General features: G+C 35.7%; 1 protein-coding gene across 1 annotated transcript; it reads left to right on the top strand.

Annotated features, from left to right (window-relative positions):
* Positions 1-19,691: 19,691 nt before the first annotated feature.
* On the top strand, positions 19,692-64,527 carry LOC144437614 (uncharacterized). Its single transcript, XM_078126595.1, has 11 exons — positions 19,692-19,789; positions 24,564-24,751; positions 25,332-25,501; positions 27,924-28,105; positions 30,208-30,408; positions 36,506-36,705; positions 50,225-50,357; positions 53,443-53,610; positions 56,555-56,835; positions 60,633-60,818; positions 63,195-64,527. Exons 2-11 carry the CDS (start codon positions 24,611-24,613, stop codon positions 63,336-63,338), a joined length of 1,806 nt encoding a protein of 601 aa, XP_077982721.1. The 5' UTR covers positions 19,692-19,789; positions 24,564-24,610; the 3' UTR covers positions 63,339-64,527.
* Positions 64,528-72,089: the final 7,562 nt, after the last annotated feature.

The following is a 72,089-nucleotide window of genomic DNA, read 5'->3' as shown; positions in this document are numbered from 1 at the left end:
ATTAAAAAGCAGTTCACAGTGCGAAACTGGCACATTAGTGTGGACACAAAATGAAACGGGCCACAGTACGAAACAAGAAAAGTGGCAAGTGAGAGGACATGTTGAAAACAGAGACAATGGCGATATAAAAGGACATTAAAAAACAGTTCACAGTGCGAAACTGGCACATTAGTATGGACACAAAATGAAACGGGCCACGGTACGAAACAAGAAAAGTGGCAAGTGAGAGGACACGTTGAAAACAGACAATTGCGATATAAAAGGACATTAAAAAACAGTTCACAGTGCAAAACTGGCACATTAGTGTGGACATAAAATGAAACAGGCCACAGTGCGAAACAAGAAAAGTGGCAAGTGAGAGGACATGTTGAAAACAGAGACAATGGCGATATAAAAGGACATTAAAAAACAAGTCTACAGTGTGAAACTTGCACATTGGTGTGGACACAAAGTGAAACGGGACACAGTATGAAACAAGAAATGTGGCAAGTGACAGGACATGTTGAAAACAGAGACAATGGCGATATAAAAGGACATTAAGAAACTGTTCACAGTGCGAAACTGGCACATTAGTGTGGACACAAAATGAAACGGGCCACAGTACGAAACAAGTAAAGTGGCAAGTGAGAGGACATGTTGAAAACAGAGACAATGGCGATATAAAAGGACATTAAAAAGCAGTTCACAGTGCGAAACTGGCACATTAGTGTGGACACAAAATGAAACGGGCCACAGTACGAAACAAGAAAAGTGGCAAGTAGAGGACACATTGAAAACAGAGACAATGGCGATATAAAAGGACATTAAAAAACAAGTCTACAGTGCGAAACTGGCACACTAGTGTGGACATAAAATGGAACAGGCCACAGTGCGAAACAAGAAAAGTGGCAAGTGAGAGGACATGTTGAAAACAGACAGTGGTTATATAAAAAGACATTAAAAAACAAGTCTACAGTGCGAAACTGGCACACTAGTGTGGACATAAAATGAAACAGGCCTCAGTGTGAAACAAGAAAAGTGGCAAGTGAGAGGACATGTTGAAAACAGAGACAGTGGCGATATAAAAAGACATTAAAAAAAACAGTTCAGAGTGCGAAACTGGCACATTAGTATGGACACAAAATGAAACGGGCCACGGTACGAAACAAGAAACGTGGCAAGTGAAAGGACACGTTGAAAACAGACAATTGCGATATAAAAGGACATTAAAAAACAGTTCACAGTGCAAAACTGGCACATTAGTGTGGACATAAAATGAAACAGGCCACAGTGCGAAACAAGAAAAGTGGCAAGTGAGAAGATACGTTGAAAACAGAGACAATGGCAATATAAAAGGACATTAAAAAACAAGTCTACAGTGTGAAACTTGCACATTGGTGTGGACACAAAGTGAAACGGGCCACAGTGCGAGACAAGAAAAGTGGCAAGTGAGAGGACAAGTTGAAAACAGAATGGCGATATAAAATGACATTAAAAAACAGTCTACAGTGCGAAACTGGTACACTAGCATGGGCATAGAATGAAACAGGTCACAGTGCGAAACACAGAACGTGGTGATGTAAAACGACATGTAAATAAACAGGACACTGATATGCAATGGACATAGTGTCAACCTTACAAACAGGCTAATAGGCGACACAGGACAAGAACACTGGACAAAGGAGGAGTGGCATAATCGACACAATAAACGATGTGTGAGCAAAACAAATACATATAGAAGATTCACAGCAACCTGTATAAAAGAAAGTGAAGTAGTGATAAATAGGACACATTATAAAACGTATGAAAAGAAAAATATCAAGATGATTGAAAAGGACAAGAAGAACCAGCCCACTGGGTTACAACCTGTTTGAACTAAAGTTAAAATGAAGAGTTGTAACATGGAAGTGTAACTCATGTTACCCCAAGATGTATGTTATGAGGATATCCTTGAGATGACAACAAAGGATACCACTACTCTGATAATGGTAGTAAATTAATCTGTGATAACTATTAAAAGTACATCACATGTACCAGACTACTGTCATAACTGCAGAAGACATCTCTCGGAATTGAAGTTCACCAAGTCAGTTATCATACTCTGGCTAGAAGAGGAATACTGGACTGAAGATTGGACATCCACCAAATTGTGATAATCAGATGGTCATTGGCCAAGCAGTGAGTACATGCTTTGGTCAATGGCTGTCATCAGCGTATGTAACCTGCAGATTACCACGCGTGCACAATTGCGTATAGTTTGTAAACTGATAAAATACGTAGTGTTACTTGGTTGCAAACTGCTAAAACCTTATTGGTTCACAGAAATCTTGAATGATTTTTCTATCTGTTCTACATGTAAATATGTCTTGCTATAGTGGTCAGTTATAAACTGCAAGCCATTATGCAAGCTATTTTCGATGAACAGATGCAGCGCAGCGAATCTGGTTATCTGCAGTCTTATAAAGAAGGTAAGTCCTGTTTGAGTAAAGCAATGGCTTTACTTGTTTTATAATACCCATATAAATCTTTTTCTCTTTTTCTCTACAGAGATAACAATGAAGAAGGACTCTATTGCTGAAAGATTTCAAGAAAAAGAATATCAAAGGCAAGTACCTATATAATTTTGTTCATTTTTTAATAATGTGTTTTCCTCGTTTTTCTCAGATCACTGGAAAAGCTGATGAAGTTATTAGAAGATGAAGCATATATGTAAGTTTCAAATCTTTGAGTCCTTTCAAATTTTATGTTTTTGTCAGTCATGAAAATATGTTTTCTCAGTACATGTTTTATTGAGGCTTGTGTAGAGGGAAAATGATGGTTGAGAGACCCAAAATCTTTTGTATATTTATATATCTGAATAAGCCGTTGTTAGATCACCATACATTTAAATAAACCATGGAATGCAGTATTTCTCTTCTCCTCTCAGGTAACACAATTGAGTCATCATTCATGAAGAAGGATGCTGCTGAAGAAACTTTATTAAAAGAAAAAAATATGAGAGGTATGTATCTTTTATTATTTCTATTCAGTTTATTTGATAATGTGTTTACCATATTTTTCAATCACACCCAGGAATGATGAAGAAAGCTAGAGAAGAATGTTATTAAAAGAAGAGGACAAGTAAGTTTCGTATTTTGCAATCTTGATTTTCTGATACAATCAATCATTAGTATCTCAAAGGGGGACTACTCCAATGGGCTCCACCCACCTTTTTTGTCCATGCCTGCATGCATCTGTGTGTGTGTGTGTGTGTGTGTGTGTGTGTGTGTGTGTGTGTGTGTGTGTGTGTAGTACAATGTACATCATTTCTCAGGTGGCAATATTTGTAGTTAAAAATAAACACTGCATAACTCAAAAACTGCAATACCCATGACACTTAATTCAAGTGTCTACCCCTATATTATCAGATGCAAGCTATGTTTGGAGACCTTGACCTTCAGGGCCAATTATCAAAATCCAGCCAATTCCTACCTATCACACACATTGTAGTGTTTACACATTGCCAATTTCTTTTAAATCATGTTTACAAGTAATGTGAAGAAAAGAATTAGACATTGTTTTTGGTGCTAATGTAATTTCTATTGAATGGCAGCCATATTTGTAGCCAAGTTCTTTTAAATCATGTCTCCATTTTGTCACATAGAAGAAAAGTATTTCGGGTGGGGGGGGGGGGGGGGGGGTTCATAGTTCAGTTCATTAAACAAGCAGTTTGTGCTTGTATTCCAGATCATGCTCATACCCTAGGAACTTGTATCACCAGAATGAATGAAGGAAACTCAAGAAAAAAGTTATCAGAAGATAAAGAAGATAGTAAGTTTCAAGTCTTACAATCTCTTCAAAAAGTCGTGAAGAAATTTTTTCTCACTGAATGGTTTTATCAAAGATTGTGTAGAGGGAAAGTGGTGGTTAAGAGAGCCAAAATGTTTTCTTTATAGATCTGAAAACACAATTGTTGGATCACCATAGATATAAATAATCCATGTAAATCTGTATTTCACTTCTCTACTCAGTAACACAATTGACTCAACATTGAAGAAAACACTACTGGAGAAAGTCTAAAGGAAAAGAATATCAAAAGTAAATACCTAAGTATATATTTCTGTACAATTTATTTGATAATGTTTTTTTCTTCATTGTCAGATAATACCCATGTTTCACTTTACTTCGGAAAAGGCATGAACGAATGAGTTATGTTAGGGTATTTGTGTGCTTAGAGGGTTTGATCAAATGGTTTTAATAAACATCAAAACATTGCGCTTGGCATCAATAGGAGGATGCCAGGTGTGGATAGCAGGGTGCCACGCCCTGCTAAAACTCTACTTCTATCTATCTATATATATATATATATATATATAACTCGGTGAGTATCAATCTGCTAAGACAGTGCTCTATACCGCAGTGGCAGAGCGTAATAGTTTTGGTAGTACTGGAACTCTTTCTTGGGTGTAACTCGGAGTTTCACGCATATTGCGATCATCAGACACTATATATAGGCCTATTGACCACGTTTCCTTAGATTTACAGATTTGTTGTTTCTGACATGGGATTATAAAATTATGAGAGCAAGTGTGTATATATGAGAGGTATGTATATATATATATATTATTTCTTTTCAGTTTATTTGATAATGTCTTTGCCTTATTTTTTAGATCACACCCAGGAACGATGAAGAAAGCTAGCTTAGAATGTTATTAAAAGAAGAGGACAAGTAAGTTTCATATTTTGCAATCTTGATATTCTGATCACTCCTAAAATAAATCATTAGTCTCTAAAAGGGGGACTATTAGAATGGGATCCACTCACCGTTTTTGTCCATGCCTGCATACATCTGTCTGTGCGTAATACATCATTTCTCAGACATGCCGTATCCAATTTCTTTCAAACCTGGCACAAAGGTGACATGTCAACTGGGACATACACAAAGTTGACCAAAGAGGTCGGTTATTGAAATGCAGCCATTTCCTGCATAAGTATCTATTTCTTGCCAGTAAATTATTTTAAATCATGTTGTGTTCAGTCACATAGAAGTCAAGTATTCAAGGGGGGTCTGTACCTTCCATGAAGTCTTGCTAGCTTTTTTTTATTTTGAACAGACAAGCAGAACAGTTTGCAACTGGTGACCACTAGTTCTACTTTAGTAAATGCACTCTCCTAATTCAATTAAATTTGGTACATACTTCAAACATAACTAATTGTATATGTTCTGTTAATGTTGCATTCAAACAATTATTGTGTGTAGGAACAAAAATCTAAAGACTTTGCCCTTATGGAAGGCTTTCAGTTTAAATGTGCTTGGTATTCTGTTCAATTCAGTTCATATTAATGTTTTCTTTGTTTACAGATCTTACCCATGAAGAACTAATATGACCAGAATTTAAGAGGATTATGCTATAGAAGAAAGTTATCCAACAAGAAGAAGGCATATTAAAGTAAGTGTCAAATATTGCAATCTCTTCAAAGTTAGTTTTAATAACCCCGACCCCTTGATCGTGTTGTCGATGTTCAAAGTGAAAAAGCCAAAATTATTCAAAGTGTGGATGTACACCTCTGACATCCAATGGCCATCCAGCTATAGTAATGTTTTATTTGTTTCCAGGTCACATCCATGAAGAATATGACAGAAAGCTATCAAACAAGAAGCCGACGTAGGTAAGTTTCCAATTTTGCAATCTCATCAAAGTTTGTCTTCATAACCCAGACCCTTGATCTTTATCACAATGTCTAAAGTCAAATTGGCCAAATTATAAAGGGGGGGGGGGGGGGGGGTTACACCTCTGAGATCAATGGGCAACTTTCAACCAAATCTAGCACAAATATTGTATAAAGTAGTCCTCATATGCATGTAATTATGTTTGATGACTTTTACAATGAGTTGGATGGCAGTCATATTATTTATTGTTGAAGTCAGAATATTGACCTGATAGAGGGAAAGTTACGTTTTTGACCAAGACTTGTTGATAATGTGTTTGTTTGTTTGTTTTTAGACCATGCCAATGCTGCCAAGAAAATGTATTACCACAATTTATGACTTCAAAGCTGTCGAAAAAAGCTATTATCAGAGAAAGAAGAGAAAAGCAAGTATTTTATTGAGCAGTTTGGTAATAATCTTATTTTATGTACTTGTCAGTCATAAGGAAATTGTTTTGTTGATAGATGTTTTATTGAGGTTTGTGTTGAGGGAAAATCTTGGTTAAGAGTCCTGCAATACTTTCTATATTTATCTGAATTCACCATTGTTGGATCAGCATACATGTAAATGAACAAATACCTGTGTTCATCATTCTACATCTGATGATTTTTAGTACCATTTCAGTTGATTATGTAGTTGATATAAAAGTCTGGTTGGTAATTTACTCAGAATTACAGATGGAAGTTCCTGACATGGGATCATATAAAAAGATGAGAACAAGTGTTTTTGAGATGTATTTCAGTTCTGTTCAGTTCATAAAATGTTTCTCCTGGTATTTCAGATCGTACTTGTATGTCAGGAATTTGTATTACTGGAATTGAAGAAGAAATCTGAAGAAAACAGGATGAAGTAAGTTTGACATCTTGCCATCAGTTGAATTGTTGTCTATATTCCACTTGAAAATAACCCAAAGCTCACTGCCTGTACTGAATAGAGTAGCCAGCTGTTGGTTTAAGACACTGGCTATGGACCAGATAAGAGCTTGCAAAGAAGTGTGTTAATCTTTAAAGTTTTATTGATGGAAGGTCTGTCCATTCCTTTACGTCTTTGTATTTATTATTTGTAATTTGGAATAATATTTGCATGAGCTTTACTGTGAATAAATTAATTTTGAATTATTTCAATGATTTTTCGATTGCAGGAATCAACAAACTCTCATGAGCACTTTGAATGCGCTGCACATAAAGAACTGTACCAAAGATTGTACATAGGTGTACTTATTCATAGACATCTGATTCACCATGAAAACATATCACTGTCAACATGCATGCCAGCCTGGAGGGGAGCCATAGGCATGTACCATGCTAGATATTATCAAAGACAGTAACCTATGACTTTGACCTTCATATTCAAGGTCAGCTAGCAATTTACTCGTACTGTTAATATTTTGTACAGACAAATTTAAGTATATTGTAAACATACCTTTTAAATGAGCTTTCTGTGTAAAAACTGACCTTTGCCCTTGACTGTCAGGATATTATGAACTTAATTACCAGCAACTTGTACAAGCAGATTTTGGACACTGATTAACATTTACATTCCTGCATTTAATTTTGGGCTATTGTCCTTGAACATAATAGAACACAACTAGTTTGTTTGTTTTTATCACAAGGCCAGTTGGTTTGTTAAGTTAGGTAATGGTAATACTTTGATGTAATTATAAATTTATGTTCACTGCGAAATGATCAGATATCTGGTATTTAATCCCCTTTCTCCCAACTAGTAGTTAGTTGTGTACAAACAAATATCCTACAGCCACTGGGAGAATGAGGATTCAAGTCATCTGAAAATTGAAATTTTTGATTAAATGGTTATAAGAACTTTAGAACCAGCTGATTAGTATACAGTTGGGTGGGGGGAACTATTTACATCAGAAAATTGTGAAATTTAAGTGACATAATACAAATCTTCAATGTACTTCAAAAGATAGACTTTGTTGCTTAATTTGTGCAAGCTTTGATCACTCCTTTAACCTTCTTTATGTAACCTTAACCTGAACTATAACCTTTAACCTATAACCTTACCCTAACACTAACACTAACACTAACACTAACACTAACACTAACACTAACACTAACACTAACATTAATCCCAACTAATATATAATAAAAGTAACTCTAAATATCTTTCGGTGGTCGTTATGTTTGCGCAAAGAAACCAGGCAACTTGTCTAGTATTTGTAGTACAATGATAATTGTGGGATTTACTGAACAACACTTTATGGGGAGTCACACAGGTTATATGTTTTTTTATCCTTCATATAATTGTGGATTTTTTTCACGTGGGTTGGTTGTTTATATTTGGTTGTTTAACTTTACAATACCCTTTGTATTACCACTGCCATTCTTCGTACAAAGTATTTGAAAAGTATGTCCGTCCCAAATGAAAAGTATCTCTTTTTCCCTATATGAAAATGCTTTTCATGACATATAGATGTAGGGGATTGATGTACTCTTCATTTAGGGGATGGATGTACTTTATATTTAGGGAAGTTTTATTTAGAGGGTGGAATTGTACTTTTTATTTAGGGGATAGATGTACTTTATATGTAGGGGATAGATGTACTTTATATTAAGGAGAGAGAAATATTTTATTTAGGGGATGGACGTACTTTGTATTTTGGGAATGGATGTACTTTTTATTTAGGGGATGGATGTACTTTTTATTTAGGGGAGAGAAATATTTTATTTAGGGGATGGATGTACTTTTTATTTAGGAGAGAGAAATATTTTATTTAGGGAATGGATGTACTTTATATTAAGGGGAGAGAAATATTTTATTTGAGGGATGGATGTACTTTTTTATTAAGGGGAGAGAAATATTTTATTTAGGGGATGGACGTACTTTGTATTTAGGGGAGAGAAATATTTTATTTGAGGGATGGACGTACTTTGTATTTAGGGGATGGATGTACTTTATATTTAGGGGATGGATGTACTGTTTATTTAGGGGATGGATGTACTGTTTATTTAGGGGAGAGAAATATTTTATTTAGGGGATGGATGTACTTTTTATTTAGGGGAGAGAAATATTTTATTTAGGGGATGGATGTACTTTTTATTTAGGGGAGAGAAATATTTTATTTAGGGGATGGATGTACTTTTTATTTAGGGGAGAGAAATATTTCATTTAGGGAATGGATGTACTTTATATTAAGGGGAGAGATATTTTATTTAGGGGATGGACGTACTTTGTATTTTGGGAATGGATGTACTTTATATTTAGGGGATGGATGTACTGTTTATTTAGGGGATGGATGTACTGTTTATTTAGGGGAGAGAAATATTTTATTTAGGGGATGGATGTACTTTTTATTTAGGGGAGAGAATTATTTTATTTAGGGGATGGATGTACTTTTTATTTAGGGGAGAGAAATATTTTATTTAGGGGATGGATGTACTTTTTATTTAGGGGAGAGAAATATTTTATTTAGGGGATGGATGCACTTTTTATTTAGGGGAGAGAAATATTTCATTTAGGGGATGGATGCACTTTATATTAAGGGGAGAGATATTTTATTTAGGGGATGGATGTACTTTATATTAAGGGGATAGAAATATTTTATTTAGGGGATGGATGTACTTTATATTAAGGGGAGAGAAATATTTTATTTAGGGGTTGGATGTACTTTATATTAAGGGGAGAGAAATATTTTATTTAGGGGATGGATGCACTTTTTATTTAGGGGAGAGAAATATTTCATTTAGGGGATGGATGCACTTTATATTAAGGGGAGAGATATTTTATTTAGGGGATGGATGTACTTTATATTAAGGGGATAGAAATATTTTATTTAGGGGATGGATGTACTTTATATTAAGGGGAGAGAAATATTTTATTTAGGGGTTGGATGTATTTTATATTAAGGGGAGAGAAATATTTTATTTAGGGGATGGATGTACTTTTTATTTAGGGGAGAGAAATATTTTATTTAGGGGATGGATGTACTTTATATTAAGGGGATAGAAATATTTTATTTAGGGGATGGATGTACTTTATATTAAGGGGATAGAAATATTTTATTTAGGGGATGGATGTACTTTATATTAAGGGGAGAGAAATATTTTATTTTGGGGATGGATGTACTTTATATTAAGGGTAGAGAAATATTTTATTTTGGGGATGGATGTAATTTTTATTAAGGGGAGAGTATTATATTTTATTTAGGGGATGGGTGTACTTTATGGATGCAATTACGATATATGCCTATGCTTTTCCAGAGTTTTTAAAATATTTTTTATCTCTGGTTTTTAGTGCGGGGGCCAAGTTTGGGTTAGCAATGCCTTAGTAACCCCTGTTGTTATAGAAATGGTAATGTAACCACTTTTGTATGGATTATTGTATTGTACTTGCATGTACAGTATTTTATAAAAGTCTGATATTAAAACAATATGGTTGCAGCTTGTCAATGATGTCTGTTTGTGTGTGAAGCCCATGGGTGTAAGTAAACGCTATAGATTTCTTTGGTGAGATCACTTTTGACAAGATTAGAAAGACATAGTATGAACTTTTACAAATATAGTCACCATTCGGCCATAATTTATCAGTTGCAAAACAAAGCGATGTGCACGTGACTCACATAGTATAATACCTTTGTGTCAAGTTTGGTTGAAATCAATTTATGAGGGTGAACGCATTGATGGGACACACATGGCACCCAATATAACAGTCTAATATGTACAGTATTAACATCCAGTTGAAATCAATCAATATGGCTGCCATATTGAAGATCATTGAATCCTTTAATACCCTTTTTTGCTCTATGTACAGTTTCCCATTTATAGACAATATCATTTTAAAATTGTAAATGAATATCTCATAATGAAGGGGTTTCATGAGTGCACATCAATTTGAAACTGTGTATTTATTTATTTATTTATTACTCGGTCCACAATGTCGTATTGATAATCAATACCAGAGCAACGCCGTTAAATTTCTCTGTATATCTGCCTGAGTCTATCACCATTTCTGTCTACCTTACCTCCCGTCTCATCATTTGTAAAAAATTACAGACCTTGTGAATCTCATTAAAACCGGGATAAGGGTCCGGTCAGTTTCTCCAGCCTGGGGGGGGGGGGAATTCTTAAATCGGGCTGAGAAAAAGTCACTGACCCCACTATCTGTAAAACCCAAAACAGGCTGACCCCATCACTTAATTCTAAAACATGATGACCCCTCCATATATTCACATGACAGGGTTTATTTATCATGACTCAGTGTGGACTGCTTGACTGCATCTACTTTATAAGATCCTGGGTTAGCACTATCATAATTATAATTATTGACGACACAGGGTAAAAATATTCTAAAAAGAGCATCTTGACTGAAAGGTAGGGGAGAGCTTGAGAAGGGAATATGTGCATCTCTTATAGGGGTCCAAGGGGTCTCCCCTAGAAGCCGTGGAGGTAATTTTACCCTGGAAAGTCAATGTTGAGGCTATTCAGACCCTTTCACTCAAATAATTTCCAAGCTTTACAAGACAGCACCAACATGTAAATAGCAACTACATATGGTTGAAATACTTTTGAAATATACTTTGATAGCATCTTGACAGAAAGAGGGGAAGAGCTTAAGACTGGGATATGTCCACCTCATGTGGGGGGTGCGAGGAGTCTCCCTCTAGAAGTCCTGGAGGATTTTTACTCTTGAAGCCAATATTTAGGCTATTCAGACCCTTTCAAGCAATAACTTAATTAATCCATGCTTTACAAGACAGCACCATCAAGTATCAGAAACTATTCTTTATAACTTACATTGGGTTGAAATATGTTCCTAAAAAGTTAAATGGCATCATCATACATGTAGTAAAGGTGAGCACATCTAATGATAGTATCATTGGTAGGGGAGATTTGGAGTTTAAGGCAAATTTAGACTATCTTGGTAAACGTTTCAAATCTTTAAAAGACAATATTATCTCAAATTAGAATAGGGTGAAAATATATAAGAAAAGTTTAATACCATTAGCACAGTAAAAAGGTTGTTGGTGCATCTGATTGTTGGTTGAATGCATGAGTGACCTCTGGGGGTGAGGGAGTCCTTGGGGTTTTCCCCCTGGCAGATCTGCAGTTTTTTCTTCTATTAAGGCAATGTTTAGGTTATTCATAGCCTTTGTGGTAATATTTTCAAGCTTTGAATAGCTAATGTAAATGTGAGTTTTAATGAGTTTCCTATGTCACATAAAAATGCATTAATATTGCATGTATAGTAAAGTCACCGGTATGTCAGAGAACTTTAGGTGGTCATACCTAGTGTATAATAAAACTGGAATCTGATGAGATGTGGTGATTTGTAGTGTCAATAACATATGGTGTCCAAAATAGAAAGTGTTATTAATCCCTTCTGACAGGTTCATACTGACGAGTAGAACATTTTAGATTAACTTCTTTTATAACTATCTATGAAGATTACCATTACGAAACCTTCAAGTTCATCTTTGCCCCAAAGTGCAATATAAGTGAAGCATTGATTGTGAAACAGCCAAGCATTTACATGACATGTTCTGTAACTAGTGTGGTAGCTAGGTAATGCATGTATATGTATATGTATAGTTATGTTTGAATTAATATATAATACTAAAGAATTCATGTAAGAAACAGGGACAAGAACAAATATTGACATGTAACACATTTCAGACAAGGCTATATGCCATTGTAGAAAAGGATTTTGGTCTTCATCACAATCCAAAACACAATTACCCCCCCCCCCCCACACACACACACAATTTTCAAAACAGCATGACTCTCCCTACTGCCAATTTCAAAAACAGGGTGACCCCCCCCCCTTCAAATCCACCCCCAGGCCGAAGAAACTGACCGGTCCCTAAGAGACACCGACCGTGACAACCACTCTACAGAAAAGTAACAAGACTGAATCAGTGAATGGGTTTAGGGAGCGACCAGTTTTACGGCCGGGGGTGGGTCAGTGACTTCTTGTTCATGTTGTACTTAAAACTAGTGACCCCCTGCGATTCATCCACAAAACAATCCAACCCCCCCCCCCCCCCCTGACAAATAAAATAAAACACTGCCTCCCCCAGACATCTGTTGACAAGAAACATTCTTCTTGTTCTTGCAAAAGACACTCTAGATTCTCAAAGCTCAATACAGCACACACTGCATAGTTAATTTTACTTGTCACACTTACAGTAGTTTTAAGCGTATCTGGTAATTTGCTATCCCAAATCCATTGCTTCACTTGTATAAAGCTCTTTAGACAGGCACCCTATGAGAAGTATGATTGTCTGTTCATGGACATGCAAATAATTAATGCTTTAGAACAAAAGTTCTAGGATATCTCTTAGATTGAGTGAATTATTACCATTATACATTAAATCAGCTAATTATAAAGTACAATATTAGAAATAGAGTAAATATAATTGTAAACCTAGGGGTTTCAGTAAGTTTCAAAGTTGGGAGAGAACTTGAAATAGTGTTGGGAGAAGTGCACGCTACATGCGTGTGTGCCTGCTATACAAAGTATCACTAATTTTTAAGTTTAAATCATTTCAAGTCGTGCCCACACATAATAAAAAAAGATCAAGTAGAAAGTGAGAATATTTTAGGTAAACATGCACAGTAGAGGTCAGTTACCATTTAGAGATACAAATTCGTTAAATTATTTGAAAGTGTGTCTCTATTGGCTATGTTTGTGTGCAATTCCACATGTTCAGGTCAATGGAGGCACATATTTTAGAGTCAATCCACCCAGTACGTAAATTTCAACGTATTATTTCATTTCTTATGTGTTACGTGTACAGCTACACATGCAAGTTTTTATACCACATGATGACACAATGCAACTCATGGCCTGCAATATTGAGAAGTCATTTCTAACAAAACTGTTGCTTAAAAGGTGCAATGTTATGACTCCATGTCATATGCTTGGGATGTATCAAGAGACAAAGAGTTTATGTTATATTTGAACGTATATTTATAGCCATTATTTATGGATTATTGTATACACATACATGTACATTTGATATATGGAAATGTGTGTACAGCCGGGGGTTTATAATTTTGTTCAGTCTTTGAAAAAAGGTGACCCCTCTTTGAGTCCCAATTAAGGCCCCTCCCACCCAAGATGACACCCCCCCCCCACGCGCCGGCCGTATAAACTGATTGCTCCCTAAAGTTAATTCTGCTTCCAGTCAAATTCTTTATTTTTATCGAAAACAAAATGAGTATTTTAAATCGTCATACACATCATATTTTATCAAAATCAAGGACTAAATCATGTCAGACACTTAATGTATTATCTGTTATTGGTTTGATTTATCCTCTAATTAGATGCAAACACACGTTGATTTCACTCGTAAATAGATTTGTCGGGTTTCTGACCTTCAAGACAGCTAGCACATGAAAATAGTAGTGGAATATTCATGACTCTTAAATTGAATAAATATAGTCATGAATTGATGTAAATTGTTCATCTAATAAATATAGTCACGAATTGATGTATATTGTCGATCTAATAAATATAGTCATGAATTGATGTATATTGTTCATCTAATAAATATAGTACAGTCATGAATTGATGTAAATTGTTCATCTAATAAACATAGTCATGAATTGATGTAAATTGTTCATCTAATAAATATAGTCATGAATTGATGTATATTGTTCATCTAATAAATATAGTCATGAATTCATGTAAATTGTTCATCTAATAAATATAGTCATGAATTGATGTAAATTGTTTATCTAATAAAAGTAGTCACGAATTGATGTATATTGTCGATCTAATAAATATAGTCATGAATTGATGTAAATTGTTTATCTAATAAAAGTAGTCATGAATTGATGTATATTGTTCATCTAATAAATAGTTATGAATTGATGTATATTGTTCGTTTTATAAATATAGTCATGAATTGATGTAAATTGTTCATCTAATAAATATAGTCATGAATTGATGTAAATTGTTCATCTAATAAATATAGTCATGAATTGATGTATATTGTTCATCTAATAAATATAGTCACGAATTGATGTAAATTGTTTATCTAATAAATATAGTCATGAATTGATGTAAATTGTTTATCTAATAAATATAGTCATGAATTGATGTAAATTGTTCATCTAATAAATATAGTCACGAATTGATGTAAATTGTTCATCTAATAAATGTAATCATGAATTGATGTTAATTGTTCATTTTATAAATATAGTTATGAATTGATGTATATTGTGTTCATCTAATAAATATAGTCACGAATTGATGTAAATTGTTTATCTAATAAATATAGTCATGAATTGATGTAAATTGTTTATCTAATAAATATAGTCATGAATTGATGTAAATTGTTCATCTAATAAATATAGTCACGAATTGATGTAAATTGTTCATCTAATAAATATAGTTATCAACTGATGTATATTGTTCATCTAATAAATATAATCATGAATTGATGTTAATTGTTCATCTAATAAATATAGTCATGAATTGATGTAAATTGTTTATCTAATAAAAGTAGTCACGAATTGATGTATATTGTCGATCTAATAAATATAGTCATGAATTGATGTAAATTGTTTATCTAATAAAAGTAGTCATGAATTGATGTATATTGTGTTCATCTAATAAATATAGTTATGAATTGATGTAAATTGTTCATCTAATAAACATAGTCATGAATTGATGTATATTGTTCATCTAATAAATATAGTCACGAATTGATGTAAATTGTTCATCTAATAAATATAGTCACGAATTGATGTATATTGTTCATCTAATAAATATAGTCACGAATTGATGTAAATTGTTCATCTAATAAACATAGTCATGAATTGATGTTAATTGTTCATCTAATAAATATAGTCACGAATTGATGTTAATTGTTCATTTTATAAATATAGTCATGAATTGATGTATATTGTTCATCTAATAAATATAGTCATGAATTGATGTAAATTGTTCATCTAATAAACATAGTCACGAATTGATGTAAATTGTTCATCTAATAAATATAGTCATGAATTGATGTAAATTGTTCATCTAATAAATATAATCATGAATTGATGTTAATTGTTCATCTAATAAATATAGTCACGAATTGATGTAAATTGTTCATCTAATAAATATAGTCATGAATTGATGTAAATTGTTCATCTAATAAATATAGTCATGAATTGATGTAAATTGTTCATCTAATAAATATAGTCATGAATTGATGTAAATTGTTCATCTAATAAATATAATCATGAATTGATGTAAATTGTTCATCTAATAAATATAGTCATGAATTGATGTAAATTGTTCATCTAATAAATATAATCATGAATTGATGTTAATTGTTCATCTAATAAATATAGTCATGAATTGATGTAAATTGTTCATCTAATAAATATAGTCATGAATTGATGTAAATTGTTCATCTAATAAATATAGTCATGAATTGATGTAAATTGTTCATCTAATAAATATAGTCATGAATTGATGTATATTGTTCATCTAATAAATATAATCATGAATTGATGTATATTGTTCATCTAATAAACATAGTCATGAATTGATGTAAATTGTTCATCTAATAAATATAGTCACGAATTGATGTAAATTGTTTATCTAATAAATATAGTCATGAATTGATGTAAATTGTTCATCTAATAAATATAATCATGAATTGATGTATATTGTTCATCTAATAAACATAGTCACGAATTGATGTAAAATTGTTCATCTAATAAATATATATTGCGGGGACATATGGCAGATTTTTGGGTTTCGTGTGAAATTCATGTTAATTTTTGCCAACATATATCACTGTGTTCCCCATCATCTGAGCAATTAAAAAATATATGTTGGCAATGTTAGCAATTTCATAAATGATGTAAAATCAAGGTTTTTCTGTATATTGATGGCAAATTAAAATACGTGAACTGTACGATTGCTTTATATCTGTATAAATGTACTTATGGGTATCCTGTAGACGATAAACTTGTATTTTAATCACAATATTATAAATTCTGGCTTATTTATTTGCATATCATTTGCATATTATGTATGATGCTTCAGGTTTATTCGATTTCCTGTATTGATTGATGTTGCTGATTGCAATTCTTTCAAAAATGTATGCCAACCATGAATTATTTCAGTTACTATGAATACTCTGGTTGGTTTAGGGAGCCTTCAATATTTACTGGGGGCGGGGGAAATCACACATGGTCTGTTAAGAAAAACATGACCCTCCCCCATTCTCCATTCGTAAAAAGTGACCCTCCCCTTTGTCCCATTTTGTAAAACATGACCCTCCCTATGACAACTGCATATACTGAACGTTAATCAATATTCCCATTATATGTACACATACACATCATTTTGACGCTGTATATTTGTACCATTGTAGGAGTTATGTAGAAACGCCTGTGATCAGAACGAAAAAAGGTCTACACTATCAAACTGACAAATATTGGTACAAAAGCAACACCGGGCGCGCCCCTCTGTTGTAGGTTCATGCACATACATGTACTTGTCTGTGGTTCACGCGACTCTTTTATCGGTTTGTCTGTGCCTGTGAACGTTTGTCATGTTGTAACATAACATTTGAGTGTAAGCTTATATAATGCAACGTAATAGTCTGTCTGGTCCTAAAAATAAACTTTCAGTGTATATATGCTGAGTTTTGGGCAAAAAATCGCCTACACACATGACAATACAACAAAAAATGTACTAGTACACGACATTCAAATCTGCAATGAATACTTACAACAGATGTGATCGTGGAGTTTGTAATTTAGCTGATTTTGAAATCTGAACGACAGAAGTCGCTTGTTATCAAGTGTACATACACACATTAAAATATTCCTTTTCAGATCTGGCATCTGGTTTTAATATATTATATGTATCTACACATGTACTATAGGTATTTTGTAAACATAGGACCAGATCTAGCTAGTAAAATTGGTTCCACAAGCCAAAGCTTCAGCGAGTATTTACCAGAGCCCTCTAAAAATTCATTTTTTATGAGCCCCACAACGGAACATGAAGTGAATACATTTATCACAAACCTAAATGCTAAAAAGACTAGTGGTCATGATGACTGTCCAGCTAGATTACTTATTGACGGAGCATCTGTTATAGCTAAACCACTGGCCTACATTTTTAACTTATCATTTATGTCTAGTGTCTTTCCCAAAGTATTCAAATTAGCCAAAGTATCCCCTATTTATAAGAAAGGTGCTACTGATGACCCAGGTAATTCAATTCTGCCCCTTTTAAGTAAAGTCGTAGAACAAATTGTTAACACTCGACTAACTAGTTTTTTGGAAAATCAGAATATTCTTTATGAACACCAGTATGCATTTAGGAAAAATTACAGCACAAAACTCTCTCTTATCAATCTTATAGACCATATTTTACATCAAATAGATGCAGGCAAAGTTACACTTGGCATATTTCTTGACTTCTCCAAGGCCTTTGACACAATTAACCATCACATTCTTTTGTCTAAAATGGCACACTATGGTATTAGAGGACTGCCATTACATTGGTTTACTGATTATTTGCATAATAGATCCCAATTTGTCTCTGCATATGGCAATAAGTCATCAAGCCTTGATATTAAATGTGGTGTACCTCAAGGGTCTGTTTTGGGACCTACTCTTTTCCTAATTTTTATCAATGACATTTTTCGTTCTTCTACTTTTTTCAATTTTAGGTTGTTTGCAGACGATACCAATCTTTTTCATACTTTTGATAGCAGCAGTCACAATATAAATTTAAACATGGTTGATGTACATTTTAGTAAAGTTGTAACATGGTGTAATGCAAACAAACTCACTATTAACCATCTCAAAACAAATTACATTGTTTTTCGAACAAACAAAAGAAAAGTTGCTCTTTGTGGAAGTCTACACATCAACAACAAGGAAATTGATGAAGTTGATGAAACTTGTTTTGTTGGTGTCATCTTAGACAAAAATCTTAACTGGACCAAACATGCACACAAAGTGAACTCTATTGTCAGGAAAAAAGTTGGCATTATCTTTCGACTGAGTCAGTTTATACCACAAAGTATTCTCTTATTAATTTACAAAACTTTCATACAACCACATATAACTTATGGCCTTGAGGTCTGGGGCTCTACATACCGATCACATTTGACCTGTATCCTCACTTCTCAAAAAATGGCAGCCAGAGCTATAACTTCCAGTGATCGTACTGTAGGCTCCAATCAACTATTCAATCAGTTACACATTCTAAATATATTTAACCAACATAAACTTCAAATTTGCACTTTTATGTACGACCTGCTCAACGGTAACTTGCCACATCATTTCACACAATATTGTTCATTTCCCACTCACTATTATAATACACGCTACAAAATTAAGGGCAATATTTCAATTCCAAGGATAAACACTGAAATAGGTAAATTTGCAATGTCATACACAGGAGCTATACACTGGAACAACTTACCTCTTAATGTTAGGTCCAAATCATCAAGGAATGTTTTTCGTAACTCACTAAAAGATTTTCTTCACCTGATATGAATATACTTTAACCCATGTTGATGTATAATGTACATATTTTCATAGATATTTAGTTTTGTTTTCACTGCCCTCTTTATATTTTGTCATGTATTTATTATAAATGTTATTTACAGTGTCTAAGGAGACAGACTTGATTAGCAAGTAGCTATTTTCTGGTCTCCTTTTACCTACATCAAAAATGTATTATTTATTTTATCTACAAATGTAAATTTAATAAGTAGGTAATAAAGAAGATATATATATCTTGGCGGCGACAGTAGGGAGCCCTCCACGACGCTCTCTGGAGAGGGAAGGTACTAGTATTCGGTGTATCGACCAGTTAGTCACTTTATGAATAGAACCGATTTTCGTCACAGTAACCGCAGACGAATCACAGAAAATTGCGATTAACGGTCAGTATTTCAAATGTATCATAATCAATTTAGATATCGACTTTTTAAAGAATAAAGCAAAAAATAAACAAAATCACCACAGTCGAAATCACTGGTTTTGTCGAAAGGACAGTCTGAAAATGTAAACTATTTCTTGACGTCACTGTCGTCAGCAACGTAAATACCTGCCAGTGGTGATATCGACAATCATGGTAACTAGTAAGTGTACGACTCCGTGAAATCATCACTAGCCCTCCCAGGTAAGAACTCATTCGATTTCTTGAAAGCATATATTGAGTAGAACGATTCGTTCGTCTTATGTTCGACGGAGTTCAGTCCAGGTAAAGGTAATTTATAAAAAACTAAATCAGTGTGCAACGGGTAAAGGTATTCATCTAAAAAAAACACCTAAAGTTTGTTGCATCAATGTTGACACATTGTTGACATGTACGGGATTAGCAGTCCTCTACCGGAGCTAATATTAAAGTTTGTGTAGCGGATTATAACCAACTCCTTGTCTGAGTTGCTGCTGAAGTCTTATCAGTATTGGATAGTGTAAGACAATTAAAAGGGGGATTTAGAAGGTGTGAATTGGGTTGACCTTTGTAGTTCAAGTAAAACCAGTCCAGCAAAGTCAGAAACCATATGCCTTCACATGGAAGTACATGTATAGGGGAAGCGTCCATGGTCTCAAGAATGAAATGTAAGGCCCGGACCAAAATAGTTTGCCAAAAATAGTTGTGGCGAGTAGTATTAAAAATAAGTCATACTACTGTACCATGAATGGAGTAGTGACTGCACAGTAAGGGTTTAAGGATGAAGGGCACATTACCATTCAAAAGAAACGGTAAACATTTAAAAAACGAATTTTACACATATCTTCATATGAGCTACACTATAATATAAGACACGTCTCGTTGAACACTGCATGCTGTGTGTGTCCCCATCCGAATGTGTACACTTTTATCTCAGTATTATCATCATCTAGCCTGGCAAGGGGTGACACAGTGTGTACTTTATCTTAATCTAGTCTAGCAAGGGTGAGCTGGACTAATCCTACTATCCTGTGAAGTTATTGGGCATAAGTACAATAGACACCAGTGGAATGATAAACAATGCGGCTCCGCCTTGTTGTTTATCTTTCCACAGTGTCTATTGTATACTTATTGTTAAACTGGCCAGTATATTGAAATATTGATGGTACACTATACTGTCAGCGTGAGCAAAATAGCTTTAGCAAGTTTAGGAACAGAAACATGGGGAACAGTGTACGCGTCAGTGCTACTACAATAGTGTTGTACAACTGTTAACGTGTTGTTCTCTCGTAGACGCGTTGTTCTCAACCATACCAGGATGGTGATAACTGACATTCTGGTCTAGGATGATCATAATACAAAATAATGACGTTATTATAGGTATGTACATGTACGGTATTTAAAAAATACCGTTACGATTTAGATAAGAGAGAAATGGACCCATAACGATATTTTTGACTATCGTAAATACGTATAATAACATTATTATTTTGTATTATGATCATCCTAGACTAGCATATCACCATCTTGGAATGGAATATGAGTTCACAAGTGACTGTGGTACATGTACATAGTCTGTGCATAGATGCTGGAGATCGCACCAATGTCTATGCCAGTGCTGCTTGCAGACAGGAAGTTGATGTCCCTTACAACGCATGCATCATTCTCCCCAGAGTCAGGATCTAGTCTTGTTTTCCAGTGTGAACATCGATGTATCACCAATACAATCTTTGTTCTCAACAGATTATGCCTTTGACAGTCGCCGGTCACAGGTAGTTGTTTCCCTAGATACATTTCAGAATACAATAAGATAGCGATGGTATTGAGATACAAATGTACTTCTCAAATGAAAATTTAAATAACACCGTCACAGGTTTCTAGGATTGTGTAAGTCCACGCAGCGTGAAATAATTATATACACAATGTGTAGTCTTCCGCAATCCTAGAAACCAATATTATTTTACCCATTTCATATATTATTTGCCAAATATCTCAATATTATCGATATCTTATTGTATTCAGGAACATACATGTATCTTGGGAAACAAGTGCCTGTGGTGCCGGCTGGTCACAGCCTCAGTCTTACATGTAATTCTTATGAATTTATGTCATGTACATGTGTGCAGTTTTTAATAGGCATACACATGTATACATGTAAATCGTGCTGGTTAGTATTGGAAATAAGTGCCCTGTCATATCTAATGCATAAACCTGTTGAAATGTAGTGTATACCGGGACAGTTATATTTGCAAATTTCGCTAGAAAACAAAAACGCCAAAATAAATAGTTACTAAAATGCCTTCTTGTAGATGAACTAGTCTAGTAATAATTAAATTTAGTTTTTGAGAACTAGCTGAAGACTATTGAAGACTGACAACATTTTCTAATCGTGAAAATATGTAGGTTTACAGTGTGTATTACTAATGAATGATGACTTGAGGTGGCTGCAAATCTAGGTCAAAGCTTGGAGGTTTACAGTGTGTATTACTAATGAATGATGACTTGAGGTGGCTGCAAATCTAGGTCAAAGCTTGGAGGTTTACAGTGTGTATTACTAATGAATGATGACTTGAGGTGGCTGCAAATCTATAGGTTAAAGCTTGGAGGTTTACAGTGTGTATTACTAATGAATGATGACTTGAGGTGGCTGCAAATCTAGGTCAAAGCTTGGAGGTTTACAGTGTGTATTACTAATGAATGATGACTTGAGGTGGCTGTAAATCTAGGTCAAAGCTTGGAGGTTTACATTGTGTATTACTAATGAATGATGACTTGAGTTGGCTGCAAATCTAGGTCAAAGCTTGGAGGTTTACAGTGTGTATTACTAATGAATGATGACTTGAGTTGGCTGCAAATATAGGTTAAAGCTTGGAGGTTTATAGTGTGTATTACTAATGAATGATGACTTGAGGTGGCTGCAAATCTATAGGTCAAAGCTTGGAGGTTTACAGTGTGTATTACTAATGAATGATGACTTGAGTTGGCTGCAAATCTAGGTCAAAGCTTGGAGGTTTACAGTGTGTATTACTAATGAATGATGACTTGAGTTGGCTGCAAATATAGGTTAAAGCTTGGAGGTTTATAGTGTGTATTACTAATGAATGATGACTTGAGGTGGCTGCAAATCTATAGGTCAAAGCTTGGAGGTTTACAGTGTGTATTACTAATGAATGATGACTTGAGGTGGCTGCAAATCTAGGTCAAAGCTTGGAGGTTTACAGTGTGTATTACTAATGAATGATGACTTGAGGTGGCTGCAAATCTAGGTCAAAGCTTGGAGGTTTAACCTCTGTGGTCAAAGCTGACTGTGACACATTACAATGTACTTTGTCTTGCTGGGTAATACTTTACTAATATAAGATTTCTATCATAATATTCAAACGTTATATACCGATATATCAAATGTCTCAAACAGCTACGGAATTGTGCGTTACAGTTTGTATGCTTGAGTTTGGACATACTGTAGTATGGTTCCTTTTGTATGTTCATCATAGATAGGTCTATATGATGGGTGGGTATACACCTACATGTGTAAGCTCTTTTAGGCTTGTTGGGAATAAATATGAATCATTATTATATACATGATGTACACATGATACACATAAGTTGATGTGCTGGAGCAATTATTTCCAAAGGCAACTAGTGTGTATTTTTGCTAAAACACATAACATACATGTACATGTATCAACTTGAGGTACATGTAAGTTTAACACAATCATGCCTGTCAGTGGCATATAGTGTTGTCAGGAAAAGCAGGACATAGATGACTAGTGACAAGAGTGACACAAGTGTAGTAACAGTGAAATGATAGATATTACAAAGATAACAATAGAGATCATGGTTAGGCAAGTGGATAAAGATGCTAAAAATTGTCACCCAGCATCTTAATAAGATATTAACCTCACAACAGTAAAATGATGGCGTATATAGCAAAGGTATTATATCAAAAGGATGGATCAGTTGTACATGTGTACATGTATGTACTGTTGTGTTACAATGCCATTGCCGTTATTATCAGACATGACCTTTCTGTTGGTATGGTATCTTTATATTTGACCCTTATGTTTACGTGTACATGTACTTGTACCATCCAAGTAAAACTTTCACAAAAAAAATTAATTTCATCTCGCACAGCAGTAAAGTATTTGACGGAGAGTGTGTCTTCTAGGAAGCCTTGTATATTTGTATTTTGCAGTTCATAATTCTAAGCGCAAATTTAGTAATACCATGAAAATAACCATGATTTCCAATGTATGAAATAATCTTCCATCGCTCCAACCATTGTCAAAAGACAAAAAGATTTTTTGAAAATGTACAAAACAACTTTTGTATATAAAATGACCATTTACATGTACATTGCTGTTTAGTTCTTGTTTATTGCATAAGGTTCTATCTTCCTTATTGATGAGATATAAATATTGCATCTCATGGTGTGTGGTCCTATTTTCTACAACCAAACTGTACATCGCTTCAAATGGTTATTTAAGATGTTTTATTATTCATAACTACTGTAAACAGTTTTGACAATTTAAAACAGGTTGACTTTGCAGTATCTAATTATTTGGACCTAATACTACAAATACATGTACTTGTTTATTTAGTGCATCCATCGTGATCCAATGAAATCACTTTATTTCAACTTTGTGTGACATTCCAATATATTCGTCCAATGAAATGTCATTATTTTAAACAATATGTGACATTCCAGTGCATCCATCGAATGAAATCACGTAAGTATGACAGTCATCCAATGAAATCACATTATTTAAACAATGTGTGACATATCAGTACATCCATCCAATGAAATCACATTATTTAAACAATGTGTGACATATCAGTACATCCATCCAATGAAATCACATTTATATTTAAACAATGTGTGACATATCAGTACATTCATCCAATGAAATCACATATATTTATTCAATGTGTGACATATCAGTACATCCATCCAATGAAATCACATTATTTCATTTTTTTGTATACCTTAACATTTCAGTGTTTCCGTCCAATGAAATCCCATTTACAACATTACAGTAGGACAAGATGGGGGAATTACAGAAGAGACAATCAGTTCTACATCAGATATTTCAACAGTATGATTATGGTATGAAAGGAGAGTTAACAGACTTTGAACTACAAGCTTTGCATGAGAGCATAAGACCAGGAGGAATTAGTATATCACAGGTAAGGTCTGTGCATGTAGGAACCAGGTGTAAAATCAGTTAAATTCCTATTTTCAACAGTGATCCATTGAGCAAATGAAAAAAACCCACAAGTACATGATTGTATACTAAGGAAATGATGTCAGTTCAACAATTACATAAAAATGTAATTACTACATAGTGTCCTGCAGCAAATGTCAGATGCTGTAGTCAACATACATGTATGCACATCACTCGGTTTTGTGTACATGTAAATGTGTTGGTACCCCATCTGTGTACAAAAAATAATGCTCAGCAATGTTTGTACATTTACTGAATAGATAGAGACATTTTACTGTAATTGGCTGTACCAACAGTGAGTGTGGTTTTGCCTGGTGTAGTTGTGTTAGAGTGTGTCTTGATAGGAATCCTTGTATTTTACAGGTACAGGTATATGCAGTAATGCTATATACAATGTACATGTGTGAGTGATAGCTGTGATCCAAGTGAACTGTTAGATAGAATACTTACATTTTACAGGTACATGCAGTAATGCTATATACATGTGTGAGTGATAGCTGTGATCCAAGTGAACTGTTAGATAGAATACTTACATTTTACAGGTACATGCAGCAATGCTATATACATGTGTGAGTGATAGCTGTGATCCAAGTGAACTGTTAGGTGTCCTGCAGGAAATGGATCGTAGGTTTTATCTGGTTCAGGATTTTAGATGGGAGTTTTCTCTGCTGGACAGAGAACAAAAAGATACCATCACTGAAGACCAAGCAAGGTAACTATATCAGCTTTTATCACTGCACAACTCAATGAGACATTGCAAATATTATAATTCATGTCATATTTAGGTGTTATTTCCCAATATTTTCTAAGTTAATCCAAGAAAAATACAAGTGACCCTTTTGTCAAGAGTATTTTCTGGCCAAAGAAAAATATTGGAGAGTAAGATAATTATACCACTACCAGTAATATCAAAGAAAAATCAAAGGAATGCATAACAAGCAGCAGAATGACTGATGAAAACATATGTTGTCATGACATAGAACAAGCAGGGTATAAATTCCGTCCATGTGTCCATCCATGTGTGCATGCGTGCATCCAGAGCCATTTCTTGGAAATGACTGGACCGATTTCTCTCAAACTTGGTACAAGGACAATACACTACATACTAGTATGTACATGGCATATACAAATGTATATGCATGTCAATTTATTTTGTGATACAATCCAATATGGTCGCTAGACAGCCATTTGTTACGAATCTTTCATGTTCAAAGCCATTATGCAGACATGCTTGAACAGATCTCATTCAAAGTTGGTATAAGGACAGTGTTCTATTACATACATATGCATGTGAATTTATGTCATATGATCCAATATGGCCACCGGGCGGCCACTTTTTAAAACAATTTTTTCATGTCCAGAACCATTACTTGGACATGACTGAACCGATTTCTATCAAACTTGGTACAAGGTCAACACACTATGGCATACATATACATGTCAATTTATGTCTCGATATGATCCAATATGGCTGCCAGGTGGCCATTTTGTTACCATTTTTTCATGTCCATAGCCATTACTTTGATGTGTCTGAACTGATTCCCTTCAAACTACATGGTGTAGGTACAGGGATATATATTGTACCATATTCTTCATATGCAAATCAACTTGTGTGATGATACGATCTAATATAACCACTGGGTGAACATGAACAATTTCCATCAAAATTTTACACAAAGACAATGTACTATGATGTATATTATATGTATGTCAACTTGTGTCACGATATGATTCAACATGACCACTGGGTGGCCGTGTCTTTTTTGACCGATTCCCTTGAAACTGGATACAAGAATATATATTGTACTATAATCTTCACATGCATATCAATTTGTGTCACGATACGATCCAATATAGCCACTGGGCAAATATTTGTCATGATTTGACATTGCCCTTATACCAACTTTGAATGAGATCTGTTCAGGCATGTCTACATAATGGCTTTGAATATTTTGTTAGGATTTTTTCCATGTTTGGGACCATTACACAGACATGCATGAACAATTTCCAATAAATCTTTATTTAAACAATAATGTACGCCCTCCCAGCCCATAAAGGACGAAAGCAAACTTTGAACGACATAATGGGCGAGGCGACAGCCGAGCCCATTATGGAGTGCAAAGTTTGCTTGAGTCCATTATGGACTGGGAGGGCATACATTATTGTTATTATTTTATAGTTTTGCCAATTCCAGTGAATTTGTAGACCGAGAAACGCAAAACAACGTATAATATACACAGCGCTGAACATCGTCTGCCATGTTCGGCCCGGAAGCTGAATACTAATCATAGCGACACACGTACGTACACGTACACACACATATACACTTCAATGAACTGCTGTGAACACAAATTTGTTTCATGAATGCTTTGTATTTTTAAACAGTGGAAATGACAACCATAAGTAACAACATACATTTCGAAAAGATACCTAGTCATATGAAGAAACAAAACAAATAAGCTTGTATTGTTATGATCGTTCCGGGGCCGCGATGCCCAATAACGGAGTACATTATCAGTAATAATGTACAGCGATGACGTCACAAAATTCACTGGAATTGGTAATGCTATAATATAATTAAAGACAATGTACTATGATGTATATAATTATGTGTATCAACTTGTGTCATGATATGATCCAACAGGACTGCTAGGCAGCAATTCTGTTATGATTTGTTCATGTCTAGAGCCATTTGGCAGACACGTCTGAGCAGATCAATTTCATTCAATCTTGGTATAAGGGCAGTGTACTATTAGGTACATATGCATGTCAGTTTGCCATCGTGATTGCACCTATCACAGACTAGAAGTGTTTCAATCCAAACAGGGATCAACAGCTCCCAAACAGTGGGGACTATGTCATCTGTGATGAATGTCATGATCATAAGGGGCTTGTTATCTACATTGTATGATGACTGTATTATAAAGATAATATCTTTATAATACCATAGATTTATGATGGAGGCTGTACAGTTGTTTATCTTTATAATACTATACATTTATGATGGCGGCTGTAGATATGTTTATCTTCATAATACCATAGATTTATGATGGAGGCTGTACAGATGTTTATCGTTATAATACCGTAGATTTATGATGGAGGCTGTACAGTTATTTATCTTTATAATACCATAGATTTATGATGGAGGCTGTACATGGAAATCTTTTTTCACGGAGGAAGTGGGAGAGATTTGTGCGGACTCGTCCTGTACCAGGTAGTAGAATTTCATTTGCTGAAATTGAAGTAGATCTATGTAACATTCCAAGTAGAGAAGAAGTTGAATTAGAAAAACTGGAAGAAGAGAGAGAAAGAGAAGGTAAAGTGGGTTTTATTCACAGACTACTGTCTCACTTTTTAGCACAACTGACCTGAGGTTCAGTGTACTATAGGCATGGTGTGTGTGTGTGTGTGTGTGTGTGTGTGTGTGTGTGTGTGTGTGTGTGTGTGTGTGTGTGTGTGTGTGTGTGTGTATGTGTGTGTGTGTGTATGTATATGTGTGTGTGTGTCTGTGTGTGTGTGTGTGTGTGTGTGTGTGTGTGTGTGTGTGTGTGTGTGTAAACAACTTCAAGTCAAAGAGTTGAGATTTAGTGGGAATGTTCTAAGGGATGTGAAGATTAAGATGTGTTCTTGATATGATCTCATCAGTGATATGCAAATTAGGGCTAAAAATTAAAATGTGTCTTTTTGATAAAAAATCTTTAATTCCAAAACCACTGAGCAGATTAGGCTGAAATTGGTTGGAACATTCAGGGTGTTTATAGCAAGAATTGTTTATGACATGATGGTCCCATGAGTGATATGCAAATTAGGGCTAAATGTGTCTTTTTGGTTCAAATCTATAGTTCCAAAATTATTGAGCCGATTGGGTTGAAATTTGATGGGAATGTTCTCAGTGCTGTTTAGATTAAGAATTGTTCATAACATGATCTCATCAGTGATATGCAAATTATGTCTAAAAATGTCTTTTTTGGTCAAAAATGTATAATTCCAAAACTACTGAACAGATTGGCCTGAAATTTAATGAGGGGGTGCATCTGAGAATGTATAAATAAAAGTTGTATTCACAACATGATGATCCTATCAGCAATATGAAAGTTAGGTAAACAAAATCTAAATTTTGGTAAAAAAAAACCAAACATATCTTGAAACTGTGTAGTGAATGGGCTTGAAATGTGGTGGGGATGTTTCTATAGGTATTAGTCTGCAGCTACTGTTGAACACGTTTTGACACAATTGACCCTAGCAACCATGACCACGCCGTTTAGTAACAGTGGAATGATGATGCATATTACTATACAATTTGATAACAACAGGGATGGGTAGGTATGTGAATAAAGCTTGAAAAATGTATGCAAATATGCCTAGCAACAGGACCACACCCTTAGCAACAGCTAAATGATGGTTTATATTGTAAAGATGAAAAGTGGGAAGGGTAGGCAAGTTAATAAATGACCATGCATATTACAATATGAAGATAACAACAGGGATGGGTAGGTAAGTGAAAAAAGATTCCAGAAATGTATGCAAATATCCATAGCAACAAGATCATGCCCATAGCAACAGACAAATACAGTTGTGCTACAATGCCATCGGTGCTATTTTTGGTACAGTGGGATTAAAAGTTGTATTCACAACATGATGATCCTATCAGCAATATGAAAGTTAGGTAAACAAAATCTAAATTTTGGTAAAAAAAAACCAAACATATCTTGAAACTGTGTAGTGAATGGGCTTGAAATGTGGTGGGGATGTTTCTATAGGTATTAGTCTGCAGCTACTGTTGAACACGTTTTGACACAATTGACCCTAGCAACCATGACCACGCCGTTTAGTAACAGTGGAATGATGATGCATATTACTATACAATTTGATAACAACAGGGATGGGTAGGTATGTGAATAAAGCTTGAAAAATGTATGCAAATATGCCTAGCAACAGGACCACACCCTTAGCAACAGCTAAATGATGGTTTATATTGTAAAGATGAAAAGTGGGAAGGGTAGGCAAGTTAATAAATGACCATGCATATTACAATATGAAGATAACAACAGGGATGGGTAGGTAAGTGAAAAAAGATTCCAGAAATGTATGCAAATATCCATAGCAACAAGATCATGCCCATAGCAACAGACAAATACAGTTGTGCTACAATGCCATCGGTGCTATTTTTGGTACAGTGGGATTCATCCACAGACCACTGTCTAAGTTTTTGGTAAAATACATAAAAGACATTTTGGTTTTCATCCACAGACCACTGACAGTCTCATGTTTTGGCATTTTCCTAATTTATTCATGTGAGATGTATCAATGTGATATCTGTATCACAGTAATGCATAAAGTTGTTGGAAAATGTTTGAAAAGGTATATAATTCAAAGTACCTTAGCTTAGTTATTACACTGTACTATTTATCATTGTAGAAAAAGCCAGAAAAGTAAGGGAAAGGAAAGAAGGAGAAGAGAGAGCTAAAGAGATTGCCAGGAAACGTCTTGAAGAAGAAAGAAAAGAACAAGAAGAAGCTATAAGAAGACAAAAAGAAGAGGAGGGTAAAAGGAGAAAGGAAGAAGATGAAAAAAAGAAAAAAGAAAAAATGGAACTCATAAGATTGCAAGAGGAAGAAGGTAAGACAACTGAATTTTTAATATTGGACAACAATAATAGAAAAGAACAAATAGAAAAGATCATTTACAGACTGAATAGTCAGTTAACAAATAACAGCCTCTGACAGACAGTGACTTGAGAGAATAGCCAATGACAACACAAAAATTATAGATCTAACCCTTCCTGATAGGACAATAGCTCTTAGAATGTGTGGCCTACGTAGCCAGTTTATATGAATGGAGTAAACTTTCTAGAACTGGATGCTTTTAATCTGGAATGGACCCACTTTCTCATTCAAAACTTAATTTCATTTGTAAACCATTTTGAAAATTATTCCCACCATTACAAAATTGACTTTCACCAAATTTCACATCATTTCTATGAACATCTAGGTAGAAGTAGGTGGAGAAATGACAAGAGTAGGCGGGTACGTTCTCCGGCTACCAGCTTCTAATGAAAACCCTGCCGTAGTAGTATGAAACTATTGGCATTGCTGTAACTCACACCCATCTCAGTAGTATGAAACTATTGGCATTGTTGTAACTCACACCCATCTCAGTAGTATGAAACTATTGGCATTGCTGTAACTCACACCCATCTCAGTAGTATGAAACTATTGGCATTGCTGTAACTCACACCCATCTCAGTAGTATGAAACTATTGGCATTGCTGTAACTCACACCCATCTCAGTAGTATGAAACTATTGGCATTGCTGTAACTCACACCCATCTCAGTAGTATGAAACTATTGGCATTGCTGTAACTCACTCCCATCTCAGTAGTATGAAACTATTGGCATTGCTGTAACTCACTCCCATCTCAGTAGTATGAAACTATTGGCATTGCTGTAACTCACACCCATCTCAGTAGTACGAAACTATTGGCATTGCTGTAACTCACACTCTTCTCAGTAGTATGAAACTATTGGCATTGTTGTAACTCACACCCATCTCAGTAGTATGAAACTATTGGCATTGCTGTAACCCACACCCATCTCAGTAGTATGAAACTATTGGCATTGCTGTAACTCACACTCTTCTCAGTAGTATGAAACTATTGGCATTGTTGTAACTCACATCCATCTCAGCAGTATGAAACTATTGGCATTGTTGTAACTCACACCCATCTCAGTAGTATGAAACTATTGGCATTGTTGTAACTCACACCCATCTCAGTAGTATGAAACTATTGGCATTGCTGTAACCCACACCCATCTCAGTAGTATGAAACTATTGGCATTGCTGTAACTCACACTCTTCTCAGTAGTATGAAACTATTGGCATTGCTATAACCCACACCCATCTCAGTAGTATGAAACTATTGGCATTGCTGTAACTCACACCCATCTCAGTAGTATGAAACTATTGGCATTGCTGTAACTCACACTCTTCTCAGTAGTATGAAACTATTGGCATTGCTGTAACTCACACCCATCTCAGTAGTATGAAACTATTGGCATTGCTGTAACTCACACCCATCTCAGTAGTATGAAACTATTGGCATTGCTGTAACTCACACCCATCTCAGTAGTATGAAACTATAATTGCTGTAACTCACACCCATCTCAGTAGTACGAAACTATTGGCATTGCTGTAACTCACACCCATCTCAGTAGTATGAAACTATAATTGCTGTAACTCACACCCATCTCAGTAGTACGAAACTATTGGCATTGCTGTAACTCACACCCATCTCAGTAGTATGAAACTATAATTGCTGTAACTCACACCCATCTCAGTAGTATGAAACTATTGGCATTGCTGTAACTCACACTCTTCTCAGTAGTATGAAACTATTGGCATTGCTATAACCCACACCCATCTCAGTAGTATGAAACTATTGGCATTGCTGTAACTCACACCCATCTCAGTAGTATGAAACTATAATTGCTGTAACTCACACCCATCTCAGTAGTATGAAACTATTGGCATTGCTGTAACTCACTCCCATCTCAGTAGTATGAAACTATTGGCATTGCTGTAACCCACACCCATCTCAGTAGTATGAAACTATAATTGCTGTAACTCACACCCATCTCAGTAGTATGAAACTATTGGCATTGCTGTAACTCACACCCATCTCAGTAGTATGAAACTATTGGCATTGCTGTAACTCACACCCATCTCAGTAGTATGAAACTATTGGCATTGCTGTAACTCACACCCATCTCAGTAGTATGAAACTATAATTGCTGTAACTCACACCCATCTCAGTAGTATGAAACTATTGGCATTGCTGTAACTCACTCCCATCTCAGTAGTATGAAACTATTGGCATTGCTGTAACTCACACCCATCTCAGTAGTATGAAACTATTGGCATTGCTGTAACTCACACCCATCTCAGTAGTATGAAACTATTGGCATTGCTGTAACTCACACCCATCTCAGTAGTATGAAACTATAATTGCTGTAACTCACACCCATCTCAGTAGTATGAAACTATTGGCATTGTTGTAACTCACACCCATCTCAGCAGTATGAGACTATTGGCATTGCTGTAACTCACACCCATCTCAGCAGTATGAAACTATTGGCATTGCTGTAACTCACTCCCATCTCAGTAGTATGAAACTATTGGCATTGCTGTAACTCACACCCATCTCAGTAGTATGAAACTATTGGCATTGCTGTAACTCACACCCATCTCAGTAGTATGAAACTATTGGCATTGCTGTAACTCACACCCATCTCAGTAGTATGAAACTATTGGCATTGTTGTAACTCACACCCATCTCAATAGTATGAAACTATTGGCATTGCTGTAACTCACACCCATCTCAGTAGTATGAAACTATAATTGCTGTAACTCACACCCATCTCAGTAGTATGAAACTATTGCTATAACTTAAGGGACGATTGCATAATGTCTCACAAGCTCAACAAATGAACGTCGTTCGTTTAGGTCAAACCCCCTCCCCTGAACAAATGTTCACAAGTGCAACATAATAAGTACCGGTAAAATTGGAATGTAGGCAATAAAAGTTGAATTGAAGTTTGAGGGAGCCAAGTGGAATTGATACCGTGACTACTGACTGAAACATAACAAAATACTAACCATTAAATCAAATGAAAGAATGCTGACCTTGAATACTGTAATATGTCATAATGATAAATTAATTTTAAATGGTATGGCATGCAACAATATACTTTGAAAATTGTTCATGATGGCTTTTTTCTGAATTAAAATTTCAATTGTGATCAGGAGAGGGTATTGTTATCACCTTTTACATGTTAAAATAACACTAGAAAGCATTCTTTTAATCCTTGAATTTCAAAAATTTCAAGTAGACATGTAGATTATAATTCCCTTATAGTTTTACTGCTGGTAATAAAATCAACCGTCTTCTTTGATGTCATTTTCATATAAATTAATGAGTTAAGTCCTACTTTTCAGTGATACTTTGGAAATACACAGTGTTATTTACATGCAATCATTATGAATTTATAGCACATTATGTCTTCTTGGAAGTTTTCTGAGCCTTTGGAAAGGTGACATGTGTGAGTGGGATAAAAAACACATAGATGCCATTGTACCACAAACTTAGTGTTCCTGTCAGCAAATGATAAAATCAGAAAATAACGGTCAGTGACAGTAACCAAATTACAACTATATGTGTTAAGTCAACAGTTTTATTTATTTTGCCTATTTCAAACATAAGGGAATGATATCAAATTTCTGTACAGTAATATATCCACCCATAGACTACATGTACAGTCAGATGATCATACCTTTGTGGGTAAACACCGGTAAAGATTGGGTGAAGATGTGTACATTGTAATCTTTTTGTTTACTGTGTCTATTGCAACTAGTAGCAGTGCATTTTTAGTCCCCGCGGACGAAGTCCGGATTGGGGACTTATGGATTCGGTTCCGTGCGTCCGTCCGTCTGCCCATGCGTCCGTGCGTGCGTCCGTCCGCAACTGTTTCTTGGAGATGCCTGGACCGATTTTTTTCAAACTTGGTACAGGGGCAACATACTATGGCATACATATGCACGTCAATTTGTTTTATGATACGATCCAATATGGCCGCCTAGCAACCATTTTGTTTGCGAATTTTCCCTGTCTTGAGCCATAACTCAGACATGCTTGAACAGATCTCATTCAAAGTTGGTATTAGGACAGTGTTCTATGACATACATGTGCATATTCATTGTTGTCATGATACGATCCAATATGGCCGCCTAGCAGCCATTTTATTTGTGAATTTTCATGTCCAAAGCCATAACTCAGACATGCTTGAACAGATCTCATTCAAAGTTGGTATTAGGACAGTGTTCTATGACATACATGTGTATATCCATTTTCGTCGTGATACAATCCAATATGGCTGCCTGCCAGCCATTTTGTTTGTGAATTTTCCATGTCCAAAGCCATAACTCAGACATGCTTAAACAGATCTCATTCAAAGTTGGTATTAGGACAGTGTTCTATGACATACATGTGCATATCCAACTTCGTTGTGATACGATCCAATATGGCTGCCTGGCAGCCATTTTGTTTCGAATTTTCATGTCCAAAGCCATAACTCAGACATGCTTGAACAGATCTCATTTAAAGTTGGTATTAGGACAGTGTTCTATGACATACATTGTGCATATCCATTTTCGTCGTGATACGATCCAATATGGCTGCCTGGCAGCCATTTTGTTTGTGAATTTTCCATGTCCAAAGCCATAACTCAGACTCCATTTTCATCGTGATATGATCCCCCATACCCAACCAATCCTTTATTGTTGGAGGCATATTCCATATCCAACAAGCACACACAACATATCTAAGTCTGTTTGTTTTAGGTTCACAAATGTTGTTGCGTGATCAGAGTAGTGATAACCCAATTATAGCGGGGACTATGTCATTCTCAATGACTTGTTTTCACAACTTTGAGTTTTAGTCATCTGTTGACAAGTGACTGCTGAATGTATGATGTCATAATATTCATTGTTTAGGAGTGGGAGCCGGATATACTCTCAAACTCTCAAAGTAAAACTAAGGAGAAGACTGACAAGCTGTCGTTTTTAATGTGTCCATGGACATTTTATGAGTATGTTTCATGACCTCGTCATTTAGCAAAATAGCAGTAGTCAGTGTGAGTGTTTAGAATCATCAGTTTTAGTGAGTGACTGAAGAGCAGCCATATTTAATGTAAAAACAAATGATTTATGTCACAGCTCCAGAACCATAAGAAACATACATGTAAACTTTATTAAGTATCTGCTGTATAATATCAGTGTATCAGCCAGTATAGATTGCAAGGATGCTGGCTAATTAAATTATTTGCATATTAATGTACATATAACTAACATGGTAATTTGCATATTGGTTTACATACTGATCAGTATACAATATGCATGTCTTCAACACTGGAACAAACTCAGACATGTTTATTTTAATTATATACATACATGTTCATTTAGGCTATGTCTTGTCATGTGAAAGTACAAATGTATTATGATTTTAAAATTTTGCTGTTGACATATAAAACCCTTCATGGCTTAACTCCAGAGTACATTTGTGATCTTCTCCAGCCATACACACCGTGTCGCACTCTACGTTCTACAAACAAGAATCTGTTTACAACAACAAATTACAGACAAGTCACCTATGGAGGTCATTCATTCTCATATGTTGCCCCCCCAAACTATGGAACTCTTTGCCACTTGACATTCACCAAGCCTCCAGCCTGGATTGTTTCAAAACAAAACTGAAGACTTATTTGTTCACCAAAGCATATGATGTGCTTTAGCCATTCAGTGCTACTGAACAGAACATTGCTCTGGAAATTGGCACTATATAAATTTGATTGATTGATTGATTGATTGATTGATTGATTGATTGATTGATTGATTGATTGATTGATTGATGATTTTATCATTCAAAGATTACTAAAGTTCAAGGATGGCAGAACACATTTGAAGCACAGAAGAAACAACTTTCTGCTGATGTCATTAGATTTGACCTCGACTTTGATCTTCATGTCAGTATCTAAATGGCAACCATATTTTGTTATAAAAATCACTGTTCACTGCATTAAATCTTGAACTCATAAATTATTAACATCTCAACATAGTAATATAATGGAAATAAAGCTATCACAAATCAATAATACATTTTCAGAACGAGGAAGGAAGGAGGCTGAAGAAAGAGAAAAGGCAAGACGAATACTACAAGAGAAGGAAAGAGATCGAGGCATAGAAATTGAAGAAGTTCAGGATGCTTTGGAGGTTGAAAGGGAATTGAAAAGAAGAGCTGAACAGTTGGAAGAACAAGAGAAAAAAGATGCTGAGAAGAACAAGAATGTAGAAGAGGAAATTGAGGTAATTGGATGTTTTTCCCCAATATTTTTCTTTGTTTGGCCAAGAAAAATACAAGTGACCTAAGGGGTCTATCAACTCATAGTGACAACCCTGAGGTCATGAGTATTTTCCAGGTGAATAAAGACAAATATTTGAGAATAACATTATACAAAAGAAAAACTGCACCAGGGCCAGTAATATCAAAGAAAAATTAGGGAAAGTAATGGCAGTTTTGAATGTTTTGACTCATATTTCAAAAATGGCAGAACCAGTGACATAGACATGCATTGTCATGATGTAGAACAACCAGAGTAAATATTCAATTTTTCAAAAATGTCTTGTGCATGGTATAATGTATATTGTAGGTTCAGTACTTTGATGATAACATGACAACATCAAATACTAAAATGTATCAATACATTGTAGGCAAGCTAAAATAACAAATGTACTAGTCAATGAATAATTTAGATGAGTGGTGGGATTCAGCTATGCATGTGATATAGATGAGTGCGGGTATTCAGTAATGGTATTATAACTGTACATGTGATATAGATGAGTGATAGTATTCAGTGATGGTATTATAACTGTACATGTGATATAGATGAGTGGTGGTATTCAGTGATGGTATTATAACTGTACATGTGATATAGATGAGTGGGGGTATTCAGTGATGGTATTATAACTGTACATGTGATATAGATGAGTGGTGGTATTCAGTGATGGTATTATAACTGTACATGTGATATAGATGAGTGGTGATATTCAGTGATGGTATTATGTACATGTGATATAGATGAGTGGTGATATTCAGTGATGGTATTATAACTTTACATGTGATATAGATGAGTGGTGGTATTCAGTGATGGTATTATAACTGTACATGTGATATAGATGAGTGGGGGTATTCAGTGATGGTATTATAACTGTACATGTGATATAGATGAGTGATAGTATTCAGTGATGGTATTATAACTGTACATGTGATATAGATGAGTGATAGTATTCAGTGATGGTGTTATGTGATATAGATGAGTGGGGGTATTCAGTGATGGTATTATAACTGTACATGTGATATAGATGAGTGGGGGTATTCAGTGATGGTATTATAACTGTACATGTGATATAGATGAGTGATAGTATTCAGTGATGGTATTATAACTATACATGTGATATAGATGAGTGATAGTATTCAGTGATGGTATTATAACTGTACATGTGATATAGATGAGTGGTGGTATTCAGTGATGGTATTATAACTGTACATGTGATATAGATGAGTGGTGGTATTCAGTGATGGTATTATAACTGTACATGTGATATAGATGAGTGGTGGTATTCAGTGATGGTATTATAACTGTACATGTGATATAGATGAGTGGTGGTATTCAGTGATGGTATTATAACTGTACATGTGATATAGATGAATGGGGGTATTCAGTGATGGTATTATAACTGTACATGTGATATAGATGAGTGGTGGTATTCAGTGATGGTATTATAACTGTACATGTGATATAGATGAGTGGTGGTATTCAGTGATGGTATTATAACTGTACATGTGATATAGATGAGTGGTGGTATTCAGTGATGGTATTATAACTGTACATGTGATATAGATGAGTGGTGATATTCAGTGATGGTATTATAACTGTACATGTGATATAGATGAGTGGTGGTATTCAGTGATGGTATTATAACTGTACATGTGATATAGATGAGTGGTGGTATTCAGTGATGGTATTATAACTGTACATGTGATATAGATGAGTGGGGGTATTCAGTGATGGTATTATAACTGTACATGTGATATAGATGAGTGGGGGTATTCAGTGATGGTATTATAACTGTACATGTGATATAGATGAGTGGGGGTATTCAGTGATGGTATTATAACTGTACATGTGATATAGATGAGTGGTGGTATTCAGTGATGGTATTATAACTGTACATGTGATATAGATGAGTGGGGGTATTCAGTGATGGTATTATAACTGTACATGTGATATAGATGAGTGATAGTATTCAGTGATGGTATTATAACTGTACATGTGATATAGATGAGTGGGGGTATTCAGTGATGGTATTATAACTGTACATGTGATATAGATGAGTGATAGTATTCAGTGATGGTATTATAACTGTACATGTGATATAGATGAGTGGTGATATTCAGTGATGGTATTATAACTGTACATGTGATATAGATGAGTGGTGGTATTCAGTGATGGTATTATAACTGTACATGTGATATAGATGAGTGGTGGTATTCAGTGATGGTATTATAACTGTACATGTGATATAGATGAGTGGTGGTATTCAGTGATGGTATTATAACTGTACATGTGATATAGATGAGTGGTGATATTCAGTGATGGTATTATAACTACACGTGATATAGATGAGTGGGGGTATTAAGTGATGGTATTATAACTGTACATGTGATATAGATGAGTGGGGGTATTCAGTGATGGTATTATAACTGTACATGTGATATAGATGAGTGGTGATATTCAGTGATGGTATTATAACTGTACATGTGATATAGATGAGTGGTGGTATTCAGTGATGGTATTATAACTGTACATGTGATATAGATGAGTGATGGTATTCAGTGATGGTATTATAACTGTACATGTGATATAGATGAATGGTGATATTCAGTGATGGTATTATAACTGTACATGTGATATAGATGAGTGATGGTATTCAGTGATGGTATTATAACTGTACATGTGATATAGATGAGTGGTGGTATTCAGTGATGGTATTATAACTGTACATGTGATATAGATGAGTGATAGTATTCAGTGATGGTATTATAACTGTACATGTGATATAGATGAGTGGTGATATTCAGTGATGGTATTATAACTGTACATGTGATATAGATGAGTGGTGATATTCAGTGATGGTATTATAACTGTACATGTGATATAGATGAGTGATGGTATTCAGTGATGGTATTATAACTGTACATGTGATATAGATGAGTGGGGGTATTCAGTGATGGTATTATAACTGTACATGTGATATAGATGAGTGATAGTATTCAGTGATGGTATTATAACTGTACATGTGATATAGATGAGTGATGATATTCAGTGATGGTATTATAACTGTACATGTGATATAGATGAGTGATGGTATTCAGTGATGGTATTATAACTGTACATGTGATATAGATGAGTGGTGGTATTCAGTGATGGTATTATAACTGTACATGTGATATAGATGAGTGATAGTATTCAGTGATGGTATTATAACTGTACATGTGATATAGATGAGTGATGATATTCAGTGATGGTATTATGTACATGTGATATAGATGAGTGGTGATATTCAGTGATGGTATTATGTACATGTGATATAGATGAGTGGTGATATTCAGTGATGATATTATAACTGTACATGTGATATAGATGAGTGGTGGTATTCAGTGATGGTATTATAACTGTACATGTGATATAGATGAGTGGGGGTATTCAGTGATGGTATTATAACTGTACATGTGATATAGATGAGTGATAGTATTCAGTGATGGTATTATAACTGTACATGTGATATAGATGAGTGGGGGTATTCAGTGATGGTATTATAACTGTACATGTGATATAGATGAGTGATAGTATTCAGTGATGGTATTATAACTGTACATGTGATATAGATGAGTGGTGGTATTCAGTGATGGTATTATAACTGTACACGTGATATAGATGAGTGGGGGTATTCAGTGATGGTATTATAACTGTACATGTGATATAGATGAGTGGGGGTATTCAGTGATGGTATTATAACTGTACATGTGATATAGATGAGTGGTGATATTCAGTGATGGTATTATAACTGTACATGTGATATAGATGAGTGGTGGTATTCAGTGATGGTATTATAACTGTACATGTGATATAGATGAGTGGTGGTATTCAGTGATGGTATTATAACTGTACATGTGATATAGATGAGTGATGGTATTCAGTGATGGTATTATAACTGTACATGTGATATAGATGAGTGGGGGTATTCAGTGATGGTATTATAACTGTACATGTGATATAGATGAGTGGTGATATTCAGTGATGGTATTATGACTGTACATGTGATATAGATGAGTGGTGATATTCAGTGATGGTATTATAACTGTACATGTGATATAGATGAGTGGTGGTATTCAGTGATGGTATTATAACTGTACATGTGATATAGATGAGTGGTGGTATTCAGTGATGGTATTATAACTGTACATGTGATATAGATGAGTGATGGTATTCAGTGATGGTATTATAACTGTACATGTGATATAGATGAGTGATAGTATTCAGTGATGGTATTATAACTGTACATGTGATATAGATGAGTGGTGATATTCAGTGATGGTATTATAACTGTACATGTGATATAGATGAGTGGTGATATTCAGTGATGGTATTATAACTGTACATGTGATATAGATGAGTGATGGTATTCAGTGATGGTATTATAACTGTACATGTGATATAGATGAGTGGGGGTATTCAGTGATGGTATTATAACTGTACATGTGATATAGATGAGTGATAGTATTCAGTGATGGTATTATAACTGTACACGTGATATAGATGAGTGGGGGTATTCAGTGATGGTATTATAACTGTACATGTGATATAGATGAGTGGGGGTATTCAGTGATGGTATTATAACTGTACATGTGATATAGATGAGTGGTGATATTCAGTGATGGTATTATAACTGTACATGTGATATAGATGAGTGGTGGTATTCAGTGATGGTATTATAACTGTACATGTGATATAGATGAGTGGTGGTATTCAGTGATGGTATTATAACTGTACATGTGATATAGATGAGTGATGGTATTCAGTGATGGTATTATAACTGTACATGTGATATAGATGAGTGGGGGTATTCAGTGATGGTATTATAACTGTACATGTGATATAGATGAGTGGTGATATTCAGTGATGGTATTATGACTGTACATGTGATATAGATGAGTGGTGATATTCAGTGATGGTATTATAACTGTACATGTGATATAGATGAGTGGTGGTATTCAGTGATGGTATTATAACTGTACATGTGATATAGATGAGTGGTGGTATTCAGTGATGGTATTATAACTGTACATGTGATATAGATGAGTGATGGTATTCAGTGATGGTATTATAACTGTACATGTGATATAGATGAGTGATAGTATTCAGTGATGGTATTATAACTGTACATGTGATATAGATGAGTGGTGATATTCAGTGATGGTATTATAACTGTACATGTGATATAGATGAGTGGTGATATTCAGTGATGGTATTATAACTGTACATGTGATATAGATGAGTGATGGTATTCAGTGATGGTATTATAACTGTACATGTGATATAGATGAGTGGGGGTATTCAGTGATGGTATTATAACTGTACATGTGATATAGATGAGTGATAGTATTCAGTGATGGTATTATAACTGTACATGTGATATAGATGAGTGATGATATTCAGTGATGGTATTATAACTGTACATGTGATATAGATGAGTGATGGTATTCAGTGATGGTATTATAACTGTACATGTGATATAGATGAGTGGGGGTATTCAGTGATGGTATTATAACTGTACATGTGATATAGATGAGTGATAGTATTCAGTGATGGTATTATAACTGTACATGTGATATAGATGAGTGATGATATTCAGTGATGGTATTATGTACATGTGATATAGATGAGTGGTGATATTCAGTGATGGTATTATGTACATGTGATATAGATGAGTGGTGATATTCAGTGATGGTATTATAACTGTACATGTGATATAGATGAGTGGTGATATTCAGTGATGGTATTATAACTACATGTGATATAGATGAGTGGTGGTATTCAGTGATGGTATTATAACTGTACATGTGATATAGATGAGTGGTGGTATTCAGTGATGGTATTATAACTGTACATGTGATATAGATGAGTGGTGGTATTCAGTGATGGTATTATAACTTTATATGTGATATAGATGAGTGGTGATATTCAGTGATGGTATTATAACTGTACATGTGATATAGATGAGTGGTGATATTCAGTGATGGTATTATAACTGTACATGTGATATAGATGAGTGGTGATATTCAGTGATGGTATTATAACTGTACATGTGATATAGATGAGTGGTGGTATTCAGTGATGGTATTATAACTGTACATGTGATATAGATGAGTGGTGGTATTCAGTGATGGTATTATAACTACATGTGATATAGATGAGTGGTGGTATTCAGTGATGGTATTATAACTGTACATGTGATATAGATGAGTGGTGATATTCAGTGATGGTATTATAACTGTACATGTGATATAGATGAGTGGTGATATTCAGTGATGGTATTATAACTGTACATGTGATATAGATGAGTGATAGTATTCAGTGATGGTGTTATAACTGTACATGTGATATAGATGAGTGGGGGTATTCAGTGATGGTGTTATAACTGTACATGTGATATAGATGAGTGGGGGTATTCAGTGATGGTATTATAACTGTACATGTGATATAGATGAGTGGTGATATTCAGTGATGGTATTATAACTGTACATGTGATATAGATGAGTGGTGGTATTCAGTGATGGTATTATAACTACATGTGATATAGATGAGTGGTGGTATTCAGTGATGGTATTATAACTGTACATGTGATATAGATGAGTGGTGATATTCAGTGATGGTATTATAACTGTACATGTGATATAGATGAGTGGTGATATTCAGTGATGGTATTATAACTGTACATGTGATATAGATGAGTGATAGTATTCAGTGATGGTGTTATAACTGTACATGTGATATAGATGAGTGGGGGTATTCAGTGATGGTGTTATAACTCTACATGTGATATAGATGAGTGGTGGTATTCAGTGATGGTATTATAACTGTACATGTGATATAGATGAGTGATAGTATTCAGTGATGGTATTATAACTGTACATGTGATATAGATGAGTGATAGTATTCAGTGATGGTATTATAACTGTACATGTGATATAGATGAGTGGTGATATTCAGTGATGGTATTATAACTGTACATGTGATATAGATGAGTGGTGGTATTCAGTGATGGTATTATAACTGTACATGTGATATAGATGAGTGGTGGTATTCAGTGATGGTATTATAACTGTACATGTGATATAGATGAATGGGGGTATTCAGTGATGGTATTATAACTGTACATGTGATATAGATGAGTGGTGGTATTCAGTGATGGTATTATAACTGTACATGTGATATAGATGAGTGGTGGTATTCAGTGATGGTATTATAACTGTACATGTGATATAGATGAGTGGTGGTATTCAGTGATGGTATTATAACTGTACATGTGATATAGATGAGTGGTGATATTCAGTGATGGTATTATAACTGTACATGTGATATAGATGAGTGGTGGTATTCAGTGATGGTATTATAACTGTACATGTGATATAGATGAGTGGTGGTATTCAGTGATGGTATTATAACTGTACATGTGATATAGATGAGTGGGGGTATTCAGTGATGGTATTATAACTGTACATGTGATATAGATGAGTGGGGGTATTCAGTGATGGTATTATAACTGTACATGTGATATAGATGAGTGGGGGTATTCAGTGATGGTATTATAACTGTACATGTGATATAGATGAGTGGTGGTATTCAGTGATGGTATTATAACTGTACATGTGATATAGATGAGTGGGGGTATTCAGTGATGGTATTATAACTGTACATGTGATATAGATGAGTGATAGTATTCAGTGATGGTATTATAACTGTACATGTGATATAGATGAGTGGGGGTATTCAGTGATGGTATTATAACTGTACATGTGATATAGATGAGTGATAGTATTCAGTGATGGTATTATAACTGTACATGTGATATAGATGAGTGGTGATATTCAGTGATGGTATTATAACTGTACATGTGATATAGATGAGTGGTGGTATTCAGTGATGGTATTATAACTGTACATGTGATATAGATGAGTGGTGGTATTCAGTGATGGTATTATAACTGTACATGTGATATAGATGAGTGGTGGTATTCAGTGATGGTATTATAACTGTACATGTGATATAGATGAGTGGTGATATTCAGTGATGGTATTATAACTGTACACGTGATATAGATGAGTGGGGGTATTCAGTGATGGTATTATAACTGTACATGTGATATAGATGAGTGGGGGTATTCAGTGATGGTATTATAACTGTACATGTGATATAGATGAGTGGTGATATTCAGTGATGGTATTATAACTGTACATGTGATATAGATGAGTGGTGGTATTCAGTGATGGTATTATAACTGTACATGTGATATAGATGAGTGATGGTATTCAGTGATGGTATTATAACTGTACATGTGATATAGATGAGTGGGGGTATTCAGTGATGGTATTATAACTGTACATGTGATATAGATGAGTGGTGATATTCAGTGATGGTATTATAACTGTACATGTGATATAGATGAGTGGTGATATTCAGTGATGGTATTATAACTGTACATGTGATATAGATGAGTGGTGGTATTCAGTGATGGTATTATAACTGTACATGTGATATAGATGAGTGGTGATATTCAGTGATGGTATTATAACTGTACATGTGATATAGATGAGTGGTGGTATTCAGTGATGGTATTATAACTGTACATGTGATATAGATGAGTGGTGATATTCAGTGATGGTATTATGTACATGTGATATAGATGAGTGGTGATATTCAGTGATGGTATTATAACTGTACATGTGATATAGATGAGTGGTGGTATTCAGTGATGGTATTATAACTGTACATGTGATATAGATGAGTGGTGGTATTCAGTGATGGTATTATAACTGTACATGTGATATAGATGAATGGTGATATTCAGTGATGGTATTATAACTGTACATGTGATATAGATGAGTGATGGTATTCAGTGATGGTATTATAACTGTACATGTGATATAGATGAGTGGTGGTATTCAGTGATGGTATTATAACTGTACATGTGATATAGATGAGTGGTGATATTCAGTGATGGTATTATAACTGTACATGTGATATAGATGAGTGATAGTATTCAGTGATGGTATTATAACTGTACATGTGATATAGATGAGTGGTGATATTCAGTGATGGTATTATAACTGTACATGTGATATAGATGAGTGGTGATATTCAGTGATGGTATTATAACTGTACATGTGATATAGATGAGTGATGGTATTCAGTGATGGTATTATAACTGTACATGTGATATAGATGAGTGGGGGTATTCAGTGATGGTATTATAACTGTACATGTGATATAGATGAGTGATAGTATTCAGTGATGGTATTATAACTGTACATGTGATATAGATGAGTGATGATATTCAGTGATGGTATTATGTACATGTGATATAGATGAGTGGTGATATTCAGTGATGGTATTATGTACATGTGATATAGATGAGTGGTGATATTCAGTGATGGTATTATAACTGTACATGTGATATAGATGAGTGGTGGTATTCAGTGATGGTATTATAACTGTACATGTGATATAGATGAGTGGGGGTATTCAGTGATGGTATTATAACTGTACATGTGATATAGATGAGTGATAGTATTCAGTGATGGTATTATAACTGTACATGTGATATAGATGAGTGGGGGTATTCAGTGATGGTATTATAACTGTACATGTGATATAGATGAGTGATAGTATTCAGTGATGGTATTGTAACTGTACATGTGATATAGATGAGTGGTGGTATTCAGTGATGGTATTATAACTGTACACGTGATATAGATGAGTGGGGGTATTCAGTGATGGTATTATAACTGTACATGTGATATAGATGAGTGGGGGTATTCAGTGATGGTATTATAACTGTACATGTGATATAGATGAGTGGTGATATTCAGTGATGGTATTATAACTGTACATGTGATATAGATGAGTGGTGGTATTCAGTGATGGTATTATAACTGTACATGTGATATAGATGAGTGATGGTATTCAGTGATGGTATTATAACTGTACATGTGATATAGATGAGTGGGGGTATTCAGTGATGGTATTATAACTGTACATGTGATATAGATGAGTGGTGGTATTCAGTGATGGTATTATAACTGTACATGTGATATAGATGAGTGATAGTATTCAGTGATGGTATTATAACTGTACATGTGATATAGATGAGTGGTGGTATTCAGTGATGGTATTATAACTGTACATGTGATATAGATGAGTGGTGGTATTCAGTGATGGTATTATAACTGTACATGTGATATAGATGAGTGATGGTATTCAGTGATGGTATTATAACTGTACATTTTATATAGATGAGTGATAGTATTCAGTGATGGTATTATAACTGTACATGTGATATAGATGAGTGGTGATATTCAGTGATGGTATTATAACTGTACATGTGATATAGATGAGTGGTGATATTCAGTGATGGTATTATAACTGTACATGTGATATAGATGAGTGATGGTATTCAGTGATGGTATTATAACTGTACATGTGATATAGATGAGTGGGGGTATTCAGTGATGGTATTATAACTGTACATGTGATATAGATGAGTGATAGTATTCAGTGATGGTATTATAACTGTACATGTGATATAGATGAGTGATGATATTCAGTGATGGTATTATAACTGTACATGTGATATAGATGAGTGATGGTATTCAGTGATGGTATTATAACTGTACATGTGATATAGATGAGTGGGGGTATTCAGTGATGGTATTATAACTGTACATGTGATATAGATGAGTGATAGTATTCAGTGATGGTATTATAACTGTACATGTGATATAGATGAGTGATGATATTCAGTGATGGTATTATGTACATGTGATATAGATGAGTGGTGATATTCAGTGATGGTATTATAACTGTACATGTGATATAGATGAGTGGTGATATTCAGTGATGGTATTATAACTGTACATGTGATATAGATGAGTGGTGATATTCAGTGATGGTATTATAACTGTACATGTGATATAGATGAGTGGTGGTATTCAGTGATGGTATTATAACTGTACATGTGATATAGATTAGTGGTGATATTCAGTGATGGTATTATAACTGTACATGTGATATAGATGAGTGGTGATATTCAGTGATGGTATTATAACTACATGTGATATAGATGAGTGGTGGTATTCAGTGATGGTATTATAACTGTACATGTGATATAGATGAGTGGTGGTATTCAGTGATGGTATTATAACTGTACATGTGATATAGATGAGTGGTGGTATTCAGTGATGGTATTATAACTTTATATGTGATATAGATGAGTGGTGATATTCAGTGATGGTATTATAACTGTACATGTGATATAGATGAGTGGTGATATTCAGTGATGGTATTATAACTGTACATGTGATATAGATGAGTGGTGATATTCAGTGATGGTATTATAACTGTACATGTGATATAGATGAGTGGTGGTATTCAGTGATGGTATTATAACTACATGTGATATAGATGTGTGGTGGTATTCAGTGATGGTATTATAACTGTACATGTGATATAGATGAGTGGGGGTATTCAGTGATGGTATTATAACTGTACATGTGATATAGATGAGTGGTGGTATTCAGTGATAGTATTATAACTGTACATGTGATATAGATGAGTGGTGGTATTCAGTGATGGTATTATAACTGTACATGTGATATAGATGAGTGGTGGTATTCAGTGATGGTATTATAACTTTACATGTGATATAGATGAGTGGTGATATTCAGTGATGGTATTATAACTGTACATGTGATATAGATGAGTGGTGGTATTCAGTGATGGTATTATAACTTTACATGTGATATAGATGAGTGGTGATATTCAGTGATGGTATTATAACTGTACATGTGATATAGATGAGTGATAGTATTCAGTGATGGTATTATAACTGTACATGTGATATAGATGAGTGGTGGTATTCAGTGATGGTATTATAACTGTACATGTGATATAGATGAGTGGTGGTATTCAGTGATGGTATTATAACTACATGTGATATAGATGAGTGGTGGTATTCAGTGATGGTATTATAACTGTACATGTGATATAGATGAGTGGTGATATTCAGTGATGGTATTATAACTGTACATGTGATATAGATGAGTGGTGATATTCAGTGATGGTATTATAACTGTACATGTGATATAGATGAGTGATAGTATTCAGTGATGGTGTTATGTGATATAGATGAGTGGGGGTATTCAGTGATGGTATTATAACTGTACATGTGATATAGATGAGTGGGGGTATTCAGTGATGGTATTATAACTGTACATGTGATATAGATGAGTGGTGGTATTCAGTGATGGTATTATAACTGTACATGTGATATAGATGAGTGGTGGTATTCAGTGATGGTATTATAACTGTACATGTGATATAGATGAGTGGGGGTATTCAGTGATGGTATTATAACTGTACATGTGATATAGATGAGTGATAGTATTCAGTGATGGTATTATAACTGTACATGTGATATAGATGAGTGATGATATTCAGTGATGGTATTATGTACATGTGATGTAGATGAATGGTGATATTCAGTGATGGTATTATGTACATGTGATATAGATGAGTGGTGATATTCAGTGATGGTATTATGTACATGTGATGTAGATGAGTGGTGATATTCAGTGATGGTATTATGTACATGTGATATAGATGAGTGGTGATATTCAGTGATGGTATTATAACTGTACATGTGATATAGATGAGTGGTGATATTCAGTGATGGTATTATAACTGTACATGTGATATAGATGAGTGGTGATATTCAGTGATGGTATTATAACTGTACATGTGATATAGATGAGTGGTGGTATTCAGTGATGGTATTATAACTGTACATGTGATATAGATGAGTGGTGGTATTCAGTGATGGTATTATAACTGTACATGTGATATAGATGAGTGGTGGTATTCAGTGATGGTATTATAACTGTACATGTGATATAGATGAGTGGTGGTATTCAGTGATGGTATTATAACTATACATGTGATATAGATGAGTGGTGATATTCAGTGATGGTATTATAACTGTACATGTGATATAGATGAGTGGTGGTATTTAGTGATGGTATTATAAACTGTACATGTGATATAGATGAGTGGTGATATTCAGTGATGGTATTAAAACTGTACATGTGATATAGATGAGTGGGGGTATTCAGTGATGGTATTATAACTGTACATGTGATATAGATGAGTGGGGGTATTCAGTGATGGTATTATAACTGTACATGTGATATAGATGAGTGGTGGTATTCAGTGATGGTATTATAACTGTACATGTGATATAGATGAGTGGGGGTATTCAGTGATGGTATTATACGTAGAATAGAAGAATATATAACTTTATTGTCCATTTACAGAAATTTTCCTTTCGCTTATAATACATAATTATACACACTTAAATAATTACAGTATTCAGTGGTGGTATTCAGTGATATCAGTTAAATGATATATACTGGTATATTGTTTCATAGGATGCCACTGTTAAAGAGAAAGAAGCTGATGAAGCTGCCAGGAAGGCTAGGGAAATTGCCATGGCCGCCAAAGATGCAACAACGAGAAAACAGGCTGAGGAAGAAGAGAAGAAAGCGAAAGAAAAAGCAAGACGTAAGTGTTAATGTTTATCTTTTACCATGTAGTGACTGTTCACCACCTTAAAACCCTCTACTTCCCAGTAATCTTTCACGTTTTTCCTCCTACATGTAGCTGTATTCAAATTATTGATACTACATGTACAATGTAACTGTAGATGGTTGAAGCTTCATTAATACTATGAGGTTATTACCCAATTTCACCCATTCGTTTATTGTATCACTGTGAGTGCTGTTTCAGCATCATGACATGAGTCATTAGATGAGTGTCACATTGCTGAAACAGCATGAATGGTGATATGACGAATGAAGAGGTGATATTGGGTAATACTAGAAACTAATTGTGCATCACGCAACTCTATTGTCAGATGAAGTTCATGTGCACATAGTCTGAAGACCGTGTCAACCTGCTTTAATGAAATGTTTAAAAGTTCATCAACTTACATCAGATTTCAGTGTAACTTTTCATAAGTATTTCAATAATACAAGTTTGGTACTGGCGTAGGTTCTCTAAAAGTTCCAGAGAATGCTTTAATATGTTAACAAAACTAGATTGTTGACCACAAGCCTAACTTCTGTAGTATGTCTTAGTGTATACCGGTACACAGTGGGTGGCCTACAGTCATGCTGACAATACCATTGCCAAGTACCTGTACCTGTACCTGTACAGTGGGTTGCTTACAGTCATGCCGACAATACCATTGCAAAGTACATGTACCTGTACCTGTACAGTGGATGGCCTACAGTCATGCCGACAATACCATTGCCAAGTACCTGTACCTGTACCTGTACAGTGGGTTGCCTACAGTCATGCCGACAATATCATTGCAAAGTACATGTACCTGTACCTGTACAGTGGGTTGCCTACAGTCATGCCGACAATATCATTGCAAAGTACATGTACCTGTACCTGTACAGTGGGTTGCCTACAGTCATGCCGACAATACCATTGCAAAGTACATGTACCTGTACCTGTACAGTGGGTTGCCTACAGTCATGCCGACAATACCATTGCGAAGTACCTGTACCTGTACCTGTACAGTGGGTGGCCTACAGTAATGCCGACAATACCATTGCGAAGTACATGTACCTGTACCTGTACAGTGGATTGCCTACAGTCATGCCGACAATACCATTGCGAAGTACCTGTACCTGTACCTGTACAGTGGGTGGCCTACAGTCATGCCGACAATACCATTGCGAAGTACCTGTACCTGTACCTGTACAGTGGGTGGCCTACAGTAATGCCGACAATACCATTGCGAAGTACATGTACCTGTACCTGTACAGTGGGTGGCCTACAGTCATGCCGACAATACCATTGCGAAGTACCTGTACCTGTACCTGTACAGTGGGTTGCCGACAGTAATGCCGACAATACCATTGCAAAGTACCTGTACCTGTACCTGTACCTGTACAGTGGGTGGCCTACAGTCATGCCGACAATACCATTGCGAAACACCTGTACCTGTACCTGTACAGTGGGTGGCCTACAGTCATGCCGACAATACCATTGCGAAGTACATGTACCTGTACCTGTACAGTGGGTGGCCTACAGTCATGCCGACAATACCATTGCGAAGTACCTGTACCTGTACCTGTACAGTGGGTTGCCTACAGTCATGCCGACAATATCATTGCAAAGTACATGTACCTGTACCTGTACAGTGGGTGGCCTACAGTCATGCTGACAATATCATTGCAAAGTACCTGTACCTGTACCTGTACAGTGGGTGGCCTACAGTCATGCCGACAATACCATTGCGAAGTACCTGTACCTGTACCTGTACAGTGGATGGCCTACAGTCATGCCGACAATACCATTGCGAAGTACCTGTACCTGTACCTGTACAGTGGGTGGCCTACAGTCATGCCGACAATATCATTGCAAAGTACATGTACCTGTACCTGTACAGTGGATGGCCTACAGTAATGCCGACAATATCATTGCAAAGTACATGTACCTGTACCTGTACAGTGGGTTGCCTACAGTAATGCCGACAATACCATTGCCAAGTACCTGTACCTGTACCTGTACAGTGGGTTGCCTACAGTCATGCCGACAATATCATTGCAAAGTACATGTACCTGTACCTGTACAGTGGGTTGCCTACAGTCATGCCGACAATACCATTGCCAAGTACCTGTACCTGTACCTGTACAGTGGGTTGCCTACAGTAATGCCGACAATATCATTGCAAAGTACATGTACCTGTACCTGTACAGTGGGTTGCCTACAGTCATGCCGACAATACCATTGCCAAGTACCTGTACCTGTACCTGTACAGTGGGTTGCCTACAGTCATGCCGACAATATCATTGCAAAGTACATGTACCTGTACAGTGGGTTGCTTACAGTCATGCCGACAATACCATTGCGAAGTACCTGTACCTGTACCTGTACCTGTACAGTGGGTTGCCTACAGTCATGCCGACAATATCATTGCAAAGTACATGTACCTGTACCTGTACAGTGGGTTGCCTACAGTCATGCCGACAATACCATTGCGAAGTACCTGTACCTGTACCTGTACATTGTTGTTATAGATTTATAACTTAATGTACAATCGTAAATAGTGTCATCTGGCTATGAATTTGTTTGTCAAAATTTCCCTTTTTGAAAGATGTCTCAGGGTTTTTTGTTTATGTTCACAATTACCATGTCTTGTCCAATCAAAATGCCTTTTGCTGATGACTTTTAGTGTGAATATCATGAAGTTTAATGTCCAATATCAGAAGTGATGTTTCGTGTTAAACGCCTTCAAGAATGATCTGGGCAATGGTATATGATATTGATAACACATGTTGAAACTTAGTTGATAATTTGTTATTGTACAGGGTTGAAACTGAGTTGGTACTACATGTAACTGTACAGGGTTGAAACTTTGTCGATACTACCATACATGTACATGTAACTGTACATGTACAGTGTTGAAACTTTGTTGATACTACCATACATGTACATGTAACTGTACATGTACAGTGTTGAAACTTTGTTGATAGTTGTCATAGGCTATGCTGCAGATTTTAAGTTGGTGTAGATTACAGAGAGTAAAGTGATTTGTTTGTTAGTGCTATAAAGTTATGTTTTCTTTGTACAGGAGCAAAGAACACCAAAATAAGAAAGCAGCTAAAACTTGCTATCAGAGATAGAGATCGTGATAAGATCAAATGGTCTGTGAAAGAATTCAAATTAGCCAAGTTGTCTGATGATGATGGTGATCTAGCTAAAGGGGAAAGAATACTGGCTGTACATGATGCAGATGAAAGTAAGTATTCACCTGTAACTAATCTCATGTTATGATTTGTTGATGATCCAGAGCCCTGCAGATATGCCACATTATTTTTCACCAAGTCATTTTTGTTGCTTGCAGGGTCATGTGGTTACTGCAATTCCCCTTGTAGACAGATCCGTCTGTAATACAACATTTCTCTGATATGCAATATCCAATTTCTTTCACACCTTATGCAAAGGTGACGTATCATGTGGGACATATGCACGCCAATTTGTATTTTGATATATGCAAATTTGACTGAATGGCAGCCATATTTGTAGTTAAAAATCATTATTTACTGCATAACTTAAATATACTGATACACAGACACTCCATTCAAGTGTCTACCCCATGTTATCAGATGCAAGCTATCTTTGGAGACTTTGAACTTTGATCTTCAGGATCTATATCAAAGTCAAGCATTCTAGCCTATTATATCACAGACACATTGTTAGTAGTATTTGTATATGGCCAATTTCTTTTAAATCATGTTTACAATTAAGTAATGTTCTCTGTTGAAAGAACTATACACAAACATTATTTTGGTGGTCATATCACTTTTAGTGTATTGAATGACAGCCATGTTTGTAGTTAAACATCATGATTTACTGCATAACTCAAAAACTGTAATACATACTAGACTCCATTCAAGTGTCTGACCTCATATTATCAGATGCAAGCTATCTTTTGAGACCCTTGACTTGACTTTTAGGGTGAATTATCAAAATCAAGCCAATTCCTGCCTATCACAGACACATTGTCATGTTTACATATGCCAATTTCTTTTAAATCATGTTTACAAGTAATGATATTGATGAAAAGAACTAAACACAAGTATTATTTTTGGTGCTCATATCACTTTCAATGAATGGCAGCCATATACATGTATGTAGTTAAAATCATTATTTACTGCTTAACTCAAAAACCATAATACATAGAGACCACATTCAAGTGTCTATCCCATATTAATAGGTATCAGGTGCGAAGTATCATTTGGAGACTTTGACCTTTGACCTTGACTTTCAGGGCTAATTATCAAAATCAAACCAATTCGTGCCTATCACAGACACATTGTAGTTTTTACATATTGCTAATATTTTAAGTAATATGAAATAAAGAACTATACACAAGCATTTTTGGTGCTCATGTAATTTTTACCACAATTGAACTGGTTCAGTAGTGCTATAGGCATGGAAAAGTGTCTCTTGTGGATGTGTATGTGTATTTGTCTGTACTCTGTGTGTGTAAACAACTCGAAGTCCAAAACTGCTGAACCGATTGCCATGATATGTGGTGTGTATATTACTTTCGGTGTCTAGTTGGGAAATTGTTCAAATCAAAATGTCATATCACAGGTGTGTGATTTTGGTTAAAAAAAATGTGATTTTTGGTCAAAAAACCTAATTCCACAACTACTGGGCAGATTGGCCTGAAATTTGGTGGAAATATCCTTGGGGGTGTGTAGATTAAGAATTGTTTATGACTTGGTGATTCTGTCAGTGATATGCAAATTTCAACAGGAAGCCAACAATTTCTGCGGAAACAGCTTGAATATCGAGCGAGATTTAACTGAGTTTAACTTTTTACATTTTAAAACTTGCTTGTTTGGCATGGTCAAAATTATGAATATATAATGAGCATATTTTATTGAAAAATGTAGAAATGTGGAACAAGTTACACACTGCACTGTATGACAAACTCAGACATGTTCAATGGCTCTATAGTAAATCACACTCACAGATTTTCGTCTTACCCACTTGGATTTTTTGTCAGAGAAGTAGATACTTCATTCCATAGTCATAACATTTCAGACGTGTCTATGCAGCTTGTGTGTATATTTTGACATGGGTGATGAATGTACATACCATATTGGTGGTAGCAACTAGCTTGTAAATTGTATATAGAGTGCTTTTTTAAGGCTTGTAAGCCAGTAAATGTTAAAGGTTCCTGATCAATTTACCGGAGTTTCCTACCAATGTGGCCATGATTAAAGTGAAACAACAGAAAACATACAAAATACTGAAAATGATGTTTTAACTGATGAAAAGGCAAACTAGCTTCACATCATAAAATATCTTTAGTACGAAGATAATGTTTTTGGAAAACAATGCATAGTCTGATTGTATGTTTTGCTTTCCAGCATGGTACTGAGTTGATTGGTTTATTTTGATTCATAACCATAACATGCATGTACCCCTGTCGCAATCAACGTAAAAATAATCAACACTAATGTTGCAACTTTTGTTGCAATTGTTTTGTGTCTACCTGGTAAATTACCTACATCATGCCAAACACAGGTTTATGTGTATATAGTGTCGATCGACAACACAAGACAGTATGTGTCTATGTGTCAACAATCTTTGATCTGAGTCGGCTTCAAGTTGAGAGTTCAAGTGCCGATATTACAAGTTGTCTATTACATTTGATGATTTAACTTTGACATTTGAAAAAAAAAACTGGTACATGTAAACCAAGTCCAGGGTGTCTGTAAAGCAGGAGATCTTCACCGGTGTTGCATATTAAAATTTCTCTCGACGTTCTGATAGTAGAATAGCAGACTTTCCCATCAAAAAATCGCGTAGTATCGCATAGTTTGTTCATTTATGCAAAAGTTATTTCTATGACAATGGAGTAATGTTTACTCAAGGCTACGTTAGGACAATGGGAGAGGGCCCGTTGCCAATATTTGCCAAATAGTGTTCCAAAGCTTGCTACTTGAGGTAATTTCTCTGGTATAGTGGCTCACAGATATTACTGGGACAATGACTTTTTCCTGCAACAAGATATGGAGTGGTATTTGGAAAGTAACATTTATTCTGACTTATAACTCATTAATGTATCATACATTTACACATTTTCTCAGACATAAGTTCAAAGGTGAAATCTGCAAACAGAATATATACTGGGTATTAAAATTTTGCTCTTTCATCTCTTGTAGTGTTACGAAGTGCCATGGAAAGACGTCATCTCGAAGACTTGGACAAAGCCATAGAGTATGTTAAGAAGAAAGGTTTTGATGTACATTTACCACACAGAATGATTGAAGCTAATAAAATGTTGCTACGACTCAAACGTTTGAAGAGATTACGTGATGAAATTATGAACCTCAAACAATCTACTGTGGCTGAAATTCGTAGCTACCAGAAACCACCAAAAGTTGTACATCAAATTATGATTGGTACATACTTGTTACTAGGAGTTGGTGAGAAGGAAACTAAGGTAGGCACAAGTTATGATTTGTACATACTTGTTACTAGGAGTGGGTGAGAAGGAAACTAAGGTGGGCACAAGTTATGATTTGTACATACTTGTTACAAGGAGTTGGTGAGAAGAAAACTAAGGTAGTTTGTACTAAGGCTTTCTGTACTTGACTCAGTGTTGACATACATTGTATCAATCACATACCCCAAATCATGCAATATTAGCATAGCCTTCATTTTTTCCAATCATTTAGCAGTAACCATGAATTTTGACCCTGGAAACTCTCCTTACCATTAAATCTAGGTAACTAAATAGGTCCGCTGCAGATCCATTCTACAGATAGCTTGTTGTACCATAATAGGTCCATTCTATGAATAGCTGGTTGTACCATTATAGGTCCATTCTACAGATAGCTGGTTGTACCATTATAGATCCATTCTACAGATAGCTTGTACTACAATTATAGGTCCATTCTACAGATAGCTGGTTGTACCATTATAGATCCATTCTACAGATAGCTTGTACTACAATTATAGGTCCATTCTACAGATAGCTGGTTGTACCGTTATAGATCCATTCTACAGATAGCTGGTTGTACCATTATAGATCCATTCTACAGATAGCTTGTACTACCATTATAGGTCCATTCTACAGATAGCTGGTTGTACCATTATAGATCCATTCTAAAGATAGCTGGTTGTACCATTATAGGTCCATTCTACAGATAGCTGGTTGTACCACTATAGGTCCATTCTACAGATAGCTTGTACTACCATTATAGGTCCATTCTACAGATAGCTGGTTGTACCATTATAGGTCCATTCTACAGATAGCTGGTTGTATCATTATAGATCCATTCTACAGATAGCTGGTTGTATCATTATAGATCCATTCTACAGATAGCTTGTACTACCATTATAGGTCCATTCTACAGATAGCTGGTTGTACCATTATAGATCCATTCTACAGATAGCTGGTTGTACCATTATTATAGGTCCATTCTACAGATAGCTAGTTGTACCATTATAGGTCCATTCTACGGATAGCTGGTTGTACCATTATAGATCCATTCTACAGATAGCTTGTACTACCATTATAGGTCCATTCTACAGATAGCTGGTTGTATCATTATAGATCCATTCTACAGATAGCTGGTTGTACCATTATAGATCCATTCTACAGATAGCTGGTTGTATCATTATAGATCCATTCTACAGATAGCTGGTTGTACCATTATAGATCCATTCTACAGATAGCTGGTTGTACCATTATAGATCCATTCTACAGATAGCTGGTTGTATCATTATAGATCCATTCTACAGATAGCTGGTTGTACCATTATAGATCCATTCTACAGATAGCTGGTTGTATCATTATAGATCCATTCTACAGATAGCTGGTTGTATCATTATAGATCCATTCTACAGATAGCTGGTTGTATCATTATAGATCCATTCTACAGATAGCTGGTTGTATCATTATAGATCCATTCTACAGATAGCTGGTTGTATCATTATAGATCCATTCTACAGATAGCTGGTTGTATCATTATAGATCCATTCTACAGATAGCTGGTTGTATCATTATAGATCCATTCTACAGATAGCTGGTTGTATCATTATAGATCCATTCTACAGATAGCTGGTTGTATCATTATAGGTCCATTCTACAGATAGCTGGTTGTATCATTATAGATCCATTCTACAGATAGCTGGTTGTACCATTATAGATCCATTCTACAGATAGCTTGTACTACCATTATAGGTCCATTCTACAGATAGCTGGTTGTACCATTATAGATCCATTCTACAGATAGCTGGTTGTATCATTATAGATCCATTCTACAGATAGCTGGTTGTATCATTATAGATCCATTCTACAGATAGCTGGTTGTACCATTATAGATCCATTCTACAGATAGCTGGTTGTATCATTATAGATCCATTCTACAGATAGCTGGTTGTATCATTATAGGTCCATTCTACAGATAGCTGGTTGTACCATTATAGGTCCATTCTACAGATAGCTGGTTGTATCATTATAGGTCCATTCTACAGATAGCTGGTTGTATCATTATAGGTCCATTCTACAGATAGCTGGTTGTATCATTATAGATCCATTCTACCGATAGCTGGTTGTACCATTATAGATCCATTCTACAGATAGCTGGTTGTACCATTATAGGTCCATTCTACAGATAGCTGGTTGTATCATTATAGGTCCATTCTACAGATAGCTTGTACTACAATTATAGGTCCATTCTACAGATAGCTGGTTGTATCATTATAGATCCATTCTACAGATAGCTGGTTGTATCATTATAGATCCATTCTACAGATAGCTGGTTGTATCATTATAGATCCATTCTACAGATAGCTGGTTGTACCATTATAGATCCATTCTACAGATAGCTGGTTGTATCATTATAGATCCATTCTACGGATAGCTGGTTGTACCATTATAGATCCATTCTACAGATAGCTTGTACTACAATTATAGGTCCATTCTACAGATAGCTGGTTGTACCATTATAGATCCATTCTACAGATAGCTGGTTGTACCATTATAGATCCATTCTACAGATAGCTGGTTGTATCATTATAGGTCCATTCTACGGATAGCTGGTTGTACCATTATAGATCCATTCTACAGATAGCTTGTACTACAATTATAGGTCCATTCTACAGATAGCTGGTTGTACCATTATAGGTCCATTCTACAGATAGCTGGTTGTACCATTATAGGTCCATTCTACAGATAGCTGGTTGTATCATTATAGGTCCATTCTACAGATAGCTTGTACTACAATTATAGGTCCATTCTACAGATAGCTGGTTGTACCATTATAGATCCATTCTACAGATAGCTGGTTGTACCATTATAGATCCATTCTACAGATAGCTGGTTGTACCATTATAGGTCCATTCTACAGATAGCTGGTTGTACCATTATAGGTCCATTCTATGAATAGCTGGTTGTACCATTATAGGTCCATTCTACAGATAGCTGGTTGTACCATTATAGGACCATTCTACAGATAGCTGGTTGTACCATTATAGGTCCATTCTACAGATAGCTGGTTGTACCATTGTAGGTCCATTCTACAGATAGCTTGTACTACCATTATAGATCCATTCTACAGATAGCTGGTTGTACCGTTATAGGTCCATTCTACAGATAGCTGGTTGTACCATTATAGGTCCATTCTACAGATAGCCTGTACTACCATTATAGGTCCATTCTACAGATAGCTGGTTGTACCGTTATAGGTCCATTCTACAGATAGCTGGTTGTACCATTGTAGATCCATTCTACGGATAGCTGGTTGTACCATTATAGATCCATTCTACAGATAGCTGGTTGTACCATTATAGATCCATTCTACAGATAGCTGGTTGTATCATTATAGATCCATTCTACAGATAGCTGGTTGTATCATTATAGATCCATTCTACGGATAGCTGGTTGTACCATTATAGGTCCATTCTACAGATAGCTTGTACTACCATTATAGGTCCATTCTACAGATAGCTGGTTGTACCATTATAGATCCATTCTACAGATAGCTTGTACTACCATTATAGGTCCATTCTACAGATAGCTGGTTGTACCATTATAGGTCCATTCTACAGATAGCTGGTTGTACCATTATAGATCCATTCTACAGATAGCTGGTTGTACCATTATAGATCCATTCTACAGATAGCTTGTACTACCATTATAGGTCCATTGTAGTGGTCATACATGTAGTTGTACATCACTTGAGTATGTTGTGATAAAGCACTGCAAATAGTTTATTATGTTTATATCAACAGGATTGGAAGAGAATGCAAGCATTGGTTGGTAAGACTGGTAAAGAAGGGTTGAAAAGACGTGTTCTAGGATGTGACATTAATCAAGTATCAATACCTATGGCAAAGCGGGCTAAGATACTATTAGAAGAATTTGATCTTGATGAAGTAAGGGATACCAGTGCTGGTGCTGCTGTCTTCTATGTTTGGGTATGTACTTCTAACAATGAATATACGTTTGTTTGGATATGTGATCTAAATGTATGTTTAGGTGTGTACCTCATATTGGATCTGTGTTTGGGTATGTACCTCACTGGATCTATGTTTAGGTGTGTACCTCATTGGATCTATGTTTGGGTATGTACCTCACTGGATCTATGTTTGGGTATGTACCTCACTGGATCTGTGTTTGGGTATGTACCACACTGGATCTACGTTTGGGTATGTACCACACTGGATCTACGTTTGGGTATGTACCTCACTGGATCTGTGTTTGGGTATGTACCTCACTGGATCTATGTTTGGGTATGTACCTCACTGGATCTGTGTTTGGGTATGTACCACACTGGATCTACGTTTGGGTATGTACCTCACTGGATCTATGTTTGGGTATGTACCACACTGGATCTACGTTTGGGTATGTACCTCACTGGATCTACGTTTGGGTATGTACCACACTGGATCTATGTTTGGGTATGTACCACACTGGATCTACGTTTGGGTATGTACCACACTGGATCTATGTTTGGGTATGTACCTCACTGGATCTACGTTTGGGTATGTACCACACTGGATCTATGTTTGGGTATGTACCTCACTGGATCTACGTTTGGGTATGTACCACATTGGATCTATGTTTGGGTATGTACCTCACTGGATCTACGTTTGGGTATGTACCTTACTGGATCTATATTTGGATATGTACCACACTGGATATATGTTTGGGTATGTATCTCACTGGATCTACGTTTGGGTATGTACCACACTGGATCTACGTTTGGGTATGTACCACACTGGATCTACGTTTGGGTATGTACCACACTGGATCTACGTTTGGGTATGTACCACACTGGATCTATGTTTGGGTATGTACCTCACTGGATCTACGTTTGGGTATGTACCTCACTGGATCTACGTTTGGGTATGTACCTTACTGGATCTATATTTGGATATGTACCACACTGGATATATGTTTGGGTATGTATCTCACTGGATCTATGTTGGGGTATGTACCGCATTGGATCAATGTTTGGGTATGTGCCTCACTGGATCTACGTTTGGGTATGTGCCTCACTGGATCTATGTTTGGGTGTGTACCGCATTGGATCTATGTTTGGGTATGTGCCTCAATGGATCTATGTTTGGGTATGTACCGCATTGGATCTATGTTTGGGTATGTACCACACTGGATCTACGTTTGGGTATGTACCTCACTGGATCTACGTTTGGGTATGTACCGCATTGGATCTATGTTGGGATATGTACCGCATTGGATATATGTTTGGGTATGTATCTCACTGGATCTACGTTTGGGTATGTACCACACTGGATCTACGTTTGGGTATGTACCACACTGGATCTACGTTTGGGTATGTACCACACTGGATCTACGTTTGGGTATGTACCACACTGGATCTATGTTTGGGTATGTACCTCACTGGATCTACGTTTGGGTATGTACCTCACTGGATCTACGTTTGGGTATGTACCTTACTGGATCTATATTTGGATATGTACCACACTGGATATATGTTTGGGTATGTATCTCACTGGATCTATGTTGGGGTATGTACCGCATTGGATCAATGTTTGGGTATGTGCCTCACTGGATCTACGTTTGGGTATGTGCCTCACTGGATCTATGTTTGGGTGTGTACCGCATTGGATCTATGTTTGGGTATGTACCGCATTGGATATATGTTTGGGTATGTATCTCACTGGATCTACGTTTGGGTATGTACCACACTGGATCTACGTTTGGGTATGTACCACACTGGATCTACGTTTGGGTATGTACCACACTGGATCTACGTTTGGGTATGTACCACACTGGATCTATGTTTGGGTATGTACCTCACTGGATCTACGTTTGGGTATGTACCTCACTGGATCTACGTTTGGGTATGTACCTTACTGGATCTATATTTGGATATGTACCACACTGGATATATGTTTGGGTATGTATCTCACTGGATCTATGTTGGGGTATGTACCGCATTGGATCAATGTTTGGGTATGTGCCTCACTGGATCTACGTTTGGGTATGTGCCTCACTGGATCTACGTTTGGGTATGTGCCTCACTGGATCTATGTTTGGGTATGTACCACATTGGATCTATGTTTGGGTATGTACATTGTACCTCAGTGGATCTATGTTGGGGTATGTACCTCATTGGTTGTCTTATTGTTTGTCTATATGTTGTTGTGGTCAGATTTTTTTTTCTTTCTTTTTTTTTTCTTTTTTTAAATTTTATTTCTTTTTTTCTTCTTTTTTTTTTCTTTTTTTTTTTTGGGGGGGGGGGGTCTATAAATATTTAGTATTCTTTAATCGATTGTATGACATTGTGTTCTTTTCACAATTCTCAGGCAACAGCCACAATTGATGAGGTTGAAGATATGCAGGAAAGAAAAGCTGCAGGTGAAAGTATAGACCAAATTAAAGATGGGAAACGTGAAACTAAGACGTACAAACATGAATTGAAATCAGGAAAACTTACTATCAACATATGAGATTAAATCTTTACCAGGAGGTCAATGTCTGTGTGACAACTATAGTACCAGAATCAAGTATTTTCTTCTGACTTGGTAGAATCAGGTATCTTAGTGCTAACACTAGGTGGCGCTAACACTTCACCATCATGTGTTAGCAACTTGAAGGGTTAATGCCTGTACCTGTCCCAAGTGCTAACATCTGGCTGGTGCAAACAGCTTATTGGCATATACAAGTTAGCAATTGGAAGTCAGGTTATGTTGATCTCCACCAGTAATATGTTATCATCAGACTAGCTCAGTGCTAACACTAGCTGGCACTAACACTTCAACATCGTGTGTTAGCAATTGGAAGGGTTAATGCCTACACCATGCCCTCTGTTAACACCAGACTAGCTCAGTGCTAACACAAGGCTGACACTAACACCTCACCAGTATGTGTTAGCAACTGGAAGGGTTAATGCCTACACCATGCCCTCTGTTAACACCAGACTAGCTCAGTGCTAACACTAGGCTGGCACTAACACTTCACCAACATGTGTTAGCAACTGGATGGGATTAATGTCTGCATGCACCAATCAGGCTAGCTTAGCACTATCACTTTGGCCAGAGTAACATCTGACTGTCACATAGCTAGCACAACAGAGAGGGATTGTTGACCTCTACTGTAGCATAAATTTCTATAAATTTTTACCTTGTGTTTGGTAAGGTTATGTTACAGTTTTCATCTGTCCATCTGTCAGTCTGTCCACATGATATTTCAACAAAAAAACTGTGGCATCAATTGTAATGAAACTTAATACACATCTTTCTTATGAGAATAGCAAGAACTAATAACTTAAAGGTTTTGGTAAACACCCTATAAATGTTAATGAGTCATTTGCAGTTTTGGATGGGACTCAGGAAGGGGTGAGCTCTTCTTGTACATTTGAAAAGACTGTACATATGGTAAAATATGTCATTTGTGTACATAAACAGCTAACAATTCAACAATATTAATGTGGCCTATAATCTATGATGCTGATTGATAATTGAAATGGTGAATCAGTTTTTTAGCTCCGCTGTCAGCGAAAGCTGAAAGCGTAGCTTTAGGTATAGGTTGTATAGAGTATAGAGAGTAGAGTGAATCATAGGTGTCCGTCAAACTTTTATATTTTCATTATCTACTCCGAAGGTGACAGTCAGAATTCTTCGATATTTGGTGTGCATGTTCCCTGGGGGGGGGGGGGGGGGGGGGGGGGGGGAGGCTATTCAGATTTGTTCATGCCAAGTTGATCTGTGCCATTTTCAATTTTCTATGATTTTTTTTCATAAAATGTCATTTTCATCATCTCCTTGAAAACTTCTTGTCAGATTGCTTTGATATCTGGTGTATTGATGCGCAGGGGGTAGCTTACTTAGATTTGTTAATTTCAAGTCAGCACGTCTTCTTTTCTATTTTTTATGATTTTTTTTTTTGTAATTTAAAAAAAAAATGAATATGTTAATGAGTATTATGACCGCCGCCATATTGGAAATCAGTCCGCGAGACTTTAGGTAAAGTGCAACTTTTCAAAAGACACTATTGACGTCAAACAAGCAATGTAATATGTGCTTTAGTCTTAATTCTACGCATTGTGCGCCCAAATGACAAATATTTGTCAGGGTTGTAAACTTCAAATCCAAATTCTCCACCCTCCTACAGAATGGTTCATTCCAGTATACGCACCTCACGATCAAGTGAGCTCTATATCTATATGAGAAGTCGTGCATGCCTGAACTGAAGTGTATGGGACGATTTTTGACAGAGTCAGTCGTCAATAAAAACGATAATACTCTTTCCAAAATTATCACATTTTGAAAGGGAAAGTACTTTGTGGTTCATTTATGGAGTTTTGTTTTTGTACGATCAATCTTGGTGGCAAAAATACAGCGTCAAAATTGCCGATGTGGTAATGCATGACAAGTGAGTTTCCGTACGGCGACAATCTCAAGTACCCGGATGCACGAGGGACTAACCCGGAAGCAAGTCGTTGCCAGTCATACGTTACAGTGGTAACATCGTCCGAGAAATCGCTGCGTTCAGAGTGTCATTATTCACAGAATTGTTTTTTTCGAGTGAAAACCTGTCTTGAATTGTATAACTCTAACAAATGAAGACTTGTCAAGTTATATTTTGAAAGTTGTATCGCTAGTTTGAGACGATTTCCTCACATACTATCGAGGCTTGGACCTTACTCCAGTTCAGCGGGAAGTTTAGCAAGTCCGATAATTCTTTCTGGTTTAGTTTACAACACTTTTGATCACACAGATTTTGTTTTTGTGATGAAAAGAAATTTAAAAAAAAAGATCACTTCAACCATTTCGTTGTGTTTTCTTTATGAAAGGTAATCGAACATGAACGAGTGTTACCACTGTAACGTGTGGCTGAGAATGACTCTCTTTCAGGTACTTGGGATTGTCGCCGTACGGAAACTAAGGTGGCGATTAGTACATTTCTTCCCTATATATATCTACATATATATCTACTACAACTAGTACAAGTTGAATGTTGTTGACTTGGTAAATTTGTTAGAAAATTGAAATTCAAATTGCCTTAAAATTATTTTAGATCCCTAGTTTATTTCATTTATCATTAACATTTTCCAGGGTTAAAGCTGTAAAACACTGGAATTATTTATACCCAACCTCAAAATCTTCTCTTTTTTTTCTTTTTCTTGTGTTCATTTCCCAGTCATTTTTTTTCAGAGATTTTGTGCAATTTTTCATAACAGTAGATTTTTGTTATAAAATGGTGACTATGGTATAAAAGTACAATACGTTACCAACTTCTGTGTAAAATGTGTTTTATAGTGAGACATCATATGAAACCAGTAACCACTTTATTACATCGCTAAAACAAAACTGCATAGTGAAGAACTGAACCACTTCTACATGTCACCAAAAAAACAAAAAAAAAAAAAAAACAAGAGCGGAGCTATTCTGACCGATAGATCGCTTGTTAATACTAACCATTACATACATGACATTGAGATTTTTATACAGTGATGTCACTATTTACAACATGTTAGACAATAATAGCATAATATCAACATTTCATGTTTTCTACTTACATTTTACTTTATATTAGTTTTATTGCTAAGTTTGACATCTTTACACAGTCATAGTGTATATATGTGGCAAATTATGACCTGTTTATAGATATTTCATATACTACTACAATATTAGCCTATATACTTTGTCATTATAGTGGTATTTGTTATCTATATATGTAGACCTAATAAAAAATGTGTGTTTTATATATATCAACTGTTTGTCTGGTTATCATTTCAATTTGCATAGACAAATGTGAGTAACTATTGACAAAAGTGAGTAGCTATTGCAAAATGTGAGTAGCTATTGATCAATGTGAGTAGATATTGACAGATGTGAGTAGCTGTTGACCAAAGTGAGTAGATATTGTCCAATGTGAGTAGCTATTGACCAATGTGAGTAGCTATATTGACCAATGTGAGTAGCTATTGTCCAATGTGAGAGTAGCTATTGTTCAATGTGAGTGGCTATTGCCAAATGTGAGTAGCTATTGACCAATGTGAGAAGCTATTGTCCAATGTGAGTACCTATTGTCCAATGTGAGTAGCTGTTGACCAATGTGAGTAGCTGTTGACCAATGTGAGTAGATATTGACCAATGTGAGTAGCTATTGGCAAATGTGAGTAGCTATTGTCCAATGCGAGTAGCTGTTGACCAATGTGAGTAGACATTGACTATTAAAGTGAGTAGATAGACCAATGTGAGTAGCTATTGACAAATGTGAGTAGATATTGACAAATGTGAGTAAACTATTGACCAATGTGAGTTCCTACTGTTCAATGTGAGTAGATATTGACAAATGTGAGTAGATATTGACAGATGTGAGTAGCTATTGACCAATGTGAGTAGCTATTGTCCAATGTGAGAGTAGCTATTGTCCAATGTGAGTAGATATTGTCCAATATGAGTACCTATTGTCAAATGTGAGTAGCTATTGACCAATGTGAGTAACTATTCACAAATGTGAGTAGCTATTGACCAATGTGAGTAACTATTCACAAATGTGAGTAGCTATTGTCCAATGTGAGAAGATATTGACCAATGTGAGTAGCTATTGGCAAATGTGAGTAGCTATTGTCCAATGTGAGTAGCTATTGACCAATGTGAGTAGATATTGACCAATGTGAGTAGCTATTGACCAATGTGAGAGTAGCTATTGTCCAATGTGAGTAGATATTGACCAATGTGAGTAGATATTGACCAATGTGACTATATATTGACCAATGTGAGTAGATATTGACAAATATGAGTAGATATTGACCAATGTGAGTAGCTATTGACCAATGTGAGTAGCTATTGACCAATGTGAGTAGCTATTGACAAATGTAAGTAGCTATTGACCAATGTGAGTAGATATTGACCAATGTGAGTAGCTACTGATCAATGTGAGTAGATATTGACAAATGTGAGTACCGGTAGATATTGACCAATGTGAGTAGCTATTGACCAATGTGAGTAGCTATTGACCAATGTGAGTAGATATTGACCATCATTTTAACTTGCATAGTCAAATGTGAGTATTAAACCTTTGACAAAAGTGAGTAGCTATTGCAAAATGTGAGTAGCTATTGACCAATGTGAGTAGATATTGACTATTAAAGTGAGTAGATAGACCAATGTGAGTAGCTATTGACAAATGTGAGTAAACTATTGACCAATGTGAGTTCCTATTGTCCAATATATGTAGCTACTGACCAATGTAAGTACCTACTGATCAATGTGAGTAGATATTGACAAATGTGAGTAGATATTGACAGATGTGAGTAGCTATTGACCAATGTGAGTAACTATTGACCAGTGTGAGTACGTATTGTCCAATGTGAGAGTAGCTATTGTCCAATGTGAGTTCATATTGTCCAATGTGAGTACCTATTGTCAAATGTGAGTAGCTATTGACCAATGTGAGTAGTTGTTGACCAATGTGAGTAGCTATTGACCAATGTGAGTAGATATTGTCCAATATGAGTAGATATTGACCAATGTGAGTAGTTGTTGACCAATATGAGTAGATATTGACCAATGTGAGTAGCTATTGACCAATGTGAGTAGATATTGACCAATGTGAGTAGATATTGACCAATATGAGTAGATATTGACCAATGTGAGTAGATATTGACCAATGTGAGTAGATATTGACCAATGTGAGTAGATATTGACCATCATTTCAGCTTGCATAGACAAATGTGAGTAACTTTTGACAAAAGTGAGTAGCTATTGCAAAATGTGAGTAGCTACTGACCAATGTGAGTAGCTATTGCAAAATGTGAGTAGCTACTGACCAATGTGAGTAGATATTGACAAATGTGAGTAGACTATTGGCCAATGTGAGTTCTTAGTGTCCAATTTGAGTAGCTACTGACCAATGTGAGTAGCTACTGATCAATGTGAGTAGCTATTGACAAATGTGAATAGCTATTGCCCAATGTGAGTAGACATTGATCAATGTGAGTAGATATTGACCAATGTGAGTAGCTATTGTCCAAAATGAATAGCTATTGTCCAATGTGAATAGGTATTGACCACTGTGAGTAGCTTTTGTCCCATGTGAGCAGATATTGACCAATATGAGTAGCTATTGACTAACGTGAGTACCGGTAGATATTGACAAATGTGAGTAGATATTGACCAATGTGAGTACATATTGACCAATGTGAGTAGCTATTGACCAATGTGAGTAGCTATTGACCAATGTGAGTAGCTATTGTCCAATGTGAGTAGCTATTGACCAATGTGAGTAACTATTGACCAATGTGAGTAGCTATTGACAAATGTGAGTCGATATTGATCAATGTCAGGAGATATTGACCAATGTGAGTAGCTATTGACCAACGTGAGTAGATATTTACCAATGTGAGTAGCTATTGACCAACGTGAGTAGATATTTACCAATGTGAGTAGCTATTGACCATTATAAGTAGTTATTGACCAATGTGAGTAGCTGTTGACCAAACTGAGTAGCTATTGACCAATGTGAGTATATATTGACCAATGTTAGTAGCTATTGACCAATGTGAGTACCGGTAGATATTGACCAATGTGAGTACCGGTAGATATTGACCAATGTGAGTAGATATTGACCAATGTGAGTAGCTATTGTCCAATGTGAGTAGCTATTGTCCAATGTGAGTAGATATTGTCCAATGTGAGTAGATATTGACAAATGTGAGTAACTATTGACCAATGTGAGTAGCTATTGACCAATGTGAGTACCTATTGACCAATGTGAGTACCTATTGTCCACAATTGGTTGATGGCAAGAATGCCCGGGGAGGGGGGGGGGAGAGATATTTGGGCGGATAATGGGTACATATGTACCCTGGTGAACATTACAGAATCAAGCCATTAAACTTAGGAAGTGGGGTTTCTTATCTTTCTTATCACTGAACAATGTTTGTTGGCAATATTTACAAATGTGATAAAGCACAATAACATAACACATCAATATCTAAACTAATACAGACTGACCTTTATAATGGCTAATTAAAATACTACAAACTGAGTTGGTATATTCTACTTAAAGTAATAAGAAACTGAGTTGATATAGACAGCTTAAAATTCTACAAGTTCATATAGGCTACTTAAAGTAATACAAAGTGTAAACATCTACAGATCCCTAATGGAGGTAACATGTCTGTCCATAATGCGTTAATTTGGGCAAATAGTGAGGATGTTTTACTGTATACCAAATAGACCAGGATGGTATGTTTTACTGTATACTAAATAGGCCAGGATGGTGTGTTTTACTGTATACCAAATAGGCCAGGATGATATGTTTTACTTTATACCAAATAGGCCAGGATGGTGTGTTTTACTGTATACCAAATAGGCCAGGATAGTGTGTTTTACTGTATACCAAATAGGCCAGGATAGTGTGTTTTACTGTATACCAAATAGGCCAGGATGGTGTTTTTCTGTATACTAAATAGGCCAGGATAGTGTGTTTTACTGTATACCAAATAGGCCAGGATGGTATGTTTTACTGTATACCAAATAGGCCAGGATGGTGTGTTTTACTGTATACCAAATAGGCCAGGATAGTGTGTTTTACTGTATACCAAATAGGCCAGGATAGTGTGTTTTACTGTATACCAAATAGGCCAGGATGGTGTGTTTTACTGTATACTAAATAGGCCAGGATAGTGTGTTTTACTGTATACCAAATGGGCCAGGATGGTATGTTTTACTTTATACCAAATAGGACAGGATGGTGTGTTTTACTGTATACCAAATAGGACAGGATGGTATGTTTTACTTTATACCAAATAGGCCAGGATGATATGTTTTACTGTATACCAAATAGGACAGGATGGTGTGTTTTACTGTATACTAAATAGGCCAGGATAGTATGTTTTACTTTATACCAAATAGGCCAGGATGGTGTGTTTTACTTTATACCAAATGGGCCAGGATGGTATGTTTTACTGTATACCAAATAGGCCAGGATAGTATGTTTTACTGTATACCAAATGGGCCAGGATGGTGTGTTTTACTGTATACCAAATAGACCAGGATGGTATGTTTTACTGTATACCAAATAGACCAGGATGGTGTGTTTTACTGTATACCAAATAGGCCAGGATGGTGTGTTTTACTGTATACCAAATAGGCCAGGATGATATGTTTTACTTTATACCAAATAGGCCAGGATGGTGTGTTTTACTGTATACCAAATAGGCCAGGATAGTGTGTTTTACTGTATACCAAATAGGCCAGGATAGTGTGTTTTACTGTATACCAAATAGGCCAGGATGGTGTTTTTCTGTATACTAAATAGGCCAGGATAGTGTGTTTTACTGTATACCAAATAGGCCAGGATGGTATGTTTTACTGTATACCAAATAGGCCAGGATGGTGTGTTTTACTGTATACCAAATAGGCCAGGATAGTGTGTTTTACTGTATACCAAATAGGCCAGGATAGTGTGTTTTACTGTATACCAAATAGGCCAGGATGGTGTGTTTTACTGTATACTAAATAGGCCAGGATAGTGTGTTTTACTGTATACCAAATGGGCCAGGATGGTATGTTTTACTTTATACCAAATAGGACAGGATGGTGTGTTTTACTGTATACCAAATAGGACAGGATGGTATGTTTTACTTTATACCAAATAGGCCAGGATGATATGTTTTACTGTATACCAAATAGGACAGGATGGTGTGTTTTACTGTATACTAAATAGGCCAGGATAGTATGTTTTACTTTATACCAAATAGGCCAGGATGGTGTGTTTTACTTTATACCAAATGGGCCAGGATGGTATGTTTTACTTTATACCAAATGGGCCAGGATGGTGTGCTTTACTTTATACCAAATGGGCCAGGATGGTATGTTTTACTGTATACCAAATAGGCCAGGATAGTATGTTTTACTGTATACCAAATGGGCCAGGATGGTGTGTTTTACTGTATACCAAATAGACCAGGATGGTATGTTTTACTGTATACCAAATAGACCAGGATGGTGTGTTTTACTGTATACCAAATAGACCAGGATGGTATGTTTTACTGTATACCAAATGGGCCAGGATGGTGTGTTTTACTGTATACCAAATAGACCAGGATGGTATGTTTTACTTTATACCAAATGGGCCAGGATGGTGTGTTTTACTGTATACCAAATAGACCAGGATGGTATGTTTTACTTTATACCAAATGGGCCAGGATGGTATGTTTTACTTTATACCAAATGGGCCAGGAT

This window comes from Glandiceps talaboti, chromosome 1, assembly GCF_964340395.1.
Source record: "Glandiceps talaboti chromosome 1, keGlaTala1.1, whole genome shotgun sequence".
NCBI lineage: Eukaryota > Metazoa > Hemichordata > Enteropneusta > Spengelidae > Glandiceps > Glandiceps talaboti.
The sequence above is the reverse complement of the archived record's forward strand: the minus strand, read 5'-3'. Positions and strand labels throughout refer to the sequence as shown.

Coding starts and splice junctions, on each gene's coding strand:
- LOC144437614 (XM_078126595.1), top strand. CDS start 24,611: ATGGGGGAATTACAGAAGAGACAATCAGTTCTACATCAGATATTTCAA. Junction 50,358..53,442: donor AGCGAAAGAAAAAGCAAGAC/GTAAGTGTTAAT, acceptor TTCTTTGTACAG/GAGCAAAGAACACCAAAATA. Junction 60,819..63,194: donor CTGCTGTCTTCTATGTTTGG/GTATGTACTTCT, acceptor CACAATTCTCAG/GCAACAGCCACAATTGATGA.